General features: G+C 52.1%; 1 protein-coding gene across 13 annotated transcripts; it reads left to right on the top strand.

Annotated features, from left to right (window-relative positions):
- The first annotated feature begins 3,983 nt into the window (after window positions 1-3,983).
- Window positions 3,984-58,761, top strand: MLXIPL (MLX interacting protein like). Of its 13 annotated transcripts, none has more exons than XM_054655801.1 (17): window positions 3,984-4,075; window positions 35,676-35,782; window positions 44,278-44,360; window positions 44,530-44,619; window positions 44,932-44,976; window positions 45,839-46,040; window positions 46,182-46,262; window positions 52,281-52,450; window positions 54,258-54,789; window positions 55,006-55,106; window positions 55,182-55,332; window positions 55,492-55,607; window positions 55,699-55,818; window positions 56,003-56,130; window positions 56,212-56,335; window positions 57,566-57,695; window positions 57,982-58,761. In XM_054655801.1, the coding sequence occupies exons 4-17, from the start codon at window positions 44,578-44,580 to the stop codon at window positions 58,098-58,100; spliced, it is 2,061 nt and encodes a 686-aa protein (XP_054511776.1). In that variant the 5' UTR covers window positions 3,984-4,075; window positions 35,676-35,782; window positions 44,278-44,360; window positions 44,530-44,577; the 3' UTR covers window positions 58,101-58,761. The 13 variants fall into 13 exon arrangements, with proteins under 13 accessions (XP_054511776.1, XP_009451592.2, XP_016800767.2 ...); XM_009453317.4 differs by lacking the exon at window positions 3,984-4,075 and adding an exon at window positions 27,319-27,679; XM_016945278.3 differs by lacking the exon at window positions 3,984-4,075 and adding an exon at window positions 27,319-27,679 and having other exon boundaries at window positions 55,185-55,332.
- The last annotated feature ends 11,539 nt before the right edge of the window (window positions 58,762-70,300 follow it).

A 70,300-nucleotide genomic window follows, 5' to 3' on the forward strand; every position in this document is an offset into this window, starting at 1 on the left:
ACAACATGGTGAGACCCTGTCTCTACAAAAACAAACAAAAATTAGCTGGGCGTGTTGGAGCCTACTAGTGATCCCAGCTACTCAAGAGGCTAAAGCAGAATGATCACTTTAGCCCAGGAGTTCAAGGTTGCAGTGAGCCATGGTGGACCCACTGCACTCCAGCCCAGGCTAAGAAGTGAAACTCTCTTTCTCAGAAAAAAAGAGGAAACCCTCCATGCCTCTCCACCTCCATTAAAGTCAGGGAGCACTCCACCAGAGGCCCCCTAATCCACCTCCCTTCCTTTCCAGCATCAAAGTAACCATGAAAATCTTCCTCCTTCAGAAAGCCCTCCAGGATTGCACTGCCTCTAGGAACTTCTTCTTTCTGCCTCTTCTCTTTGATGCCCTGTGACCACAGCTGAGTCCTGCACCCTACTTCCTATCTTCCCCCGGCTCTCCTCTTCCTCTGCAAGGGATATAGACAAACACCTATGGACCACTTTCAGGTAGACCTGAGGTTTTTCACAGGGTGTAGCTGGAGCTAAGAGCGTTCATGAGAGAGAGCATCTTTTATATTTTTATTTTTTAGAGACAGGGTCTCACTATATTGTTGCCTAGGCTGGTCTCAAACTCCTGGCGTCTAAGCGATCCTCCCACCTCAGTATCCCAAAGCGCTGGGGTAGAGGCATGAACCACCATGCCCCACTGGAGAACATCTTATTCATACCTCCCTGCCTCTCCTGTTTTACATATGGGTAGGGTCAACCCAGGATGCCCAGTTAAATTTGAGTTTTAGATAAGCATTATGAATAATCTCTTAGTATAAGTATGCCACAAATATGGCATGAGACATACTAAAAAAAGCCATTGTGTATCTGAAATTCAAATTTAATGGGGCATCCTGGATTTGTATTTGCTAAATCCACCAACCCTATGTATGGGGAAACTGAGGCCCTGGGAGATGGAGTATCAGTATCATGCCCAGTTGCAGAGCCAGTCAATGTGGTGGTGGCTCAAGCCCCACTTCCCTTACACACACACACACACACACACACTGACTCTGGGTCCTGGCGCTGGCCATGAACAGGTGTCTGTCCAAGGTAGCAGACTGAAGCCTACTAGTAGGAGGTCACGTGACAAGAAACTCATGCAAGACAGGAAACAGTGGGCAGAGAAGGCCAAGCTGACCCACCAGGACGTATGAGGCAGGTGGAAGAAGCAGGAGGTGTCTTCATCTGCTTCCTTCTCAAGATGCACCCCTCCACCACCACCGCCCACCCTCAGGCAGAGTGAATTCCAAATGGGGTGTGGGGCTGGGCGCAGTGGCTCATACCTGTAATCCCAGCACTTTGGGAGGCCGAGGCAGGCAGATCACTTGAGGCCAGGAGTTTGAGACCAGCCTGGCCAACATGGCAAAACCCCATCTTTACTAAAAGTACAAAAAAACTGGCCGGGTGTGGTGGCATGCACCTGTAGTCCCAACTATTTGAGAGGCTGAGGCGGGAGAATCACTTGAACCCAGGAGGCGGAGGTTGCGGTGAGCTGAGATTGCACCATTGCACTCCAGCCTGGGTGACAGAGCGAGACCTTGTCTCAAAACAAATAAATGGTGTGTGGGCAGAATCTGATCAACTCAGGGTCTCTTCTGGGCTCGGGCTCAGCCTCATCCTCCGGCATGCCCCCGGCCTTCCCCCTGCGCTCTACCTCCTGCCATCACCAGGGGACTCTGAGGGGCATTATTGGCAGGATCCCTTCTGCCTCTGCTGCCCCCCGCTAGCCGTAGAAGGAAGGAAGCCCGTGGGGCTGGGAGGAAGCTGCCTCATTGCTGGGTAGCGTGGCTGTGAAAGCCCTTTCTTCTTTCCATCCCACACTGCCCGCTCCTGGCCGAGCGGTGGCCAGGGGGATCCTTCCTTCTACCCCACACGGCCCCTTGAAGCTGGCAGGCAAGCTGAGGTCCTGAATGCCCCCTTCCCAGGTGGTGCCTACTCCACAGGACCTCTGAGGACTTGGAGGCATCCATCCTGGACTTTGAAACTGATACCACCGCTGGCCTATCCCGCTCTCTCACTGGGCTGCTACGCCAAGGGTGTTTAAGGATGTTTGTGGAGTAAATGTAAGAGTCTGGGCCAGGCCCAGTGGCTTGCACCTGTAATCCCAGCACTTTGGGAGGTCGAGGTGGGAGGATTGCTTAAGACCAGGAGATAGAGACCAACGTGGGCAACATAGTGAGAACCCATTGCTTAAAAAAAAAGAGTTGAGAGGACACAGCACTAAGAGCAAGAGAGGGGAAGTCAGTGGGCCCCGGAAGGCAGGAAGGGCCTCAGGGAGGGGTGAGGAATGGGGGCTCAGGGAGGGGACTGGGGTTTAGGGAGGGGATGTGATGTCAAGGGCAGGGAGGGCGGGGGCTTGAGGGGGGACTCAGAGGGAGCATGGGATGAAGCTGGTCAAAGAGGGAATGAATGGGGCTCAGTGAGCCAGATGAGAGAGAGACAGGAGATAGACAGTGAGAGAGAGAGAGAGACAGAGACAGAGGGAGAGACAGAGAGGGAGAGGAGAGGGAGAGAGAGAGGGGGAAAGGAGGGGGAGAGACAGAGTGAGACACAGAGAGAAGGAAAGAGAGAGAAGAGAAAGGGAGAGAGAGTGAGAGAGGGAAAGAGAGAAAGACAAGGGGGGAGAATGAGAGAGAGAGAGGAGAGAGAGGGAGAGAGAGAGAGAGGAGGGGGTAGAGACAGAGAGAAAGAGAGAGAGAGGGGAGAGAGAGAGGGAGAGAGGAGAGAGAGGGAAAGAGAGGGGGGAGAATGAGAGAGAAAGAGAGAGGGGGGAGAAAGAGAGGAGGGGGGAGAGAGAGAAAGTCAGAAAGTGAGAGAGAGAGGAGAGAGAGAGAGACAGAGTGAGAGACAGAGAGAGGAGAGAGATGGAAAGAGAGGGAGGAGAATGAGAGAGAGAGAGGGGAGAGAGGGAGAGAGAAAAAGAGAGAGAAGAGAAAGGAGAGAGAGAGGAGGAGGTAGAGAGAAAGTAAAGGAGAGAGAGAGGAGGGTGGGAGAGAGAGAGGAGAGCCAGGGGCAGAGGGAAAGAGAGAAGACGGAGAGAGACGGGGCAGGGAGAGACAGGGGACAGAGAGACAGTGTGAGAGAGAGAGAGAAAGAAAAAGGAGGGGGGAGAATGAGAGAGAAAGAGAGAGGAGAGAGGGGGGAGAGTGAAAAAGGAGGGGAATAGAGAGAGAAAGAGAAAGTGAGAGAGATAGAGGAGAGAGACAGAGTGAGAGACAGAGAGAGAGGAGAGAGAGAGAGGGAAAGAGAGGAAGGGGGAGAATGAGAGATATGAGAGAGGGGGGAGAGAGAAGAGGGGGTAGAGAGAAAGTGAGGGGAGAGGGAGAGAGGAGCCTGGAGGAAAGAAGAGAGAGGGAGAGGAAAGGGAGGGGGAGAGAGAGAAAGAGAGAGAAAGCGGGGAGAGAAGAGAGTAAGAGTGAGGGATGAGAGTGAGAGAGAGTGCTGGGGGGACTCGGGGACTAGGAGGAGGTTCAAAGCCGGGCTGGGGCTCTGGGAGGCGCCCAAGGCGGCCCCAGCGTCTTTCTCTGCCCACCTGGGGTGGCCCCACACCTGCGGCTCCTCCCTCCCCGAGCCCAGCCCGCGGCTGGGGGCCGGGCACCGAGCCCCCGGGGAGAGTAGAGGGGGTTAAAGGTGAGCGGGCACGAGCCGGCGGCAGACGGGGATTGGCAGGCGCCCGAGCCCAGGGCCCGGGCCATGGCTGCCCCACAGGCCTCTGAGCGGCTGAGCGGCTGCCGCCCACGTGCTAAGGAGAGAAGGAGGCACCAGATCAAGGGGCAAAGGACACCTCGGAGCGGGGCGGGGGTGCCCGCGTCCACACCCGCTGCTAAAAGCCGGGCCCGCGGCGCAGCGCACGGAGCCCTCTGCCGCCCGCGCGGAGAAGGCGCCGAGCGCGGTCGGGCGGTCCCAAGCATCCCCGCAGCGCCCCCGCCGCCCGCCGCCCGCCCCCGGCCGCCCGCCGCCCGCGGGACCCCCGGCTCTGGCCGCGCCGCGCCCCTCTGCAGGTCGAGCGGATTCCAGGTGAGGGCGTGGAGCCCCCGCGTCATCAGGTGGGTGCAGGGGCCTCACCCAAGGGGAATTGGATCCGCCTCTGTGCTGGGCCTCAGTTTCCCCTCTGCCCATAGCTCAGCCCGCGTCTCTGGCTCAGCTGGGTTGAAGGGCTTCATAGGCTTATGTGGCCTCCTCGCTCAGCCTCAGCTGCCAGGAGGAAGGAGGCAAACTCGTACCCCAGGGAGGACTCCGGATCAGGAATCCAAGAATTCATCCTGCTAGAAGGTGAAGTGCACACGGGTCCTGGAAGCCCCGTGTCTCCCACTGGCTGGGCTGGGCTGGGCTTCCATCCTGGTCTGGGAGGTTCTCCCAGGAGCTGAGAGGGGGCCCAGGGAGTCAGGAGGGAGGGCCTTCCTCCCTCTGGCTCTCCCTGCCCTGGGCAGGTGACATGCCAGTGGAGAAACCCTGTCCAGGTGGGCCCTGGGATGAGGACCAAAACTGCCCCTGGCTGGGACAGAAAGAAGGGAGATGGCAGGGTGGGGTATGTGGATTCTGGCCCCTAGGCTTCTAGCCAACAGGTAGGGGCCACAGAAGTGGTGGCCGGCACTCCTGCTGCTCTGCCCAGGGGAGAAAGCCAGGGCTTCCTCCCAGCCACCCTGCCCCCACCTCTGGGCTGGGTTTGGGAGCTTTGGGTTCTTGTCTGTGTCTGACTGTGTGACCTTGGGCGCACGACTTTCCGTCTCTGGGCCTGGCTCTCCCTCCGTGACATGGGAAGGTTTACTGTTCCTGGGCCACTCGTGTGGAGATGGGGACAGAATAAAACGGAACACCAGGTTGCTTTGGAGGACAGTGTGGCCCACTCCAACCAAGTCCCTCTGGTCCTTCACAAGGGGGATGGTGTTACAGGGTCAGCTGAGTCAGGAAGTCAGGGGGACCAGGGATCTATGACAGCTGAGCTGGTCCCCACTTTGCCCAAGAACTTATCTTATACTCAGCAACTCCCCTGCCCCATGTCCTGCCCAGGCCCTCAGATGCAGGAGAAGTCTCAGAATACAGGTCTGGGAATCTCAGGTCCGCCCCAGGGAAGCTCAGCTCCTCAGCCTAGGGTAGCTTCTGGGAGAGGAGGAAGATTCTGTAATACCAGAAGAGGTCTGAGCTGTAGTAGCCAGGAGTTTCCCCATCTTGAGAAGATGACCCATCTCACTTCTCCCTAATTCCCCCCTAAGGACACAGTCTGCTGGCTGAGCCAGGCCAGGGCTCAGTTTAGAATCAGGGTCGGGGCTCAGGCTGGGGTTGGGACTCAGCCTGGGGACCACATGGGAGGGCAGCTCAGAGCCAGGGTCCAGGAACCATCCGCCTGGGGTCTTGGAATCCTGTGATTGAAATCCTCTGGCCAATATAGGGGTGGCACTGGTGGAGATGATGTTTGTCAGCTGAAGTGGAGGGCTGGCATATGAGCTTCTGCAGGCTGTAGAGTGGGATGGAAGAGTGGACTGGAAGCGTGGAAGTGGGAGAGGTCATGTCTCCGAGGCTCCTGCAGCCACACTTGCCCAGAGTCTCTAGTGCCTTCAGGCAATGGCCCTCCCCGGGTACCCTCCCCGGGGCTGTCTTTGGCCCTGCTGCCAGCCCTGTGGTGGCTAAATGCAAGCTTAGACATGTGTTGGGTTTGTCAGGGGCTGGGAGAGGCCATCATTAGTGCAGTCCTCACTCTCTGGTTAGGGCCAAAGAAAAAGTTTTGGCTACAGATGTGGGGCAGAGGAGGGAAGAGAGAGGGGACGTGCAGGCTTAGGATTGCTGTTCAGATAGGAGAAGAGGAAGAGGAACTGGGGTTTGCTATGCATTTACTGCAAGCCAGGCACTGCACAAGCTTTTCTGGCACTGTTTCCTTCTTCCTGATAACCAGAGAAGGAAAAGATCTCCATTTTACAGATGAGGAAACAGGCTCAGAGAGGTCAAGGCTCTGGCTCAAGGTCATACAGCCTGGGAACGGCAAAGCTGATATTCAAACCCAAGCATCTTGGCTCCAAAGCCCTGGTTTCTGTTCCCACTACTGTCAGTGACCTTGGCAAGCCCTGTCCTCCTCCGGGCTTCACTCTGCACACCTGTAACCTGGGGTTAAACGGGCTCCCCTGGACTGTTGAGCAGAGCTGGGAGGAGGTCTGGAAGCAACATGGGTGGTGCATTCTCTGCATTCAGGGAGAAACACACAAGAGGGGATTACATTGGCTGACCCCCAACCTCCCAGGTCAGCTCATGGGTGTCCATGTGTCCTGCGCCCACCTCACCCACCTCCACCCCCTCCCCACCCATCTTTCTCACTCCTGAAACTTAGGGGCAAGGTGGCTCTGTCTCTCCTCTTTGAAGTTAGCTAAGCTGACCTTGGAGAAGGGGGCCCCCAACAAGGGAAGAGTGAACAGAATATTCCCAGGGTAGGTCCTGGCACTGATAAATAAGAGACAGACAACTACTGCCCTAGGGCCAGAGGCAGTGGCTCACGCCTGTAATCTCAACACTTTGGGAGGCCAAAGTGGGAGGGTTGCTTGAGGCCAGGAGTTCAAGACCAGCCTGGACAGCATAGAAAGATCTGTGTCTCTGCAACAAATTAAAAAATTAGCCAGGTGTGGTGGCACAGGCATATAGTCATAGCTACTCAGGAGGCTGACACAGGACGATCACTTGAGACCAGGAGTTTGAGGCTGCAGTGAGCTATGATGGCACCACTGCATTCCAGCCTGGGCAACAGAGCAAGAACCCCCTCTCTTAAAAAAAAAAAAAAAATGCTCTACCCAGAATCCCAGGCCACCCCCTGCTAGCTGGCTTGGGTAGTCACAAAAGTTCTTGTCCCATATTCAGCCCCATTAGCAGTGTGACTCTGGGCGAGAGATATGCTTCCTGGGATCCACTTTCTATCTCAGTCCAGGGGCCTGATGCCCTGATGGGGCCGGCATGGGGCCAGTTATCCAGCAGGGGAGAGGCCAGGAGATTCTGGGCAGAGCAGATGACTGTCACCTGCTGCAACAGTCTGAGAAGCGTTTTCCATCCCTGAGTCCCCTGGAGGAGGTTGTCGCCCTATCTTCTTTGTCCTACAGCTCCTGGTTCTCTGACATTGTAATCAGAGGTGTCGACCAGGAAGGAAGGAAAGAAGAAAGGGTGGGCTGGGGGGAGGAAAAGAGGGACAGAAGAAGAAAACCCACATTTACCAGGTACCACTGGCTCTCACTTACATATTTCATTTCATCTTTGCAACAACTGCACAATAACATCACATAATCATAGCCATTTTAAAGATGAGAAAACCGGCCAGGCACAGTGGCTCATGTCTGCAATTTTAACACTTTGGGAGGCTGAGATGGGTGGATCGTCTGAGGTCAGGAGTTCAAGACCAGCCTGGCCAACATGGCAAAACCCTGTCTCTACTAAAAATACAAAAATTAGCCGGGCATGTTGGCGGGCACCTGTAATCCCAGCTACTTGGGAGATCCTAAGGCAGGAGAATCACTTGAAGCCTGGGGGTGGAGGTTGCAGTGAGCCGAGATCAAGCCACTTCACTCCAGCCTGGGAGAAAGAGCTAAACTCAGCTTCAAAAAAAAAAGACAAAACCAGTCCTCAGCCAGGTGCAGTGGCTCACACCTGTAATATCAGAGCTTTGGGAGGCCAAGGCAGGAGGATTGCTTGAGACCAGAAGTTTGGGACCAGTCTGGGCAGCCTAGTGAGACCCTGTCTCTACAAAAAAATTAGCCAAGCATGGTGGCACAAGCTTATAGTCCCAGCCACTCAGGAGGCTGAGGCAGAAGGATTGCTTGAGCCCAGGACTTTGAGACCAGCCTGGGCAACATACTGAGACCCCCCATCTATATAAAAAATTTTAAAAATTAGCCAGGGGTGGTGATGCACACCTGTAGTCCCAGCTACTTGGGAGGCTGAGGCGGGAGGATCACTTGAGCCAGGAGTTCAAAGTTGCAGTGAGCCATGGTGGTGCCGCTGCACTGAAGTCTGAGCAAAAGAGCAACACCTTGCCTCCAAAAAATAAAATAAAGTGTCTACTATGTGCCAGCTGTCCCCTCTGTCCTAGTACCTGCTGATTAGCTCAGTCTTGGGTGGATTTACCTGACACATGATGTTTGCAAGGAGGCCTAAGGGACGGGTCATCCTTCAGTTCCACCAAGCAGCCCAGCAGAAAGACATACTTGGGCTCTGCCATCAGACACAACTGGGTTCAAATTTGGGCTGCACTACTCATGAACTGTGTAACCTGGATGACTGTCCTAATCTTTCTTTTTTTTTTTTTGAGACGGAGTCTCGCTCTGTCGCCCAGGTTGGAGTGCAGTGGCGCAATCTCGGCTCACTGCAAGCTCCACCTCCCAGGTTCACACCATTCTCCTGCCTCAGCCTCCCGAGTAGCTGGGACTACAGGCACCCGCCACCATGCCCGGCCAATTTTTTGTATTTTTAGTAGAGACGGGGTTTCACTGTGTTAGTCAGGCTGGTCTCGATCTCCTGACCTCGTGATCCGCCCGCCTCGGCCTCCCAATGTCCTAATCTTTGTAACATATTTCACTACATGAGAGAATCAAATAAACACGTCTCTGAGCCTTGATGTGCTGTGTACAATAGGGACCCTCAGCCCTGAGCAACGGGCTGGTTGAGCAGATTGATGGATGAGACTCAATAGCAAATACACAGGGCCAGGCAGCCCACTGGCATCCCTGGCTGTGGTGCAAGGGGAAATATATTTGTGGTCTTTGACTGTGGCTCCTGGCACACAGCTCCTACAACCCTTGGAATCTCCAGAATGCTAAAAGTGTCTTTTGAAAGCTATTAAGAGGACTGGTGGCTGGAGGCCCCTAGAGAGTTTCAGGATGGGGGCTGTTCACTAGAAAGACCAAGGCATGATTAGAGGATTGGAGCTTTCAGCTCCCTGCCTCCCCAAACTTGGGGGAGAAGAGAGGGTTGGAGAATGCGTTCAGTCACATAATCAATCATGTCTACGTAATGAAACTTGCAGTGGCCAGGCAAGGTGGCTCACGCCTATAATCCCAGGACTCTTGGAGGCCAAGGTGGGAGCAGTGCTTCAACCTGGAAGTTCAAGACCAGACTGGGCAACATGGCAAGACCCTGTCTTATAAAATAAATAAATTTTAAAAAGGGCCAGGCATGGTGGCTCACGCCTGTAATCCCAGAAGTTTGGGAAGCTGAGGCGGGTGGATCATCTGAGATCAGGAGTTTGAGACCAGCCTGGCCAAGGTGGCGAAACCCTGTCTCTACTAAAAATACAAAAATAAATTAGCCAGGGGTGGTGGTGCTCATATGTAGTCCCAGCTACTCCAGAGGCTGAGGCAGGAGAATCTCTTGAACCCAGGAGGTGGAGGTTACAGTGAGCCGAGATCACACTACTGCACTCCAGCCTGGGTGACAGAGTGAGACTCTATCACACACAAAAATAAATAAATAAATAGAAACCTCCATTAAAAACCCCTAAATGTTGGGCTTCATGGAGCTTCTGAGTTTGTGAACACATCAAGGTGCTAGGAGGGTGATGCTCCCAGAGAGGGCATGGAAGCTCCGTGCACCACCCCCATACTCTAGCCCATGCATCTCTTCCATCTGGCTGTTCGTGAGTTGTATCATTGATAACAAACTGATAAATGTAAGTAAAATGATTTACTGAGTGCTGTGAGCCATTCTACCAAATTATTGACACTGAGGAGAAAGTCATGAGAACCCCTGATTTATAGCTGGTCAATCAGAAGTTCAAGTGGCAGCCTAGTACTTGTGACTGCTATCTGAAGTAGAGGCAGGCTTGTGGGAATAAGCCCATAACTTGTGAAATCAGATGCTAACTCCAGGTAAATAGTGTCAGAATTGGCCTGGCACAGTGGCTCACGTCTGTAATCCCAGCACTTTGGGAGGCTGAGGTGGGTGGATCATGAGGTCAGGAGTTTGAGACCAGCCTGGCTAACGTGGTGAAACCCCATCTCTACTAAAAATACAAAAATTAGCCAGGCGTCATGGCATATGCCTGTAATCCCAGCTACTTGGGAGGCTGAGGCAGGAGAATCCCTTGAACCCTGGAGGTGGAGGTTGCAGGTTGCAGTGAGCTGAGATTGCGCCACTGCACTCCAGCCTGGGTGACAGAGCGAGGCTCCATCTCAAAAACAAAAAAAAGTGTCAGAATTGAATTGCAGGACACACAGCTGGTGTCAGAGAATTGAGAAATGGTGTCATAAGTGTGAGTAAACACCATTTGCTGGTATACGGTGGCTATCGGAATTTTTACAGACAGACCATTGGCACAGTGGCTCATCTTGGTGAAACACCACCTCCAGGTTCACCTTTGTGCCCTGCACTGCTATGATGCTGGTAGCACATGATCCTCCCCTGGCTCTTCACAACATACCCAAGAGGCTAGGTGAATTCCTCCCATGTTACAGGGAGGGCAACTGAGGCCCAGGGAGGACAAATGTCTTGCCTGAGGTGATCCATGGGTCCCCAATGAGCCAACCTCCTGGGGAAAGAGGAAAGTCCCTTATAGGGTCTTTTTTTTTTTTTTTAATCAAGGCTCACTGCAGCCTCACCCTCCCCAGCTCAAGCAATCCTCCTGCCTTAGTCTCCCTGGTAGCTGGGACTAAGGCACTCGCCACTACACCTGGCTAATTTTTGGTAGAGATAGGATTTTGCCATGTCACCCAGGCCGGTCTCAAACTCCTGGGCTCAAGTGATCCTCCTGCCTCGGCCTCCCAAAGTGCGAGGATTACACACATGAGTAACTGTGCCTGGCCCCTTACAGATCTTTAGGCCCCTCAGAATGAGATTGTGAGTGGCAGACAAGCTAGGGTGGGAAGCTGTGCCTCTGTCTTCCCAGTGTCTGCTCAGGGACAGACTCTGGTTTGGTCAATCAAAAAGAGAGCCTTTTCCTGTTGTTGGAGAGCATTAATCTCTGGACTTTGGGGTCCTCAAGAAGAGGGAGAGGGTTCCCATGCCATCATCTATTCTTTTTTTTCTCCTTTTTTTTTTTTTTTTTTTTTTTGAGATGGAGTCTCACTCTGTTGCCCGGGCTGGAGTACAGTGGTGCAATCTTGGCTCACTGCAACCTCCGCCTCCCGGATTCAAGCGATTTTCCTGCCTCAGCCTCCTGAGTAGCTGGGATTACAGGTGTGCACCACCATGCCCAGCTAATTTTTGTATTCTTAGTAGAGACAGGGTTTCATCATGTTGGCCAGGCTGGCCTTGAACTCCTGACCTCAAGTGATCCACATGCCTCAGCCTCCCAAAGTGCTGGGATTACAAGCGTGAGCCACCACGCCTGGCCGCCATCATCTATTCTACTGCCTCTTCTTATTTTCTTTACTGTTTTTGAGGGTTCTTCGCCATTTCTTTTCTTTTCTTTTTTTTTTTTTTTTGGAGACAGTGTCTTGCTCTGTCACCCAGGAAGTGTAGTGATGCAAATTTGGCTCACTGTAGACTCCACCTCCTTGGCTCAAGTGACTTTTCCACCTCAGCACCCCAAGAAGCTGGGACTACAGGTGCTTGCTACCACACCTGGCTAATTTTGCTATTTTTTTAAGAGACAGGGTTTCGCCATGTTGCCCAGGCTGGTCTTGAACTCTTGAGCTCAAGTGATCACTCTGCCTCCACCTCCCAAAGTGCTGGGATTACAGGCATTAGCCACCATGCCCGGCCCATAACTTTCTTTTTATTTTATTTTATTTTACTTTACTTTATTTATTTATATTTATTTTTTGAGATGGAGTCTCGCTCTGTTGCCCAGGCTGGAGTGGAGTAGCGCGATCTTGGCTCACTGCAAGCTCTGCCTGGGTTCACACCATTCTCCTGCCTCAGCCTCCCAAGTAGCTGGGACTACAGGCACCCACCACCACACCTGGCTAATTATTTTTCTTTTGTATTTTTAGTAGAGACGGGGTTTCACCGTGTTAGCCAGGATGGTCTTGATCTCCTGACCTCGTGATCCACCCGCCTCAGCCTCCCAAAGTGCTGGGATTACAGGCGTGAGCCACCGCGCCCGGCCCATAACTTTCTTTTTAAATTAGCATTGCATCTTAGTTATCTTTTCCTATTCCTACACCTATAATAATAATGACAGCTGGCATTTACTATCTAAGCACTTTGCAGGTATTAATTCACTTCATCCTCATAAAAATTATGAGATTATTATCTCCATTTTTTTTTTAAAGATAGGGTCTCATTATGTTGCCCAGGCTGGTTTTGAACTCCTGAGCTCAGACGATCCTCCTGCCTCAGCCTTCTGAGTAGCTGGGATTACTGGTTCAAGCCACCACATCCGGCTATCTCCATTTCACAGATGAGGTTCTGTTAACACCTGCATAGTATTTCCCTATAGGGATTTATCAAAATGTATCCAACCATGCTGCTTTTCACTATTATAAACAGTGCTGTGAGGAATATCTTTGTTCATCTTTGCACACTCCTGGAAATATTTTATAGCACAAATTCCTAGAAGTAAATTTGATGGGTCAAAGAGTACCTAACATTTTTTGTTTAATAGGTTTTTCCAAAATACAGTCCCATGTTACTTATCAACCACGGATTAGGAAAATGGCCTATTGGCCCCTCCTGGCATTCCTGTTTCTTCCTGGCCTGGGATGGGGTTTTAAGCCTCCCCCGGAAGCAGCCAAAGTGGTACAGAAGGGGAAGTTTCTGAGCAAATAACATTGTGCCACCGAGTTCTTCCTCCCCACCGTCCACTCATCCTCAGCCTCACCACAGGCTGCAGCCCAGAGCACTAAGGGAAAGTCTTCCCTCTCCTCTCTACTATTTTTTTTTCTCCTCTCTACTTAATTTAACCTCTAGTCAAAAAGTACTGGGTTGGGAATGAAAGCCTTAAATGAGCCCCAGCGTGGTGGCTCACGCCCGAAATCCCAGAAGGCCGAGGTGGGTGGATCACCTGAGGTCAGGAGTTCGAGACCAGCCTGGACAACATGGTGAAACCCTGTCTCTACTAAAAATACAAAAATTAGCTGGGCATGGTGACGGGTGCCTGTAATCCCAGCTACTAGGGAGGCTGAGGCAGGAGAATCGCTTGAACCCTGGAAGCAGAGGTTTCAGTGAGCTGAGATTGCACCACTGCACTCCAACCTGGGCCACAGAGTGAGACCCTGTCTCGGAAAAACAAACAAACAAACAAACAAAAGTACTGGGTTGGGAATTAAAGCCTTAGTTGAGGCCAGGTGTGGTGGCTCACACCTGTAATCCCAGCACTTTGGGAGGCCAAGGTGGGCAGATCACCTGAGGTCAAGAGTTTGAGACCAGCCTGGCCAACATGGCGAAACCTTGTCTCCACTAAAAATACAAAAATTAGCCATCCCAGCCACTTGGAAGGCTGAAGCAGGAAAATCGCTTGAACCCGGGAGGCGGAGGTTGCAGTGAGCCGAGATTGTGCCACTGCATTCCAGCCTGGGTGACAGAGTGAGATTCTGTCCCCAAAAAATAAAAATAAAATAAATATAAAGTGTTAGATGACCTGTTCTGGTACCTCAAGCGAGTGACTTAATTTCTCTGAGCCTGTTCCCTCATCAGTAGCATGGAGTGATCAAAATCCCTGTTCATCTAGTCTCCCTCAGGGACAGGAGGAGAAAATGGTGTCCGAGGGTGCTATGGTTCCTGCCAAGGGCCAGGCAGAGACTGGTGGTTTTGTTGGTTGAACTTTGGGCCAGCTTTGGGTGTACAGATGGATGGGACAAGACCAGACCCTGGCCATGGGGAGCTCAGGGCTTGGTTAATGGGGGAGGCCAAAGGAAAAGAGGTAGGAAGAACATAGAGAAGGATTGAGACAGGCTGAGCCTGGCAGTGGTGCCACTGCGTGTTCCCCAACAGAGAGCCCAGAGGACTTGCCTGGTCCTTCTAGGGCCATTTGGGAATCCCCCACTGACCTCCATCAGTGCCCTTAGCATAAAGGGCGGGCCCCGGACCCGACCTCTCACCCTGCCTGACATTCTTTTTCCAGGTACTTCTCTCTTCCTCTCCTGTGTCCTCCCTGTCCCACGCCCCAGCTCAGCCTAGCCTGGAACATGAGCTCATAGGAAGTTGCTGTCTGATGGGGAACAGCTGTGAGTTCAAATCTCAGCCCTGCCATCTACCATCAGTAAGAACCTTGGGCCAGGTATCCTATACAATGGGGCAATGGGGACCATGGTCCTTGCTCTGTCTGGCTCATAATGAGATAATGACCATGAAGCCACATTGGCAAAGGACATATGAGTGTAAGCTGTCTTGCGTATCAGTGCTTCTCAAACTGACTGAAAAGCCCCTTTTTGTTTTTTTCTTTTTTTTTTTTCCAGACAGAGTCTCACTCTGTCACTCAGGCTGGAGTGCAGTGGTGTGATCTCGGCTCACTGCAAACTCCACCTTCCAAGTTCAAGCAAGTCTCTCGCCTCAGCCTCCCGAGTAACTGGGTTTACAAGCGTGTGCCACCATGCCTGCTAATTTTTGTATTTAGGAGAGACGGGGTTTCGCCATGTTGGCCAGGCTGGTCTGGAACTCCTGACCTCAAGTGATCCTCTTGCCTCGGCCTGCCAAAGTGCTGGGATTACAGGCGTGAGCCACTGCACAAGGCCCCTTTTTGCTTTTTTATTTTCAATCTACATAGACTTGTGAGTATGCAAAATACAACAGAAAATGAATTACTAGAAAAATTGAAGTGAAGGAAATATGTAAATTATAAGCCCAGTTTGTTATTCTTTTTTTTTTTTTTTTTTTGAGATGGAATCTCGCTCTGTTGCCCAGGCTGGAGTGCAGTGGCACCATCTTAGCTCACTGCAAGCTCCGCCTCCCGGGTTAACGTCATTCTCCTGCCTCAGCCTCCCGAGTAGCTGGGATTACAGGCATCCGCCACCATGCCTGGCTAACTTTTGTATTTTTAGTAGAGACGGGGTTTCACCATCTTGGCCAGGCTGGGCTCGAACTCCTGACCTCTTGACCCACCCGCCTTGGCCTCCCAAAGTGCTGATTATAGGCGTGAGCCACCGTGCCCAACCTAAATTTTTTTTTAATTGATATAAGTGCTTCTAGACACTCTGAATTTTTGTGTTTATCTTGTTGCAAACTCATAACAGAATCCCCAGCCTGGCAGTTGTCCATGGGCTACTCTCTGAGAAATACAGATACCTTGGTGCCCACTGGAGCCAAGCCTAGCATGGAGTCACAGGGTGGCTGCCTGTGCTCCGAGGGAGCTGAGGACATGGCAGCTATGTAGGCTGCTGGCACCCTGCTGGCACCCCAGCCAGTTGAATGACTCATTACTCTGGTTCCCCAGCCCCCGCCTTTGTTTCTCCAGCTCTTCCCTCCCAGAATACCTTCTGCCCTCTCTGTGTGACTAATTCTCACTTCGTCTTTTTTTTTTTTTTTTGAGACAGAGTCTCACTCTGTCGCTCAGGCTGGAGTGCAGTGGCTCAATCTCGGCTCACCACAACCTCCACCTCCCAGGTTCAAGCAATTCTTGTGCCTCAGCCTCCCAAGTAGGTGAGTAGGTGGGACTACAGGCATAAACCACCGGACCCGGCTAATTTTTGTGTTTTTAGTAGAGATGGGGTTTCACCATATTGGCCAGGCTAGTCTTAAACTCCCGGCCTCAAGTGGTCCTCCCACTTTGGCCTCCCAAAGTGTTGGGATTGCAGGCATGAGCCACGGTGCCCGGCCTCTACTTTGTCTTTTGAGGTCCCCCTCAAGCACAGTTTCTTCTAGAGAGCCTTCCTTAACCCCCTGGGCTGCAAGTCCGGCCGCCCTTAACTGAACTTCCACAGTCCCAGGAACTGGGACTGGCCCCCTCTAGTTGCTGGAGGGCATGCCTCACTCTGCATACTGAGCTGCACAAAGGCAGGAGCCATGTTGCAAGCATCTGAGCATTCCCCACCTCTGCCTGAACAGAGGGCATGACATCAGCAGGCGGTTAATATGTGTACTGGGTGGGCAGATGGGTGGGTATTTGAGTGGATGGTTGGATGAATAGAAAGTTAGGTAGGTGTATACATGGAATGATGGATGGACAGATAGACATATTGGTAGATGAATGGATTGATGGAAGAAGAAATGGATAGATAGAGAGGGGGATGGATGGATGGGTGGATAAAGAGATAGATGAATGGATGATGGATGGATGGATAGATAGAAGAGATGGATTGATGGAAAAAGAGATGGGTGGATGGAGAGAGATGGATGGATGGATAGATAGAAGAGATGGACTGATGGAAGAAGAGATGGGTGGATGGATGGATGGATGGATGGATGGATGGATGGATGGATAGATAGAAGAGATGGATTGATGGAAAAAGAGATGGGTGGATGGAGAGAGATGGATGGATGGATAGATAGAAGAGATGGACTGATGGAAGAAGAGATGGGTGGATGGATGGATGGATGGATGGATGGATGAAGAGATGGGTGGATGAAAGAAGAGATGGGTGGATAGTAAGGTGAATGGACAGATTGTAAATGAATAGACAGGTAGATGAACAGACAGATGGGTGGGTAGACTGACTATTAGAGTATAGATGAATTAATAGGTAAATAACTAGATGGACAGATGAATGGATGGCTGGACGGATGACTAGATACTCACTTGATCTCTACCCTGCTGTCCTTCCTCCCCTTCTTCTCTTCTTTCTCTACCTCCTCCTCCACTCTCACAGCCTCAGAGCACAAAGATCAATGATTTTCAGTTGAGACCAGAGGTAATCTACACAGGACTTTTTGTCCTACACAGGACTTGGTATTTGTATAATTTAGAAATGTATGAGCAATATGACTGATATTTATAGTATTATTAAACATAAATATAGGCCAGGCACAGTGGCTTACGCCTGTAATCCTGGCACTTTGGGAAGCCGAGGTGGGCAGATCACTTGAGGTCAGGAGTTTAAGACTAGCCTGGCCAACATGGCGAAACCCAATCTCTACTAAAAATACAAAAAAAAAAAAAAAAATAGCTGGGCGTGGTGGTGCATGCCTGTGGTCCCAGCTACTCGGGAGGCTGAGGCAGGAGAATCGTTTGAACCCAGGAGGTAGAGGTTGCAGTGAGCCAAGATCCCGCCCCTGCACTCCAGCCTGGCCGACAGACTGAGACTCCGTCTCAAAATAATAACAATAATAATAATAATAATAAATACATATAGAAGCAGAAAGCCTATAAAAGTGTACTTCTTGCAAAGAAAAGTGGGTTTTTCATTCCTAATATGTTGAATTCATGATTTAAAAAAATTAAGTTAAAATTATTGGCCAGGCACAGTGGCTCACGCTTGTAATCCCAGCACTTTGGGAGGCCAAGGCAGCAGGCAGATCACTTGAGGTCAGGAGTTCGAGACCAGCCTGGCCAACATGATGAAACCCCATCTCTATTAAAAATACAAAAACTAGCCAGGCATGGTGGTGCACACCTGTAGTCCCAGCTACTTGGGAGTCTGAGACAGGAGAATTGCTTGAACCTGGAAGGTGGCAGTTGCAGTGAGCCAAGATCGAGCCACTGCACTCCAGCCTGAGCAACAGAGTAAGCCTCTGTCTCAAAAAAATTTTCCTTTTAAAGTAAATAATTATTTATTTATTTTTGAGATGAGATCTCACTCTGTCGCCCAGGCTGGTCTTGAACTCCTGGCCTCAAGCAATCCTCCCACCTCAGCCTCTCAAAGTGTTTTGGATTACAGGTGTGAGCCACTGCTCCTGGCAAACTCGTAATTTTTGGTAGAACAATTGGGGTACTTCTAATATGAAAACAAGTCTTGTCCAACTTCTTCACTTCGATGTAGTCATATTTATCCAATTTTCATTCATGGTTTGTTCACTCATTTTACAGATACAGAAACTGAGATCCAGACAGGGGAAGTGACTTCCCAACTTGCCGCCAGTTAAAGACACAGTTCGAGACTCCTCTCTCTTACTCTTGTCCGCTTCTCCATCCTCTTCTCACTCAGTTAGCTTTGTGAGAAGCTAACTGCCAAGTTAATCTTGCCAAGCTAACTTTGCCAAGTCCTTCCGTAGGCCTGATACATCATCTCCCTCGTCCCCGCACCTAGATGCCAATCTACCCCTAGCCACAGTAGTGGCTTCCTGAGTATGTAAGCTGGTGAGAGGAGCTGAGGGGTCAGTGAAAAGAGGCAGAGGCATGTTTCTCACTTTGAGGTGCTCAGGCTGTTTAGGGCACCATCAAACCCCAGACTATCAGCCAGACACCATGGCTCACGCCTGGAATCCCAGCAACTTTGGGAGGCTGAGGCAGGAGGATTGCTGGAGCCCAGGAGTTCGGAACCAGTTTAGGCAATATAGCAAGATCCCATCTCTACAAAAAAAATAAGAATTAGCCTGGCATGGTGGCTCCCACCCGTAATCCCAGTACTTCGCGAGGTCAAGGCAAGAGGATGGCTGGAGCCCAGGTCAAAACCAGCCTGGGCAACATGACGAAACCCTGTCTCCACAAAAAAATTCAAAAATTAGCCAGGCACGTTGGCACACACCATGGCGGGAGGACTGCTTGAGCCCAAGGAGGTCAAGGCTGCAGTGAGATGTGATCTGGCCACTGTACCCCAGCCTGGGTGACAGAGTGAGACTTCATCTTAAAAAAAAAAAAAAAACACTTTGGGAGGCCAAGGCGGGCGGATCACAAGGTCAGGAGATTGAGACCATCCTGGTTAACACGGTGAAACCCCGTCTCTACTAAAAATAGAAAAAAAATTAGCCGGGCCTGGTGGTGGGTGACTGTAGTCCCAGCTACTCGGGAGGCTGAGGCAGGAGAATGGCGTGAACCTGGGAGGCGAAGCTTGCAGTGAGCCGAGATCGAGCCACTGCACTCCAGCCTGGGCAACAGAGCAAGACTCCGTCTCAAGTAAAAAAAAAAAAAAGGTAGGGTGGGGTGGCTCACTCCTATAGTCCCGGCGCTTTGGGAGGCCGAAGCAGGCAGATCACCTGAGGTCAGCAGTTCAAGAACAGCCTGGCTAACATAGGGAAACCCCATCTCTACTAAAAATACAAAAAATTAGCCACACGTGGTGGTGGGCACCTGTAATCCCAGCTACTCGCAAGGCTGAGGCAGGAGAATCGCTTGAAGCTAGGAGGCGGAGGTTGCAGTGAGCTGAGATCGCGCCACTGCACTCCAGCCTGGGCAACAGAGCAAGACTCTGTCGGAAGGAAGGAAGGAAGGAAAGAAGGAAGGAATGAAAGGGAAAGGAAGACTTTCCTTCCCACAGGAAGACAGTCTGTGACAAGCCCTTTGTCTTCCTTCCCACAGGAAGACAGTCTGTGACAAGCCCCAGACTGTCACACTGAGGCACACACAGGAACACAGGGTAGGTGAGGAGGGGAACAGGGCTGGGCCCTGGATCTGCACTAGGACATCAGTGAAGATGGTTGTGGCCGAGGGAAATAACCCATGGAACACCTCTCACACTACCTTGTAAGGGCAAATCAGGATGTAGAATGGCTGATTTCATATATGTACATGGGTGCAAAGTCGGTTTCTTTTTCAAATAAAACCACTAAGTCTAACATACATGTAAATGGTGCATATGTCATAAGTATCTAACTCCATGAATTTTCACAGAGAACATCCCCATATAACCAGAATCCAGATAAGGAAACAAAATGTGGCCAGGCACAGTGGCTCATGCCTATAATCTCAGTGCTTTGGGAAACTGAGGCAGGAGGATCACTTGAGCCCAGGAGTTCAAGACCAGCCTGGACAGCATAATGAGACTCCACCTCTACAAAATAAATAAATAAATAAATAATAAAAAATTTAAAAAATTAGCTGAGTATGGTGGTCCCAGCTACTTAGGAGGTTGAGGCAGGAGGATGGCTTGAGCCCAGGAATTTGAGGCTAGAGTAAGCCATGATTCTATCACTGCACTCCAGCAACCTAGGTGACTGAGGGATACCCTGTCTGGAAAGAAAAGAAAAGAAAAGGAGCGGAGAGGAGAAAAGAAAAAAGAAAAGAAAAGAGAAAAGAAAAGAAAGGAGGAGGGGAGGGGAGGGAGGGGAAAGAAAAGACAAGACAGGAGAGGGGAGTGGAGGGGAGGGCAGGGAAGGGAAGGGAAAAGGAAAGAAAAGAAAAAAGACAAGACAAGACTGGAGAGAAGAGAGGAGAAGGGAGTGGAGGGGAGGGGAGAAGAGAGAGAGTGAGAGAGGGAGAGAGGGAGAAGGGGAGAGAGGAAGGAAAGGAAGAAGGAAGGAAAGGAAGAAAATTTGACCAGGCACAGTGACTCGTGCCTGTAATCCCAGTACTTTGAGTGGCTGAGGTGGGAGGATCACTTGAGGTTGGGAGTTTGACACCAGCCTAGGCAGCATAGCAGACCCCATCTCTACCTAAAAAAAAAAAAAAAAAGTAGCAATATCCTTCATAGCTCTCTTCTTGAGCCCTTCTAGTCACCCTGAGGCTAAATGCAACCCTGACTCCTAACACCATAGATGAGCCTGTTTTGGAGCTTTATATGAATGAAATCTTACAACATATACACTTCCGTGTCAGGCTTCTTTTGTTTAATACATCATCAGTGAGATTCACCCATAGGGCTGCACTTAGCTGTAGAGTGTTCATTCTCATTGCTACATTAATATTCCCTAGTGTGGGCCGGGTGTGGTGGCTCACACCTGTAATCCCAGCACTTTGGGAGGCCGAGCCGAGGCGGGCAGATCACAAGGTCAGGAGATCAAGACCATCCTGGCTAACACAGTGAAACCCAGTCTCTACTAAAAATACAAAAAAATTAGCTGGGCGTGGTGGCAGGCGCCTGTAGTCCTAGCTACTCGGGAGGCTGAGTCAGGAGAATGGCGTGAACCCAGGAGATGGAGCTTGCAGTGAGCTGAGATCATGCCACTGCACTCCAGCCTGGGTGACAGAGCAAGACTCCGTCTCAAAAAAAAAAAAGTATTCCCTAGTGTGACTGTTCTGCAATGTATTTATCCATTCACCTGTTGATAGGCATCCGGGGCATCTCCAGTGTTGGGCTAATAAGATCAGTGCTGCCACGAATAGTCTTGTGTTTTGGTGCACATGTGTGCACATTGCTGGGTTCTAACTAAGGTGGGAGATGCTCAATGCTAGTAGATGCTGCCAAATACCTTTCCAAAGTGATTTTGCCTCCACTGGCAGGAGCAGTAGATGAGTGTCTGCTCGTACCACATCCTCCTGCACAATGGCCAGCACTTTGAGTTTGAGAACATAGGTACTTGTGGAACAGGCTGGCATTCAATTGTCTGCGTTTGAATCCCAGTTCTCTTCTTATCATGTGACCTTCAGCAAAGGTTGTTTTCTTATCTGCAAAATGTGTTGAAAATCAAAGGGTAGGCCGGGCACAGTGGCACAGGCCTGTAATCCCAGCACTTTGGGAGACCAAGGCAGGAGGATTGCTTGAGCTCAGGAGTTCAAGACCAGCCTGGCCAACATGGCAAAATCCCATCTCTACAAAAAATACAAAAATTAGGTGGGCATAGTGGCACACGCCTGTAGTCCCAGCTACTCGGGAGGTTTAGGTGGGAGGATCACTTGAGCCCAGGAAGCAGAGCTTGCAGTGACCCAAGATCGTGCCACTGCATTCTAGCCTGGGTGACAGAGTGAGTGAGACTCCATCTCAAAAAAAAAAAAAAAAAAGACAAGCTGGCCTGTAATCCCAGCACTTTGGGAGGCCGAGGCGGGCAGATAACGAGGTCAAGAGATCGAGACCTTCCTGGCTAACACAGTGAAACCCCGTCTGTACTAAAAGTACAAAAAATTAGCCGGGAGTGGTGGCGGGCGCCTGTAGTCCCAGCTACTTGGGAGGCTGAGGCAGGAGAATGGCGTGAACCCAAGAGGTGGAATTTGCAGTGAGCTGAGATCGTGCCACTGCACTCCTGCCTGGGAAACAGTGCAAGACTCCGTCTCAAAAATAAATAAATAAATAAATAAATAAATAAATAAATAAATAAATAAAATAAAAAAGACAAACCAAGGGGCTGTTGTGAAGATCCTGCGGACCTGCTAGGTGGTAAGTGCTCCATAAAGGTTAGCTTTATATAGCTAATTCTCACCACAATCCGCCAGATCATTTCACCTCTCAGAGTCTCAGTCTCCCCATCTGTAAAATGGCAATGAAAATTCTAACACACCCACATATACACACAGTTGACAGGCTCACTAGTAAATGGAATAATTTATGAACATGCCTTTTAGTTTTTAAGAGACAGGTTCTCACTCTGTCACCCAGGCTGGAGTACAGTGGCATGTTTATAGCTCACTGCAGCCTCCAACTCCTGAGCTCAGGCGATCCTCTCACCTCAGCCTCCCAAGTAGCTGGAACTACAAGGCCACAAATAGCTAATTTTTTAATTTTTTGTAGAGACAGAGTCTTGCTATGCTGTCCAGGCTTGTCTCGAACCCCTGGGCTCAAGCAATCCTCCCCTTGGCCTCTCAAAGTGCTGAGATTACTGGCATGAGCCACCACGCCCAGCAGTGATTCTTGCTCTCAAGGAATTTGCCATCTAGTGGGGAAGAAAAGCACGTGCGTCATCACTGTGAATGCAAAGCTGAATGAAATTAGACTTATATTAGAACAAGGGTGGTGCGGCCGGGCACGGTGCCTCACTCCTGTAATTCCAGGACTTTGTGAGGCTGAAGAGGGTGGATCACGAGGTTAGGAGTTCAAGATTAACCTGACCAACATGGTGAAACCCCGTCTCTACAAAAATACAAAAATTAGCCAGGCGTGGTGGCGCACCCTTGAATCCCAGCTACTCAGGAGGCTGAGGCAGGAGAATCGCTTGAATCCGGGAGGTGGAGGTTGCAGTGAGCTGAGATCACGCCACTGCACTCCAGCCTGGGCGACAGAGCAAGACTTGGTCTCAAAAAAAAAAAGAAAAGAAAAGAACAAGGGTGGTGGGAACTCAGAAATAACCTGGAGAACTTGGGGAAGATGTCATAGGTGGGACTTCAAGGACAGGTGGGCTTTCCCAACAAGGAAGGGCAGGCTGGGTGAAGAGCCCTGAGGACCAAGACTGGAAGGCAGAGAGGACGTGACATCAGGTGGGATGGCTGGGGACAGCCAGGTATTCACACCACAGTTAGGATCTTGTCTTGCATCTCCATGGACCATGAACAAGACTTGTTTGTACAGAGGCTGTAAACTGCTGGTTATAGTAACAGAGGCTAGAGAAGCAGCAAGAGGGTGAGCCAGCTTATGTGTACATGGCTGTGCTATTATCTGGGCAATGGTGCCCTGAACAGGGGGTGCGCGCCTGTGGTCCCATTACAAGTGGCTCACACTTCTAATCCCAACACTTCGGGAGGCTGAAGTGGGAGGATCACTTTGGCCCAGGAGTTTGAGGCTGCAGTGAGCTATGATTGCGCCACTGCACTCCAGGCTGGGTGACACAGCGAGACCCTGTCTCTAAACACAGGAGAAATCAGAATCTGTGGACGTCCTTGCATTTATTGGACACTCTAGTGTTTGGATGTTTTGCATTGTGCAGTCAGGGTTTGTCTTTTCAGCGGTTAGGCTTCTAGAGGTGTTATTAAGCCCTGGAGGAGGGCAGAAATGAGATGCAGATGCCTGTTGAGGGGCAATTCATGGCTGGGGAAGGAGGGATGTTGGGTGAAGGAGAGAATTCACTCATAATCCTCCCACCCGCTCAGATCCAGCTCAGAGGAAAGTCCCTGAAACCGCAGGAGACAACTCTGATGTTTTCAGAGCATGGGGAGAGCATGGTGGGGTGATCTGGAGACACGGCCAGCAGAGACTTGGAGCCAAGATTCCTGGATCCCCAACAAATCACTGAATTCAGGCCAGGCGCGGTGGCTCATGCCCGTAGCCTCAGCACTTTGGGAGGCCGCGGTGGAAGGGTCGCTTGAGCCCAGGTGCTCGAGACCAGCCTGGGGAATATAGTGAGACCTCATCTTTACAACAGCAAAAAGAAGAAGAAAGAAAGAAAGCACTGAGTTTGGCCCTCAATTTTACAGGTAGTGAGACAGATCGCCAGTAAGACAGAGAGACAGAGATCTCCCCAGTGTTATTCATGGAATTAGCAGCAGAGCAAGGATCAATTCCGGTCTTCACCTGAGCCAGGGTCCCCGGAGCCAGGAGGTCCCAAGCCAGAGGCGAGGGCGGAGCTGACACTTCCTATCCAACCTCCTCCACAGCACCCCACCCACTCCTCTTAGTCTCATGCCCCTTTCTTCAAGCATCCCCCAAGTCTCCAGGTACCCAGTGTGGGGGTTCAGAGATGCTAGGACACAGTCTTGCCTCAATGGCCTACGGAGGAATAGGGGGAGAAGCCAGACAGGCATATAGGGGTAAGTAATGATCTTGTCAGCCTCTGTACCAAGGGCCTCAAAAGATGGTTAACTGCCACCTGAGAGCTGGCCACGGTGGCTCACGCCTGTAATACCAGCACTTTGGGAGGCTGAGGCAGGTGGATCACTTGTGGTCAGGAGTTCAAGACCAGCCTGGCCAACATGGTGAAACCCCATCTCTACTAAAAATACAAAAATTAGTCGGGCATGGTGTTACACGCCTGTAATCCCGGCTACTTGGGAGGCTGAGGCAGGAGAATCGCTTGAACCCGGGAGGCGGAGGTTGCAGTGAGCTGAGATCACGCCACTGCACTCCAGTCTGGGTGACAGACTGAGACTGGCTCAAAAAAAAAAAAAAAAAAAAGAGGGCCACTTGGGGATGGCTCTCTGAAGCAGGGCAGAGCCCCTCCAAAGGAGGGAGAGTGGGGTGAGCATCAGAACCCCCTTTCCTAACCTGGCAGGGATGGGCAGAGAGAATGCACATCCTACAGAGGGCAGCAGGGAGGATGGAGCAGAACAGCTGGGGCTCCTGGGAATGTGATGCGACCATTTGGCAGAGACAGAAGATACCCGGCCAAGGGAGGTGGGTGGAAGGGCTGGCCTGTGAGCAGCCTCGGATAATCACTTTCCTCCCACAGCCAGTGGCTGGGGCCCTCAGGGCACTGCCATTGTGATCCTAGGTGCTGTGTGATCCTCCTGTGGGCTGGAAGAAAGTGCTGCATGTCAACCTTTTCCAAGGCTGCCACACATGGGAAACCACCTCCTCCGCTTTCCCTAACATGACCACACATAGGATACCTGTCAGAAAGCCAGCGGAGCTTAGCATGTGCCTACAACTCTTTCCTGTCCCCACCCACTAGGGACATCCTTGGGGGAAATCTGGAAATCTACTAGACCAGGCTTTGCTGCTGCCCCTCAGAGATGCTTGGGTGTGTTTTTGCTCTCCTGTGCCTCTGAACCCATCTTTGAGGCTGTTAGTTAAACGCTCCAGTGAGGTGTCAGGTGTGAATGCCTCAGTCTGGTTTCTGTCCTCAAGGTGAGAAAAGAGGCTTCAGAAGCAGAAAGGCCATGTACAGTGGCTCACACTTGTAATCCCAAAACTTTGGGAGGCTGAAGCAGATTTCATCTCTACAAAAAAAAAAATTAGCCAGGTTTGGTGGCATGAGCCTGTAGTCCCAGCTACTAGGGAGGCTGAGGTGGGAGGATCGCTTTGGCCCAGGAGTTTGAGGCTGCAGTGAGCTATGACCGTGCCTCTGCACTCCAGCCTGGGTGACAGAGCGAGACCCTGTCTCTAAAAATATATAAATAGGCTGGGCACGGTGGCGCATGCCTGTAATCCCAGCACTTTGAGAGGCTGAGGTGGGCAAATCGCTTTAAGTTCAGGAGTTTGAGACCAGCCTGGCCAGCATGGAGAAACCTCGTCTCTACTAAAAATACAAAAATTAGCTGGGCATGGTGGCGCGCACTTGTAATCCCAGCTACTCAGGAGGCTAAGGCAGGAGAATCGCTTGAACCAGGGAGGCAGAGGTTGCAGTGAGCCGAGATTGTGCCATTGCACTCCAGCCTGGGTGACAGAGTGAGCCTCCGTCTCAAAACAATAAATAAATAGAAATATATAGATAAATAAAAATACAAAGAAGCAGGAACAAAAGCTGGACCTCAGTGTCAGTGAGAGAAGGGGCTCAGAGCTCCTGGGTAGATGCCTGCCTAGGGGATGTCCACCTTCCAGTGAGCCACCCATCCCTACCAGTAACAGTCCCTCGAGGCTCCCCTTGGGCCTCTCTGTGCAGGTGAAGTAATGATCACAATTTTTTTAATATATATTTTTTCTTAAGTATTTTATTTTATTTTTGAAACAGGATTTCACTGTTGCCCAGGGTGGAGTGCAGTAGGGCGCGATCTTGGCTCACTGCAACTTCCACCTCTTGGGCTCATGTGATTCTTCTACCTCAGCCTCCCGAGTAGCTGGGATTATAAGCTAAGCACGCATCACCACATCCGGCTAATTTTTGTATTTTTAGTAGAGAAGGGGTTTCTCCATGTTAGCCAGGCTGGTTTCGAACTCCTGGCCTCAAGTGACCCACCCACCATGGCCTCCCAAAGTGCTAGGATTGAAGGCGAGAGCCACCGCGCCCGGCCACCGTGTTGGCCATCATGTTAACTAGAGGTGTTAGCAACCTCCTGTGGGCCAGGCCCTTCAGGGGCATTACCTTGGGCTTACCACATCAGGCGCCTGAGAGTTGGGGGCTTCTACCTATGTGGAGGACCCAGAAGAGCTAATATGGGGGGCGGGGGTTGGAGGTGAAGGGCAGCAGTTAGGTGAGGGGAGATGGTGATCTTTGGCCTCACAGGAGGGTGCCCCTGAAAGCACAAACCCCAGGTCCTGAGGCGCTTTCAGGCTCAGGTGTGATAGGGGACCCTTTTGTTGTGGAGGCAGGGTCTCAGTCTGTCATCCAGGCTGCAGCCTCAACCTCTTGGTCTCAAGCGATTCTCCCACTTCAGCCTTCGGAGTAGCTAGGACTACATGCACACGCCACCATGCCTGGATAATTTTTGTATGTTTGGTAGAGACAGGGTTTTGCCATATTGTCGAACTCCTGGGCTCAAGGAATCCTCCCACCTCAGCCTCCCCAGTAGCTGGTATTACAGGCTTTCTCCACTATGTCCGGCTAATTTTTGCATTTTTTTGGTAGAGATGGGGGTCTTGCCATATTGCTCAGGCTGGTCTCGAACTCCTGACCTCAAGCCATCCTCCCGCCTTGGCCTCCTAAAGTGCTAGGATTACAGGCAAGAGCCCCTGGCGTCCGGCCTGACCTTTCTTAACATCCCTTTGGAGCAAAGTAGGGGCGGCTCTATCAGGACTCCAAGGAAAGACGGGAAGGGAGATGGGGCCAACCCGCCGGAGCTCCGGAGCACCGGGTTCTCACCTGGCATAAGGATTATGCTAATACAAGCCCCGCCCCGTCCCAGGCCCCGCCCACCCGATCGGCCTATGGTGTGGGGGCGGGGCTATGTTAATGAGGCCCGGCTGGCCAAGAGCTGTTCCCCGCGCTGCGCGGAGCCGGGACCAGGCGGTGGCGGCGGCGACAGCCATGGCCGGGGCGCTGGCAGGTCTGGCCGCGGGCTTGCAGGTCCCGCGGGTCGCGCCCAGCCCAGACTCGGACTCGGACACAGACTCGGAGGACCCGAGTCTCCGGCGCAGCGCGGGCGGCTTGCTCCGCTCGCAGGTCATCCACAGCGGTCACTTCATGGTGTCGTCGCCGCACAGCGACTCGCTGCCCCGGCGGCGCGACCAGGAGGGGTCCGTGGGGCCCTCCGACTTCGGGCCGCGCAGTATCGACCCCACACTCACACGCCTCTTCGAGTGCTTGAGCCTGGCCTACAGGTGAGGGCGGTTCCGGGCCCTGACGGCCTTGGCTTCCAGGTGGGGATGGGGGGGTCCGGGGCAGGACTGCGCGCTGGGGCCCTCAACACCCCACCCGAGCCCGGTCCTGCGGCTCCCGGAGGCTCCGATCACGCCCTGGACACCCCCTTTCTCCCAGCCCCGAGGTCCTCCTACAGCGGCCCAGCCCGCTGGCCCCTGACGGACCCACGCATTTCTGATTCCCATTCCTCCCCCATTCCCTCTTCCCCGAGGCGCAGACCGCCTGCGCCCCACCTCTACCTGGACCTCTGGTCCCCTCTCTCTGGTCCCAGCCCCTCCGTCCCTACAAAAATGCCAGGCGCCCCTGGTCCCTAGGCCACCCGCGCCCATCCCCACTCTCCACTCTGGAGCCACTCCACCCGACCCCCTGCAGGCCTCGGCCTTCTCCCCAGCAGCCCCGGCCCAAGCCCGCCCTATTCCTAGACCCTGAGATACTCCCAGCGCCCCTGATTGTCCCAGTTCATAACCAAAGTGGACTGGAACTGGCCCACTCTCACGTCCACCTCCCCGCAATTGCTGAGACACCTCTTCTTGATCTGCTACATTAAGGGTGGCGGGAGGAGGATGTCCCAGAAATGTCCAAGAGGCGCAGCTCGCAGAGGTTACGCCGGTGCCCGGGAGGCCTGGGTTCGCCTACCCACGTCGCCACACTAGGCTGAGCGCCCGTCGCTGCCTGGGACCCCCGCTTAGCGCCACCGAGAGCGCACAGGCCGCGCCCCGCTGCCGCTCCACGCCCCGCGTCCCAGAGGAGGGCGCGAACCCGAGGCCTGGCCCAGTGCCCTGGAGCAAAGTTCCCCGGAGTTGAGGGGCCAGTATAAATTATCAACCGAAAACCCGTAGGGGAGAAAGGGGGATCGGCCGGCCTTGATCTTTTCTCTGTGCAAATATTCCTCTTCCTCCGCGGCGCCTCCTCCCCTTCTGAGAACCGCTGGCTACAGATCGGCACCTGCCGCCCTGCGGGGGAGCAGGAGCTGGGGTGGGGACTGTGAGGGGAGTGTTGCCTGCCCCCAACCGCAGCCGCCCAGCTGCGACCCCATTGGCTGGAGGCGGAGTAACCTTGGCCCACAAGCTCTGGCCCCTGGCCCAGGTCATGTTGCAACCCGATCGGCCAGGGCGCCGGACCCGTGTGGAAAGTTCAAATTCCCGTCCCTTCTCCCTCCCTCCCCAAATGTCACGCGACTGCCTGGGACAGGGCATCTAAGGTCCTGGTACACCGGATGCCGGCACTCCTCCTCCTAAGGGTCTCCCATTTCCCACCCAACCCCAACTTTGGCTGCTCATTATATACTACACATCACTCTATTTGGGAGGGGGCCTCACTTCCAACCCTGACGATGGGTGACCAAACAGGAGAGGTTCTGGGGAGCTGGCAAGGTAAGGGGCAGAGCGCACCCCCAAAATTGCCCCCCCCCCAGAGGCTGACTCAAGGCTGATGTAACCCCAGTCAGAGATAGCTGGGGTAGAGAGGACTGTGTTTTCTTCCCAAATACCCAAATATTAATAGTAAATCTCTGGCTGGGCACAGTGGCTCCTGCCTGTAAGCCCAGCACTTTAGGAGGCCAAGGTTCTCATCCAAGGATTGCTTGAGCCCAGGAGTTGGAGACCAGCCTGGGCAACATACTGAGAACCTGTCTCTACCAAAAAAAAAAAAAATTTTTTTTTTTTTTGAGACAGAGTTTTGCTCTTGTTGCCCAGGCTGGAGTGCAGTGGTGCCATCTCAGCTCACTGCAACCTCTGCCTTCCGGGTTCAAGAGAATCTCCTGCCTCAGCCTCCTGAGTAGCTGGGATTACAGGCACCCACTACCTCCAGCTAATTTTTTGTATTTTTAGTAGAGACGAGATTTCACCATGTTGGCCAGGCTGGTCTCAAACTCCTGACCTCAGGTGATCCACCCGCCTCGGCCTCCCAAAGTGCTGGGATTACAGGCATGAGCCAACATGCCTGGCCAAAAAAAATTTTCTTTAATCAGCCAGGTGTGATGGCACATTCCTAGTACCAGCTACTGGGGAGTCTGAGGTGGGAGGATCACTTCAGCCCAGGAGTTTGAGGCTCCAGTAAGACATGATGGTGCCACTGCACTCCACCCTGGGTGATAGAGTGAGACCTTGTCGGAAGGAAGGGAGGGAGGGAGGGAGATGGGGGTAGGAAGGAAGGAAGGGAGGGAGGGAGATGGAAGGAGGGAGGGAGATAAAGGAGGGAGGGAGATGGAGAGAGGGAGATGGAGGGAGATGGAGAGAGGGAGATGGAGGGAGGGAGGGAGGGAGATAGAGGGAAATGGAGGGAGGGAGATGGAGGGAGATGGAGGGAGGGAGGGAGAGGGAAGGAGATGGAGGGAGGGAGGAAGGGAGAGAGGGAAGAAGGAAGGGAGGGAGGGAGGGAGATGGAGGGAGGGAGGGAGCTGGAGAAAGATGGAGGGAGGGAGGGAGATGGAGGGAGGGAGGGAGATGGAGGGAGATGGAGGGTTGGCTCGGTACCAGGAGAGCTTCTAGATTTCCCCATTTGGTAGCGGAAAAGCCCTGAGGCTTGAACTGGGACAGTGTTTTCATCCTCAAAGACCCCCAGTTCCAGGGGTCCCCTGGAGGGGAGCAGATTACAGGGGCTGAGTGTCCCAGGGGAGTGACTGTATGGGAAGAGACAGTAAGGCAGAGAGTTCAGAAGGTGGTGGGAAGAACAGCCAGCTTGACCAGGGACCCACCTGAATCAGGGAGCAGCCTGACCCAGAGACCAGCCTGCAGAGGCCTGGCAAGGTTTCACTCTCTGCAGGTTAGCGTGGGCAGAGGGAGGATCGAGGAGGCCGTGTTCCATGGCTCTGTGGGTGGAAGCCCCAGGGAGGTAGTTTCTGGAAGCTTCAAGGAAGCACTTGTTCATGGTCAGAGCTGGCTAGCTTTAGGAAGAGTGGCCTTGAGGGTGCAGGGGAGCAAACAGGACCTGGTTAGGGGGCAATCTAAAAGGAATTCCTGAAAGGTGGGAGGTGGGCAGCTGAACTTGGGGTTTTCTCCACCCCCTCTCTAAGTCTCAGAGTTTTCTTCTCATTCTTCTTATTTATTTATTTATTTATTTATTTATTTTTGGAGACAGAGTCTCACTCTGTTGCCCAGGCTGGAGTGCGCTGGCATGATCTCAGCTCACTGTAATCTCTGTCTCCTGAGTTCAAGCAATTCTCATGTCTCAGCCTCCAGAGTAGCTGAGATAACAGGTATGTGCTACCATCCCCAGCTAATTTTTAATTTTCAGTAGAGACGAGGTTTCACCATGTTGGCCAGGCTGGTCTCGAACCACTGACCTCAAGTGATCTGCCCACCTCAGCCTCCCAAAGTGCTGGGATTACAGGTATGAGCCATCGTGTCCTGCCTTTTTCTTTCTTTTCTTTTTTTTTTTTTTTCTGAGACGGAGTCTCACTCTGTCGCCCAGGCTGGAGTGCAGTGGCGCAATCTCAGCTCACTGCAACCTCCACCCAACGGGTTCAAGCAATTCTCTGCCTCAGCCTCCTGAGTAGCTGGGATTACAGGCACCTGCCACCACGTCCGCCTTTTTTTTTTTTTTTTTTTTTCAGTACAGATGGAGTTTCACCATGTTGGCCAGGCTGGTCTTGAACTCCTGACCTTGTGATCCACCCGTCTCGGCCTCCCAAAGTGGTGGGATTACAGGTGTGAGCTACTGGGCCCAGCTCTTTTCTTCTTTTAATAGTTTTTGTTGTTGTTGTTGTTTTTTGTTTGTTGTTGAGACAGAGTCTCGCTGTGACACTCAGGCTGGAGTACAATGGCATGATCTCGGCTCACTGCAACATCCGCCTCCTGGGTTCAAGCGATTCTCCTGCCTCAGCCTCCCGAGTGGTTGGGATTACAGGCACCCACCACCATGCCCGGCTAATTTTTGTATTTTTAGTAGAGACGGGGTTTCTCCATGTTAGCCAGGCTGGTCTTGAACTCCTGACCTCAGGTGATTTGCCTGCCTTGGCCTCCCAAAGTGCTGGGATTATAGACGTGAGCCACCGCGCCTGGCCCTATTAATAGTTTTAAATAGAGATAAGGTCTCACTGTATTGCCCAGCTGGTCTTGAACTCCTGGGTTCAAGCGATCCTCTCCCCTCAGCCTCCCAAAGTGCTTAGGTTACAGGCCCACCACTGCTCCTCATCAGACTTTTCTATTGGTCATAACAAGCTTTTGTTTTGTTTTGTTTTGTTTGTTTGTTTGTTTTTTGAGATGGAGTCTCACTCTGTCGCCCAGGCTGGAGTGCAGTGGCGCGATCTTGGCTCACTGCAAGCTCTGCCTCCCGGGTTCACACCATTCTCCTGCCTAAGCCTCCCGAGTAGCTGGGACCACAGGCACCTGCCACCACGCCCAGCTAATTTTTTGTATTTTTAGTAGAGAAGGGGTTTCACTGCGTTAGCCAGGATGGTCTCGATCTCCTGACCTCGTGATCCACCCACCTCGGCCTCCCAAAGTGCTGGGATTACAGGCTTGAGCCACTGCGCCCAACCAGAATTTGTTTGTTTTTTATGAGTCGGGTTCCCACTCTGTTGCCCAGGCTGGAGTGCAGTGGCGTGATCACAGCTCACTTCAGCCTTGAACTCCTGGGCTCAAGCGATCTTCCCACTGCAGCCTCCTGAGTAGCTGAGACTAGAGGTTTGCACCACCATGCCCAGCTAACTTTTTTTTTTTTTTTGAGACGGAGTCGCTTTCTGTCGCCCAGAGATTGTGCAGTGGCACAATCTCGGCTCACTGCAAACTCCGCCTCCTGGGTTAACGCCATTCTCCTGGCTTAGCCTCCCAAGTAGCTGGGACTACAGACGCCTGCCACCACGTCCGGCTAATTTTTGTATTTTTAGTAGAGACAGGGTTTCACGTTGTTAGCCAGGCTGATCTCGAACTCCTGACCTCAGGTGATCCACCCACCTCGGCCTCCCAAAGTGCTGGGATTACAGGCATGAGCCACTGGGCCTGGCCCCAGCTAACTTTTTAACTGTAGAAACAGGGTCGCACTATGTTGCCCATGCTGATCTCAAACTCCTGGCCTCCTACAGTCCTCCTGCCTCGGCCTTCCAAAGTGCTGGGATTACAGGTGTAAGCCATCCCCAGCCAGTCATAAAAAGTTCTTGAACCCTAGCGTTACGCTCTTCCTCCAGGCTGAGTCTCTTCTCTCACAGCCCCAAATCCTTTTCTTCCTCCTAGGCTTGGATATTGTCACTGTCACATCTGCTCTAACCCTGCCTGGGCCATGAACGTCATAACCTTAGCATGGAAGCGGGAGAGAAGGCAGGCAGGTCAAGGGTGCGACACGGGGTGATCAGAATGGGCTGGGAGGTTGCTGGGATACAGACAGGGACAACAGACTCAGGAGTCCCCCACCAGATGCCACAGAAGAAGCTGGCCCAGGAGGTAGCAGAGTCTCCCCCCACCCCCACCTCCATGTCTCCCTACCAAACAGATGGTGTTTATCTAATTCTCAGAGGGAGGGGCCCAGCCAGTGGCCCAGAGAGCTGGGCTGTGTATCTTATTTGGGTAATGAGGCCTGTTGTCCCTGGTGGGGAGGGGGCAGTCCCCCACCCCCACCCCAAAGCAAACACAGGAACTTGGAGACCAGGGAGGAGAGAGGGCCCAATGACCAATGCACTCAAGTGGGGAGAGGCTGCGGAGTCAGACTGGCACCCACCCACATTTCACCCCCAGAATGTAGGAAAGACCCCTGGAGGAAGCAGGTATGGTTTTCTGAAAGACTAAGCCTTGGGGGCCAGGTGCAGTGGCTCACGCCTGTCATCCCAGCACTTTGGGAGGCCAAGGTGGGTGGATCACTTGAGGTCAGGAGTTCGAGACCAGCCTGGCCAACATGATGAAGCCCCGTCTCTACTAAAAATACAAAAGTGAGCTGGGTGTCATGGCATATGCCTGTAATCCCAGCTACTCAGGAGGCTGAGGCACGAGAATCATTTGAACCTGGGAGACGGAAGTTGCAGTGAGCCAAGATCATGCCACTGCACTCCAACCTGGGTGGCAGAATGAGGCTCCATCTCAAAAAAATTAAAAAATGGCTAAGACTCGGGGCCTCAGCCTTCCCATCTGAGATCTGAGTAAGGGATGCAAAAGGCGGGCTAGAGGGGACTGGTACACAACCCTGGCTTGTGGATGGAGAGGAGAGAGGGAGGGAGAGACTAGCAGGGGGTCTAAGACCCCGAACGTCTTGGCCTCCTGGGTCAGCTTCCTGGAGGCAGAAGACTTGGCCTGTGCCTAGCAGGGCCCTCACCAGTGTAAGCTCTTCCATCCAGTGGATTTTTTTTTCCTTCAAGACAGGATCTTGCTCTGTTGCCCAGGCTGGAGTGCAGTGGCATGATCATAGCTCACTGTAGCCTCAAACTCCTGGGCTGAAGAAATCCTCTGACCTCTGCCTCCCTAGTAGCTAGGACTATAGGTGCATGCCACCACACCCGGCTAATTTTAAAATTATTTTGTAGAGACAGGGTCTTGCTATGTTGCCCAGGCTGGTCTCAAACTCCTTGGCTCAAGCGATCCTCCCGCCTTGGCCTCCCAAAGTGTTGGGATTACAGCCGTGAGCTACCGCGCCCAGCCCATCCTGTGGATTTGATGGACAGCTAGGGTTAGAGTGAGGATGCTCTGTCTCCATGAATACCATTTGCTCATCCTAGCGGCCTTCCTTTGGGATCTGTTGGTTCATTGTCTTCTGTGCAGCCCTGAGAAGAGCACACCTTCTCACTGAGTCCAGGTTGCCACCCTGGGATTCTGGGCATGGCAGACACCAAAAGGACTGTACCATGAAGGCAGTGACTGCCACTCTCTATAAAGAGTCACCCTCGGCCGGGCATGGTGGCTCACATCTGTAATCCCAGCACTTTGGGAGGCCAAGGTGGGCAGATCACTTGAGGTCAGGAGTTTGAGACCAGCCTGGGCAACATGGTGAAATCCCGTCTTTACTAAAAATACCAAAAAAATTAGCTGAATGTGGTGGCGCACAACTGTAATCCCAGCTACTCGGGAGGCCGAGGCACGAGAATTGTTTGAATCCAAGAGATGGAGGTTGTGGTGAGCTGAGATCCCACCACTGCACTCCAGCCTGGATGACAGACTGAGACTCCGTCTCAAAACCAAAAGCAAACCAAAACAAACCAAACCAAACCAAACCAAAACACAGAGGCTCCCTCTCTACCAGGCAAACCATGGCCATCCCCTTTGCCTCTCCTGGGCCTAAGGAGGCCTGAGTGACCTCGGACCTGCCCCTTTCCTCCCTGACTCTCAGGAAGGTCTTTTTTTTTTTTTTTTTTTTTTTTTTTTTTGAGACAGAGTTTCACTCTTGTTGCCCAGGCAGGAGTACAACGGCGTGATCTCAGCTCACTGCAACCTCCGCCTCCCAGGCTCAAGCAGTTCTCCTGCTTCAGCCTCCTGAGTAGCTGGGATTACAGGTGTGCGCCACCACAGCCAGCTAATTTTGTATTTTTAGTAGAGACAGGGCTTCACTATGTTGGACTAGGCTGGTCTCGAACTCCTGACCTCAGGCCATCCACCCGCCTTGGCCCCGCAAAGTTCTGGGATGACAGGCGTGAGCTACTGCACCCAGCCCAGGAAGGTCATTTCTTATTCTCTTAAATGAGAAATGGGCCTGAGCACTGTCCCCAGCCAGCCTCCAAGACACACCTGTGAGGCCACTGGACATTGTTGTTTCCAGGGCCGAGCTGATCCACAGGTTTCAGCGTGGCTTTTGTTCTGTAGTAGACTGACAAACAGGTCTCCCCAGGGAACACAGGGGCCGCTGGTGGGAGTCTGGAAGGGGATTTTGAAGGTCTGACTCTCTGGATAGGAATTTCAGGCAGGTTGGGTTGGGGGGCCAGATTTGGAGGGGCCCCTCAAATGCCAACCATAGATGGATGCCTAGTGCATGGGGAATATGGGGACCAGCCTCTATGGCAGCACTGCATCTCCCTAACCCTACTCCTCTCCCCTTTGACAGTGGCAAGCTGGTGTCTCCCAAGTGGAAGAATTTCAAAGGCCTCAAGCTGCTCTGCAGAGACAAGATCCGCCTGAACAACGCCATCTGGAGGGCCTGGTATATCCAGTGTGAGTGGCTACCACCAGCCTCCCAAGCCAGGAGGGACCGCCCCCTCCAACCCTCCTGCCAGAGGGTTCTACATGGTGGCTGCCCAGGAAAATCCCCAGGGTCCTCAAGGCCAGCACTAGCAGAGTTCTGCCAACCTTTTTTTTTTTTTTTTTTTTTTTTGAGACACAGTCTTGCTCTGTTGCCCAAGCTGGAGTGCAGTGGTGCCACCTCGGCTCACTGCAACTTCCGCCTCCCAGGTTCAAGCCATTCTCCTGCCTCAGCCTCCCAAGTAGCTGGGACTGCAGGCACCCACCACCATGCCCAGCTAATTTTTGTATTTTTAGTAGAGACGGTTTCACCATGTTGGCCAGGCTGGTCTCGAACTCCTGACCTCAAGTGATCTGCCCACCTTGGCCTCCCAAAGTGCTGGGATTACAGGCGTGAGCCACCACGCCCGACCCTGACAGCCTTTTAGGGGGAGACCAGGCCCCCAGCACCAGGACTCCTGAATAGCTCCTGACCTCCAGGGGGTCTCGGGGAATATGTCCCAAAGGGTGCTTTCCACTGTGAAGCTGGGCACAGCAGAGGTCACCCCTCAGTAGCACTAGGGTAGGCTGAGATTTGAGGTACAGTTCAAAGCCCATTTTGCATCCCATTAGCATAGTTGGGTGCCTTGAATGCGAGGGTAAAAAGGGCCATTATACACTAGCGGGGCCAACTGCATCACTTTGTAAATGGAGAAACTGAGGATCCCACATGGGTCTCCACCAGCCTTTCATTGAAGTCCTTCCTGAATATCCAGTAGGTGCCCACCATGGCCAATTGGGCAGAGGGGATCCAGAGAGGCCATGCCATCTCGTGGAAGGAACTCTGGACTTAGAGTTGCCCAGAGCTAGTTCCTCCACCCCGTCTCTGCCCCTTGCTGGCTGTGTGACTTCTGGCTAGTTGCCTAGCCTCTCTGAACTTGTTTCCTTATCTATAAAAACGAGGCCACGGTGGCTCACGCCTGTAATCCCAGCACTTTGGGAGGCCAAGGCGGGCAGATCACAAGGTCAGGAGATCAAGACCATCCTGCCTAACGCAGTGAAAGCCGGTGTCTACTAAAAATACAAAAAATTAGCTGGGCCTGGTGGCGGGTGCCTGTAGTCCCAGCTACTCGGCAGGCTGAGGAAGGAGAATGGCGTGAACCTGGGAGGCGGAGCTTGCAGTGAGCCGAGATCGCGCCGCTGCACTCCAGCCTGGGCGACAGGGCGAGACTCCGTCTCAAAAAAAAAAAAAAAAAAAAAAGGGCAAAACAAAAAACGAGGCCAATAGTCCTAACTTTCATGGTTGGTGTGGAGATAACAGGTATTCCAGGGTGTTGCCACTAAGTTGGTATCCAATACATGATGTATCCTTAAGGAGGTCACATTCTCATTCATTTGGGAACACCCCACTCCCCATGGCAGGGCAGCAGAGGCAGAGAGGACTTGGATCCGCCAGCCCTGTGTTGGGACCTCATTCAGGTCAGGTTCTGCTGCAGGATCAAAGGCTGCACTGAGCTGGGAATGCAAAGCCCAGGAGAGACCACACGCAGTATTCTCTGTCCTCGCCCCGCTGGATTTCATCCAAGCAGGGAGAGGGTGTGTTTTCTGGTTTCCATTTATCTACATGCCAGGCACTTTCGTAAATCACCTTATTTAAGGCTTCCTAGCAACCCTGGGAGATAGGTTTTATTACCGCCATGTTATGGATGAGCAACTGAGGCTCAGAAGGCAAGTGACATATTCAGGTTCACAGAGCGTAAAAGAAGCAGAGCTGGGGCTGGCTGGAAGTCCACAGTTCCCCAACTCGAAATTATGGGGGGGGGGTTGTTTGGTTTTGTTTTGTTTTTTAATACGAAGTTTCACTCATGTTGCCCATGCTGGAGTGCAGTGGCGTGATCTTGGCTCACTGTAACCTCCGTCTCCCTGGTTTAAGAGATTCTCCTGCCTCAGCCTCCTGCACCTCTCCTGGGGCAAGAAGAACTTTCCACTTTGTGTTGTCTCGTGTTGTTTATTTACTTCCCTTATCTCTCCCACTAAGCTGTGGGCACCAAGTAGCTGGGATTACAGGCACCCGCCAAATTTTGTATTTTTAGTGGAGACAGGGTTTCACCATGTTGTCCAGGCTGGTCTCGAACTCCTGACCTCAGATGATCTGCCCGCCTCAGCCTCCCAAAGAGCTGGGATTATAGGCGTGAGCCACCACACCCAGCCTGCAGAAGAAATTTCTGATGGCAGCTGAGGCATGATGTCACCTGGGGTCCTCACCCAGACACACTGATCTCCAGCTATTGCACAAGTTGCTGGAAGGACCCCAGGTTCGGAATCAGACAGAGTGAGGTTTCAGTCCAGCCCTAGCATGTCCTAACCATGTGGGCTTGGGAAATTCTCTAGCCTCCTGGAGTCGAAGCTTGCTATTTGTGAAAATGGGAATGACAGGTCCTATTTGTTTTTTCTTGGTTTTCTTTTTTTTGAAACAGTCTTGCTCTGTCACCCATGCTGGAGTGCAATGGCACGATCTCGGCTCACTGCAACCTTCACCTCCCAGTTCAAGCAATTATTGTGCCTCAGCCTCCCAAGTAACTGGGACTACAGGCGCATGCCACCATGCCTGGCTAATTTTTGTATTTTTAGTAGAGACGGGGTTTCACCATGTTGCCCAGGCTGGTCTTGAACTCCTGGCCACAAGTGATCTGCCCACCTCGGCCTCCCAAAGTGCTGGGATTACAGGCATGAGCCACCGCGCCCGGCCAATAGGTCCTATTTCTGAGGTTCACTGAGTTTTCAGTGAGATCATCTGTATCTCACTGTCATAGTCATAGCAGCACGTGACACACATACAACAAATGTCAAGACCCCTCCTCCTCCCTAAACGCCAAAGGTTTGAAGGTGGGCTTCACGGGAGCGGGGAGGAGAAGGGCTTACTTGGCTTGACGCCACTAATGTCGCGCCTTAGGGCTCAAGCAGGAAGGGCTCTGCCACCCCCTGCAGGCTCCTATCCTCTAAGATTCTTCCTTTCCTGATCCAACAGTCATACTCCCACACTCTGAAATCGTCTTGGTTTCCTGGGAGCTCCCTGGCACTTTGCACCGCTCCTGGGGCAAGAAGGACTTTCCACTTTGCATTGTCTCGGGTTGTTTGTTTACTTTCCTTATCTCTCCCGCTAAGCTGTGGGCACCCTGCCTGATTCATCCATGTGTCCTGTCCCAGTATCTGTCTCAGCATAGGTGCAAAGGGTTCGGTGGCTGAGTGAAGGGAAGAACTTATCAGTGTTAAACAAAGCCTGCCGCAGCCCCCAGGAAGCCACATGGTTACAGCCTTTCCATGAGAAACAGTCCAGAGGATGGGATCTCTGGGCTGGGGAGGGGGGCTTCACTTGGCCCTGACTTTCTGAGAGCCCTGGACAAACTTTTTTTTTTTTTTTTTTTGAGATGGGGGTCTCACTCTGTTGCTCAGGCTGGAGTGCAATGGTGTGCTCTCGACTCACTGCAGCCTCCTCCTCCGGGGTTCAAGCGATTCTCCTGCCTCACCCTCCTGAGTAGCTGGGACTACAGGTGCGCACCACTACGCCCGGCTAATTTTTTGTATTTTCGGTAGAGACAGGGTTTCTCCATGTTGGTCAGGCTGGTCTCGAACTCCCGACCTCAGGTGATTCGCCCACCTCGGCCTCCCAAACTGCTGGGATTACAGGCGTGAGCCACCGCGCCTGGCCTAACAAACTTAATTTTATTCTATTTTTTGAGACAGGGTCTCACTTCATCACCCAGGCTGGAGTGCAGTGGAGCCAACATAGCTCACTGCGGCTTCCAATTCCTGGGCTCAAGCAATTCCCCCACCTCGGCCTCCCTAGTAGCTGGGACTACAGGCATGCGCCCCCACACCCAGCTATTTTTTATTTTTAATTTTTTGTAGGGGCAGGGTCTCACTAGGTTGCTCAGGCTGGTCTCAAACTCCTGGCCTCAAGCAATCCTCTCAGTTCAGCTTCCCAAAATGTTGGGGCTACAGGCGTGAGCCACCACACCGTACCAGGACAAACTTCATCTTTGCTGGTGTTCATTTCCTCATCTGGAAAGCCAGGGGCAGACACACTTTGAGACCCTCCTTCCTTATCTAGCCCCCTGGGAGTCTATGCACCCAAGGACCCAGCCCTTTGTTTTCTGTCCAATCTGGGCTCAGAAACCAGGACAAAACCCCTCCTTCAATCCTATCAGTGTCCATTTTGGAGAATGCTTTATTTTATTTTATTTTATTTTTTTGAGACAGTCTCACTCTGTCACCCAGGCTGGGGTGCAGTGGTGCAATCTCGGCTCACTGCAACCTCTGCCTCCCGGGTTCAAGCAATTCTCATGCCTCAGCCTCCCAAGTAGCTGAGATTACAGGCATGCACCACCACGCCTGGCTGATTTCTGTATTTTTAGTAGAGATGGGGTCTCACTATGTTGCCCATGCTGGTCTTGAATTCCTAGATTCAAGTGATACGCCGGCCTTAGCCTCCCAAAGTGCTGAGATTACAGGCGTGAGCCACCGTGCCCAGCAGATTTTGGAGAATGTTCTTTAGGACAGAACTTTGTAAATGATGCTAAAAAGCCCTAGTAAATTTCATGTTCCAGTGGTCCCCCTTCCTCTGTGTCCTCGTTTGTCCCAGAGGAAGTTGGCTGGGGCAGGAAGGGTCAGCAGTTGTTCTCTTTGTCAGAGCAGCCAGGAAAAGTCTCAGGTTGCCTCTAAGTAGACCAGCTGTGTGTCAAGCTCTGTGCCAAAGGCAGGAGCTGCTTTTACTCCCTGCAGCAAGGCGAGCATGTAAAGACCTGACAGGCCAGGGTGGAGGGGAGGTGGGCAGCGCTGTGGGCTTTGGGAGGCAGGAAGGCTTCCTGGAGGAGGCGCTATCCTGAATTGTGGGCAGAGGAGGGAAGGTAAGAGGGGCTTCCCTGTTAGAATAAGACCAGAAGGGCCGGATGTGGTGGTTCATGCCTGTAATCCCAGCACTTTAGGAGGCCGAGGCGAGCAGATCACTTGAGGTCAGGAGTTCGAGACCAGCCTTGCCAACATGGAGAAACCCCGTCTCTACTAAAAATACAAAAATTAGTGGGGCGTGGTGGCGCTCACCTGTAATCCCAGCTACTAGGCAGGCTGAGGCAGGAGAATTGTTTGAACCCAGAAGACAAAGGTTGTGGTGAGCCAAGATCAGGCCACTGCACTCCAGCCTGGGTGACAGAGTGAGACTTCATCTTAAAAAAAAAAGAAAAAGAAAAAGGTGGGCTGTGTGGCTTCAAGGTGAGGTGTATAAAGGAGACAGTGAGGCTGGGCACAGTGACTCATGCCTGTAATTCCAGCATTTTGGGAGGCCGAGGGAGGTGGATCGCCTGAGCTCAGGAGTTCAAGACCAGCCTGGGCAACGTGGCGAAACCCCGTCTCTACCAAAAATACAAAAAACCAGCTGGGCATGGTAGCACATGCCTATAGTCCCAGCTACTCGGGAGGCTAAGGTGGGAGGATCGCCTGAGCCTGGGAGGTACAGGCTGCAGTGAGCCAAGGCCGTAGCACTGTACCACTGCTCTCCAACTTGGGTGACAAGGGTGAGACCCTGTCTCAAAAAAAGGAGATGAGATGCTGAGAGAAGCAAGTGGTGGCCCAGTCATGAGGAGGGGGAGGGGTTTGGAAGCCAAGCCAAGGAGTGTGGACTTTGTCCCAGAGGTAGTAGGGAGCCATGGAGGGTTCCAGACCTGAACTGCACTTTAGAAAGAATTGTCCTGGCTGCAACTGGAAGATGAGCTTAGAGTGTGAAGCTGGAGTCAGGGAGGTCCCTGTGAGAAATGACACCAGGCCAAGGGGTGACACAGTGAGAGAGGATGGAGGGGAGGGGACAGCGGGAGAAATGTCACAGATCCTATGAGATTGAGATTTTTTTCTCAATTAGACCCGGAATATAACAGTCAGACCTGGAATGCTGGGAGTCAGTGGGGTTTTTGTGGCAAGTTTTGGGACATCCTAGGGAGGGTCCCCAGGCAGCTGGATATGAGGCTAGAGCAGGAAAGGGCCAGAGTGAGAGAGGCTGCAGGGTGGGCATTGCAAAGGAGTCAGTGAAAAGTGGTCAGGGGCTGGGAGCGGTGGCTCACGCCTGCAATCCCAGCACTTTGGGAGGCTGAGGCAGTCAGATCGCTTGAGCCCAGGAGTTTGACAACAGCCTGGGCAACATGGTGAAACCATGTTGAATTTTTTTAAAAAAATTCACAAATTAGCTGGGTGCAGTGGTATACACCTGTAGTCCCAGCTACTCTGGAGGCTAAGGTAGGAGGATCACTTGCACCCAGGAGGCGGAGATCGAAGTAACCAAGATCCCTGCCACTGCACTCCAGCCTGGGCAACAGATTGAGACCTTGTCTCAAACACACACACACACACACACACACACACACACACACACTCCAGCCTGGGCAACAGATTGAGTCCTTGTCTCAAACACACACACACCAGCCTGGGCAACAGATTCAGTCCTTGTTTCAAGCATACACACACACACACACACACACACACACACAAAGTGGCCAGGGCCCGGTGAGGTGGCTGACACCTGTAATACCAATGCTTTGGGAGCCTGAGTTGGGGGATCATTTGAGGTCAGGAGTTTGAGACCAGCCTGAGGCTGACACCTGTAATACCAATGCTTTGGGAGCCTGAGTTGGGGGATCATTTGAGGTCAGGAGTTTGAGACCAGCCTGACCAATATGGTGAAACCACGTCTCTATTGAAAATACAAAAAATTAGCTGGGCGTGGTAACGCGTGCCTGTAATTCCAGCTACTTGGGAGGCTGAGGCAGGAGAATCGCTTGAACCCGGGAGGTGGAGGTTGCAGTGAGCTGGGATCGTGGCACTGCACTCTAGCCTGGGCAACAAGAGTGAAACGCCATCTCAAAAAAAAAAAAAAAAAAAAAAAGTGGCCAGGGAAGCTAGGAGATAAAGAAAAGCCTCGTGAGCCCAGGAATTTGAGGCCAGTCCTCAAAGCAACATAGCGGGGCCCTGTCTCTACCAAAAAATTAAAAATAACAGTAATAAAAAGGAAGAGGCCAGGCACAGTGGCTCACGCCTGTAATCCCAACACCTTGAGAGGCCAAGACGAGAGGATTCCTTGAGCTCAGGAGTTCAAGACCAGCCTGGGCAACACAGGGAGACCCTGTCTCTACAAAAAATTTAAAAATTAGCCAGACATGGTGGCGTACGCCAGAGGCTGAGGCGGGAGGATCGCTTGAGCCCAGGAGGTCAAGGCTTCAGTGAGCTATGATTGCGCCACTGCACTCTGGCCTGGGCAACAGAGCAAGAACCTGTTTCAAAACAACAACAAAAACAAAAAAGAGCCTGGAGTGTGTGTTGGGGCCAAGGGCAAGAGCCTGGGGAGAGGTCAGAATTGGAGACTGGGAGGGGAGGTGGAGGCCTGGAAGAGGACACAGGTTGGTGGTCAGAAGTGAACCCAGGGTGGTTCTCTGCAATGAAAGTGGGTAGTGCCTAGCCTTCTGAGGCAGAGGACTGAAGACTCTAGGCCCCTGGCCTGCCAGTCTAACCAGGACTTTCTTTTTTTCTTTTTCTTTTTTTTCTTTGAGATGGATTCTCGCTCTGTCACCAGGCTGGAATGCAGTGGCGTGATCTCACTGCAACCTCCACCTCCCAGGTTCAAGCGATTCTCCTGCCTCAGCCTCCCAAGGAGCTGGGACTATAGGCATGTGCCGCCATGCTCGGCTAATTTTTGTATTTTTAGTGGAGACGGGGTTTCACCATGTTGGCAGGCTGGTCTTGATCTCCTGGCCTCGTTATTCACCCACCTAGGCCTCCCAAAGTGCTGGGATTACAGGCGTGAGCCACCGCACCCGGCCCTAACCAGGACTTTCTGGAGGCAGCTCACTCTCTGTGGCCTATGGCCCCACAATCCATTCAGCAGTCTTTGCAAGTGTACCTATGGGGCTCCAGAGGAACCCAGAGAAGGTGTGGGAGGTTGGATTCACAGTGCCCTGTAGAGGAAGATCAGGCTGGGTGCGGTGGCTCAAGCCTGTAATCCCAGCACTTTTGAAGCCCGAGGCAGGTGGATCACCTGAGGTCAGCAGTTCGAGACCAGCCTGGCCAACATGGTGAAACCCCGTCTCTACTAAAAACACAAAAATTAGCTGGGCCTGGTGGTGGGCGCCTGTAATCCCAGCTACTCAGGAGGCTGAGGCAGGAGAATCGCTTGAACCCAGGAGGTGGAGGTTGCAGTGAGCCGAGATCACGCCATTGCACTCCAGCCTGGGCAACAAGAGTGAAACTCTATCTCCAAAAAAAAAAAAAAGGAAGATCTAGGAGGCTAGAGCATCATCCGAGAAGACTTCCTGGAGGAGGCAGCATGGGCACTTAATCTGAACGTCAAAGGCCAAGCAGGATTTCGCAGGGTGTCACCTGAGTCCCAGTCCCCTGGGGTGAGGTGGGGGATGAGGAAGCTGGGTGCCCCTGACCTGGCCCCCTTCTCTCAGATGTGGAGCGGAGGAAGAGCCCCGTGTGTGGCTTCGTGACCCCCCTGCAGGGGCCTGAGGCTGATGCGCACCGGAAGCCGGAGGTAGCTGGGTTCTGGACCGCCTGCCCACCTGCCCACCTGCCCACCCACCAAGACCAGCCCCTGCCTCCTGTAGCCTTGCGCTGAGCAGACAGGGATGGGGTGAGGGGTGGGAGATGGGTGTGCGGTGCTCCCCTCTCTACTGATCCCCCTCCCCCGGCCCCTACCCCAGGCCGTGGTCCTGGAGGGGAACTACTGGAAGCGGCGCATCGAGGTGGTGATGCGGGAATACCACAAGTGGCGCATCTACTACAAGAAGCGGGTCAGTGGGGGAGGGCCAGGGAGGCCCCAGAGCTTTCCTCCTGCGGCTGCCGGCTACCGCCCGCCTCAGAAGATCCCTGGAAAGGGGATCCTGACCCCCGAGCTTGCGCCCCTCGGGCCCTCCATTCAGTCCCGGGCCGACAGCGCCACCGTGTGGCCATAGCGTCTCCTAGCGGCCTCCTTACCTAGGGGTCGGGTGAGCTCCTGATGGGAAATGGGGGATCTCATCGCTTGTGAGTAGAGGAGACTTTGGGGGGAAAGTGATGGAGGATGGGGCAAGGGATCCGGTGTCCAACTCTGTGTGTCCCTGCAGCTCCGTAAGCCCAGCAGGGAAGAGGACCTCCTGGCCCCTAAGCAGGTGGGTGCTCCGTAAGTCCAGCAGGCAAGGGCATCTCTTTGCCCCCCAAGTAGGTGGGAGGCAGAGTTGACAGTTTCCGCCTCAGTGGGCAAGACAGTAGCTGGGCATGAGGGTGGGATGTGGGATGTAACTGCCATCCTGTGGTTCATTTGTTGAGCTCTTCTCTTCTTGGGGGGTGAGGGTGAGGTGGTGAGAAGACCCCAGGTCATTGAGCAAGTGGTGGGAGGCATGGGAGAACAGAGGGACCAGGCCGGGCGCGGTGGCTCACGCCTGTCATCCCAGCACTTCGGGAGGCCGAGGCGGGTGGGTCATCTGAGGTCAGGAGTTCGAGACCAGCCTGGCCAACATGGTGAAACCCCGTCTCTACTAAAAATACAAAAATTAGCCGGGCATAGTGGCGCATGCCTGCAATCCCAGCTACTCAGGAGGCTGAGACAGGAGAATCGCTTGAACCTGGGAGGTGGAGGTTGCAGTGAGCTGAGATTGCGCCACTGCACTCCAGCCTGGGCAACAGAGTGAGACTCCGTCTCAAAAAAAAAAAAAAAAGAAAAAGAAAAACAAAACAAACAAAAAAAAAACCAGAGGGATCAAAGAACTGGGGTCCCAGACAGGAAAAAATCTAAAGAGCAGGAAGGGGACCCCTATATCTGTATCCTGGTCTATCTCCTGGGGGAAGTTCTTAGAGGCCAATGGAGTGATCTTGGCCTTTCAAGCAGCAAGCTAGGTCCACTAGGGAAAGGTGACAGAGGTGTGAACAGACAGACCCTCTGTCCTGCTGACCACTTGACCCTGGAGAGGGGTGATATGGAAGATCGGGGCAGTGGGAGCTCTCTAGCGGCTGCTGACGGCTCTGTCTCCCTAGGCGGAAGGCAGGTGGCCGCCGCCGGAGCAATGGTGCAAACAGCTCTTCTCCAGTGTGGTCCCCGTGCTGCTAGGGGACCCAGAGGAGGAGCCGGGTGGGCGGCAGCTCCTGGACCTCAATTGCTTTTTGTCCGACATCTCGGACACTCTCTTCACCATGACTCAGTCCGGCCCTTCGCCCCTGCAGCTGCCGCCTGAGGATGGTGAGGGTCTGAGAAAGGGCAGGGGAGAGGGGTGAAGGCCTGTGAGATTCCAGGAGGCCAAGGGAGGGATGGCTGGGGATGGGGGTGGGGACCCTGCTCCTCCCTGCCTGCTGCTGCTGATGTCGCCACTGCTGCCTCCAGCCTACGTCGGCAATGCTGACATGATCCAGCCGGACCTGACGCCACTGCAACCAAGCCTGGATGACTTCATGGACATCTCAGGTGGGGCGAGCCCCTCCCCAGGTCGGGTGGACGGGCAGGGTCCGTGTGAGGAAGGCCGATGAGCCCATCCCAGGCCCCTCTGGGAGGGCTGATAGTCTGGGTGGTTTCTTTTTTTCTGTCTTTTTATTTATTTTTTTTGAGATGGCATCTCACTCTGTCACCAAGGTTGCAGTGCAGTGGTGCCAACCTCTGCCCTCCAGACTCAAGTGATCCTCCCGCCTCAGCCTCCTGAGTAGCTGGGACTACAGGTGTGCACCACCAAACCCGGCTAATTTTTTTTGTATTTTTGGTAGAGATGGGTTTCACCATGTTGCCCAGACTGGTCCCAAACTCCTGAGCTCAAGCCATCCTCTTGCCTTGGCCTCCCAAAGTGCTGGGATTACAGGCATGAGGCACCATGCCTGGCAGGTCTGGGTGGTTTCTGAGGGTTCTTCCTGGTCTCCTTTTGTCCAGCTGGTGTGGCCTCCAATGGGGGTAGGGCCCAAGAGAGTACCTGGCCAGGGAACCAGGGGCTCCCAAGAAAGCAGTGAAGGCTGGGACCCTCTCAGGGGAGAGAAGAACTTTGAATTATTTGGGTCTATTTATTTTTCACACAATGCATTTTAAAACTATTTGCTAGGCTGGGCATGGTGGCTCACGCCTGTAATCCCAGCACTTTTGGGAGGCCGAGTCGGGCAGATCACCTGACGTCAGGAGTTCGAGACCAACCTGACCAATATGGTGAAACCCCATCTCTACTAGAAGTACCAAAATTAGCCGGGCGTGGTGGCAGGTACCTGTGATCCCAGCTACTCAGGAGGCTGAGGTGGGAGAATTGCTTGAACCTGAGAGGCAGAGGTTGCAGTGAGCCGAGATCGCGCCACTGCACTCCAGCCTGGGTGACAGAGCAAGACTCTGTCTCAAAAAAATTAAAATAAAAAATAAAACTATTTACTAGAGGACATTTCAAACATGCACACACTAGTAGAGAAAGAGTAGCTCAGCAAAAACCTCCCAAGTCACCATCACTGATGTCACCGACTTATCAACTCTTGGCCAGTCTTTTATCCAGAGAACATTCCTTCTCTTCTGTTATGTTTCTATTTTATTTTATTTTATTTTAATTTATTTTTGAGACAGGTTCTCATTCTGTTGCCCAGGCTGGAGTACAGTGGCACAATCACAGCTCACTGCAGCCTCAACCTCCCAGGCTCAAGTGATCCTCCCATCTCAACCTCCCGAGTAGCTGGGACCACAGGCACGCACCATTATGCCTGGCTAATTTTTTTTATTTTTTGAAGAGACAGGGCCTCCCTGTATTGCCCAGGCTGGTCTAGAACTCCTGAGCTCAAGAGATCCTCCCACCTCAGCCTCCCAAAGTGCTGGGATTACAGGTGTGTGCCACCGTGCCCAATGGGTTATTTTAAAGAAAATCCCAGGCATACATCATATCTTGTAAAGTTTGTTTTTTTTTTTTTGAGACGGAGTCTCACTCTGTCGCCCAGGTTGGAATGCAGTGACTCCATCTCAGCTCACTGCAGCTTCCGCCTCCCAGGTTCAAGCGATTCTTGTGCCTCAGCTTCCTGAGTAGCTGGGATTACAGGCATGTGCCACCACACCCAGCTAATTTTTGTATTTTTAGTAGAGACAGGGTTTTGCCATGTTGGCCAGGCTGGTTTTGAACTCCTGACCTCAAGCGATCCTCCCACCTCAGACTCCCAAAGTGCTGGGATTACGGGTGTGAGCTACCGCGTCTGGCCTAAAGCAATTTTTGTAAGTCATGAGTGTCCCTGCCTCCCTCTCCTGACCACAGGGCCACCAAGTTACTGATTCCTCAGTGTCCTCCCAGAGATGCTCCTGTCAGTAGAAGCACATGTGGACAAACGTCTCTGTTTTCACAACTGACTTTCCAAGTGGCCTTCCTCACTTTGCTGTAGGTCTTGCAGGTTATTCCCGATAGCCACACATTTAGGGACCCCCGGAGCTATGTGCGGGCCAGGTAGATATCCAGGCTCAGCCCATCTCATCGAAGCCCCTGGGGACAGAAAGAGGGTCCCTGGGATAAAGCTTAGTCTTAGTGACCTCCTAATTCCTTCCCCACAGGGTCCTGGGCCTGTCAATCAAGAGGTGGAGGCCTATGGGGCGGGAACTAGGGAATGAGGAACCACCCCCACCCCTGTTCCAGTCCCGGGAGGGGGTGGGCACTGCCCGGGGGCAGAAGTGTGCATGGCAGTGCCCTGGGAGCAGGCCAGCCTGGGAGGGCAGCGGCCCTGTCTGGGCACACAGCGCCCGGCCACAGGTAGGAGCCCAGCCACCCCCACCTGGGGTCTGGGCAAGACCAGCAGGGACTGGGGCTAGGAGGCGATGTCTGGCAAGCCCGGGTGGCTGCTGGCGCATGGGGGAAAAAGTGTGGGCCACACAGAGGAGGTGGCTCGTGTGGCCCTCTCTTATCAAACATTCCGTGTACCCAGAGGGCAAAGCGCACTGGTACCACCAAGATGGCAGCTCTCGTTGCCCCCAAGAGCCTCCCACTGGGAAGGTCTGGCTGGAAACCCAGGGAGGGGACCAGAACTCTATGGAGGCAGTAGGCTTAGTGAGGGGTGCTCAGGGAGGCAGCCAGAGGCAGAGGAGCTCAGGGAGGGGATGACAGGTCAGGTCCGTGGAGGGGACAGAGGCTAGGGAGGGACTTGGGCCCGGTGAGCAGCTCAGGCTGGGAAGCAACTTCTCTCAAGGCAGGGTGGGGACAGGCCTGGGCAACGATGGTAAGCGGGTGGCTGGTGACTCAGGGATGAGAGGGCCTTGCGGCCCCATGACCCCTGCCCGGGACCCAGGGAGTGGGCAGCAGCTGTGAGCAGGGAGGAGCCCTAGGCCCTCAGTGGCCTGGGGCCAGGCACAGCATGAGGCTGATTCTAGAGCCAGGGCCTCGGGGACCTAGTGACAGGAACTGTGGACCCTGGGAGATGGGGGAGCAGCAGTGACCACTCGCCATCTCCCACCTGGTCCCCCTTTTTTTGAGACGGAATCTTGCTCTGTTGCCCAGGCTGGAGTGCAGTGGCATCATCTTGGCTCACTGCAACCCCCACCTCCCGGGTTCAAGCAATTCTCCTGTCTCAGCCTCCAGAGTAGCTGGGACTACAGGCGCCCGCCACCACGCCTGACTAATTTTTGTATTTTTTTTTTTTTTAGTAGAAACGGGGTTTCCCCTCATTGGCCAGGCTGGTCTCGAACTCCTGACCTCAGGTGATCCGTCCACCTCAGCCTCTCAAAGTGCTGGGATTACAGGCGTGAGCCACCACGCCTGGCCTGGTCCCCCTTTTAAAGAAAGGCAGCAGGGGGGCCTGTAATCCCAGCTACTCAGGAGGCTGAGGCAAGGAGAATTGTTTGAACCTGGGAGGCTGCATTGAGCCGAGATCGTGCCACTGTACCCCAGCCTGGGCTACAGAGCGAGACTCCATCTCAAAAAAAAAAAAAAGAAAGAAAGAAAGAAAGAGAGAAAGAGAGAGAGAGAGATGAAAGAAAGAGAGAGAGGGAAAGGAAGGAAGGAAGGAAGGAAGGAAGGAAGGAAGGAAGGAAGGAAGGAAGGCAGGCAGGCAGGCAGGCAGGCAGGCAGGCAGGCAGGCAGGCAGGCAAGCAGGCGGACAGCAAGAAGACACCGTTTCGCCATGGGGTTAGACACACGGACAGGCACAGAGCAGACGCACGTGCACCATGCTATCATGGCAGGACAGGTTCACATGGCCTCAGACGGAGCGACAGACACCCAGAGGGTAGGCAGAGGCTGCGTGCAGACCCCATGCTGAGACTCCAGGGTTCAGCGACTGTAACACACAGGCTCTGCACCCTCCTGCAAAGCAGAGCCACTGACGACACACAGGGCCGGGCGCGGTGACTCACTCCTGTCATCCCAGCACTTTAGGAGGCCAAAGCAGGAGGATCACTTGAGCTCAGGAGTTTGAGACCAGCCCGGGCAACATGGCAAAACCCCATTTTTGCTAAAAAATACAAAAATTAGCTGAGTGTGGTGGTGCATGCCTGTAATCCCAGCTACTCGGGAAGCCGAGGCATGAGAATCGTTTGAACCCAGGAGGTGGAGGTTGCAGTGAGTCGAGATGGTGCCACCGCATTCCAACCTGGGTGACAGCAAGGCACGGCGGCTGACTTCCTCCCCTCGCCCTGCACCCCTTTCCCACCCTGGCATTCTCTCTGGGCACCTCCTTTCTGTACCAGCAGATCAGGGAAAGGGAGCCACCAGGGGATGGGAAGGGGGACTTCCTGAGCTAAGCCTGGTGCTGAGCAGGGGAGGGGACTGCTTCCTGGGGTTCCTGTTCACACCCACAGTCCCCTGCTGTCTCCCACGCAAGCTCATTATAATCCCAGCACTTTAGGAGGCTGAGGCAGGAGGATGGCTTGAGGCCAGAAGTTTGAGACCAGCCTGGGCAACACAGCACGATTCTATCTCTGGGGGATGGGGTTGGGGGTGAAGACACAAACACACACACACACACACACACACACACACATGACCCCGCAGTGGGTTCTGGGTTTGGGGTGACCTTATCTAACTGACTCCTGGTCTCCTTGGAGGTGGCTCCTGGGAGGCAGACTTGAGCAGCTCTCCTGGCAGGGGGGTGGGAGGGAAAAAACAGGGAGCTGGGGCCCACCCAGGTCTGTGGGGAGTTGTCACGGTGGGGTCGGAACTGCCCAGACTAAGAGGCCTCAGGAGCTGGCACGGATCACAGGCTGGTCAGGGTCAGAGAAAGGTGCCCGGAAGGGAGCGGGTGGGCGGGCGGCGCCCAGGCCCGGGATGTGGTCAGGCCGTGGCCAGCTGCTTCCCAAAACCAGAATAGCCCAGGACTTACACAACCCGTACCCCAAACAATCCGCTACTGCCTCCCCCAGCTCTCACAGGCTTCCCAGACCCCTTGCCCCACCCCACTCAGAGCCCACCCTTAGGCCCTCCTCACCCCCACCCCACTCAGAGCCCACCCTTAGGCCCCCCTCACCCCCACCCCACTCAGAGCCCACCCTTAGGCCCCCTCTCACCCCCACCCCACTCAGAGCCCACCCTTAGGCCCCCCTCTCCCCCACCCCACTCGGAGCCCACCCTTAGGCCCCCTCTCACCCCCACCCTACTTGGAGCCCACCCTTAGCCCCTCTTGCCCCCACCCCACTTGGAGCCCAGTCTTAGGTCCCCCTTCATCCCCACCCCACTTGGAGCCCACCCGTATCCCCCTCTTGCCCACACCCCACTCAGAACCCACCCTTAGGCCCCTCTCGCCCCCACCCCACTCAGAGCCCACCCTTAGCCCCTCTTGCCCACACCCCACTTGGAGCCCAGCCTTAGGCACCCCCCTCACCCCCATCCCACTCAGAGCCCACCCATATCTCCCTCTTGCCCACACACCACTCAGAGCCCACCCTTAGGCCCCTCTCGCCCCCACCCCACTCGGAGCCCAGCCTTAGGCCCCTCTCGCCCCATTACACTCTTCACCCCACTCCTAGGCTCCACCTGTTGACCTTCCAACAAACCAAGCTTATCCCGGAGCCAGTGACCTCACGTTCCCCCTCATCTCCAACTCACCCTCTTGAACTTCTGCCACCCTGGGGCCCCTCCCATCCCAGGCCTCCTCCCCTAGCACCGCACCCCTTTTCCACCCTGGCACTCTCTCTGGGCACCCCCTTTCTGCACCTCCAGCAGATCAGGGAAGGGGAGCCACCAGGGGGTGGGGAGGGGGACTTCCTGAGCTAAGCCTGGGGCTGGGGAGGGGAGGGGGCTCCTTCCTGGGGTCCCTGTTCACACCCACAGTCCCCTGCTCTCTCCCACGCAGGCTCATTCCACCCAAGACGGTTGCTGCTTCCCCTAATCGAGACAGAAACCCTCCCAGTTTCACAATCTTCTGTGGAAGGGACCCCCACCCTCTGCCCGCCAGCCCCCATGTCCCCACCCGCCAAGGCTGGGGACAGGCCACTCTCCTCCCGGCTGTTTCCCAGCCATAGCCCTGGCCCTAACTGCTGTTGCCCTGTGTGTCTGAATTACAGATTTCTTTACCAACTCCCGCCCCCCACAGCCGCCCATGCCTTCAAACTTCCCAGAGCCCCCCAGCTTCAGCCCCATGGTTGACTCCCTCTTCAGCAGTGGGACCCTGGGCCCGGAGGTGCCCCCGGCTTCCTCGGCCATGACCCACCTCTCCGGACACAGCCGTCTGCAGGTGAGCTCACCCCACCCCATCCAGCCCTGTGTAGCTCACTTGAGAGCTGGTCCTGCCCTGTTCATGTCCAGGAGGTATCAGACACTCCCTGAGTGCCCAGTCTTCTGCTTGGAGATTGGAGGGAAAGAAAGACCCCATCTCTGCCCTCTGGGAGGGACCCCGTGAAGCAGAACTGGACAAAACGATTGTGGGAGAAAGCTAAGGGCATGGAGACCATGGAGTGGGCTCCACCAAGGGCCAGTTGCTTGTGGAAGGCTTCCTGGAGAAGGGGAGTTTCTGGGCCTTAGAGAATAGGTCAGCTTTGGACAGAAGGGACTGGCTGACGTCAAGCCAGATGGGAGAACAGCAGGAACAAAAGCTTCGAGGCAGAAAGCTGAGCGTGGATGTTTAGGAAACAGTGAATCTACCATTTTGGTTCATCAATTCCCCATATGCAATTCTTTTTTTTTTTTCTTCGAGACAGAGTCTCACTCTGTCGCCTAGGCTCGAGTGCAGTGGCACGATCTCGGCTCACTGTAACCTCCGCCTCCCGTGTTCAAGCGATTTCCAGCTTGTTTTTGTATTTTTAGTAGAGACAGGGTTTCGCCATGTTGCCCAGGCTGGTCTCAAACTCCTGACCTCAGTAGTCCGCCCGCCTCGGCCTCCCAAGGTGGTGGGATTACAGGTGTGAGCCACCGCACCTGGCCCCCAGGTGCAATTCAGAAGTTGCTTCCTGCTGCTTGGTTATAGGCCTTTTCCCTCCATCATCAGACTTTTCAGGTGCTAATTCTAATCAGTTGCTGAGGGGTGTCTCTCCTCCATCAGACAGTGAGCTCCTTACTGAAAGGGTTATGTTTTGCTCACCACTGCATTCTCTATACCTAATACAGCTCAGGCACATAACAGCACTCAGTGAATGGTTGTCCAATGAGTGAGTCAGTGACTGAATGAATGAGCAAGTGTGCAGATGAATGGGTGTGCTGGTGAATGGATAGATGCATCTTAGACTGCGGTGGAGGCACACGTGGGTTGGTGGATATATGGGTAGGTGAGTGGTTGGGTGGATGGGTGGGCTGGTGGATGGATACATAGATGAATAGTTTAATGGATTAGTGAATGGGTTCATTGGTGGTTAAGTGGCTGGAAATGTATAGATGGATGGATGGAAGGATTATGGATGGGTTGGTGGATGAATGATGGAAGTATAGATGGTTGGATGGATTAGTTAATGTGTTAATATCTGGTAGGCTGGTGGAGAGAGTGGTAGATGAGCTGGTTCATAGATTGATAAATAGGTAGGTGAATGGATGGAAGACGGATGGATGGAGAGATTGGTGGATGAAGTAGTAGATGGACAATTGATGAATGGATGGGTGGGTTGGTTAGTGGATGGATTGGTGAAGTTAGTGGATGGATGATGAAGGAATGGTAGGTTGGTTGGTGGATGGATCAGTGGACAAGTTAGTGGATGGATGGATGATGAATGGATGGGTGAGTTGGTTGGTGGATGGATTGGTGGACAAGTTAGTGGATGGATGGATGAATAAGTTATTTGGGAGACAAATGGATGGGCAGGAAGATTGATGCTCCGCTGTTCCTGCTTTTTGCATAAATGTACTCTACTCCCTCCTCTCATTGTAATTTCCCTGCTGCATGTATATGTTCGCACACCTGTGTGTGTTGGAAGGCAGGGCTCATTTCTCCTATCTCTCCCCAGGGCCCCAGTCTAGAGTTTGGCCAGGGCAAGGCAGGGCAGGGGAGGCCCAGATGGCTGCCAGGGGCAGCTCTCTCCCCTGCTCTCTGAGTGTCTGTCTGTCCCCCCAACCAGGCTCGGAACAGCTGCCCTGGCCCCTTGGACTCCAGCGCCTTCCTGAGTTCTGATTTCCTCCTTCCTGAAGACCCCAAGCCCCGGCTCCCAACCCCTCCTGTACCCCCACCTCTGCTGCATTACCCTCCCCCTGCCAAGGTGCCAGGCCTGGAGCCCTGCCCCCCACCTCCCTTCCCTCCCATGGCGCCACCCACTGCTTTGCTGCAGGAAGAGCCTCTCTTCTCTCCCAGGTTTCCCTTCCCCACCGTCCCTCCTGCCCCAGGAGTGTCTCCGCTGCCTGCTCCTGCAGCCTTCCCACCCACCCCGCAGTCTGTCCCCAGCCCGGCCCCCACCCCCTTCCCCATAGAGCTTCTACCCTTGGGGTATTCGGAGCCTACCTTTGGGCCTTGCTTCTCCATGCCCAGAGGCAAGCCCCCCGCCCCATCCCCTAGGGGACAGAAAGCCAGCCCCCCTACCTTAGCCCCTGCCACTGCCAGTCCCCCCACCACTGCGGGGAGCAACAACCCCTGCCTCACACAGCTGCTCACAGCAGGTGAGGGCCAGCAACGGGGAGAGGAAAGCCTGGGGAGGGAGGCCGGGGGGTGGGGAGGACAGGGGGTTATGGGAGCAGAAGATGAAGGTGAAGGGGCAGGTCCAGTTCAAGGGACAGAGTGGCAAGGAATGAGGGATGTGGGGCCTGTACCTAAAAGGGGTGTGGACTCTTGGGAGGGGCAGGATGGGGTCTTGATAGATGCCGGGGGTGGGCCAGCCCCAGCAGCCTCACGGTTCTGCCTGTGCACAGCCAAGCCGGAGCAAGCCCTGGAGCCACCACTTGTATCCAGCACCCTCCTCCAGTCCCCAGGGTCCCCGGTAAGATCTCGGGCACTGGGCGGTGGGGCTGTGCCCACGGCCTTCACCCTGACTCTCCGCCCTTCTCCACCCCAGCAGGAGACAGTCCCTGAATTCCCCTGCACATTCCTTCCCCCGACCCCGGCCCCTACACCGCCCCGGCCACCTCCAGGCCTGGCCACATTGGCCCCTTCCAGGCCCCTGCTTGTCCCCAAAGCGGAGCGGCTCTCACCCCCAGCGCCCAGCGGTAAAGAGAGGGGTTGCAGGGATTGGGGGAATCTAGGGGATGAGGGGAAGAGGAGGAAGAAGAAGGGGACTGGGTCTGGGGCCAGATGAGAGGAAGGGGGCAATGGGGACCCCTTCCCCTGGGTCGGTCTTTCTGTGGGTCTATCTGTCCCTACCACAGGCAGTGAACGGCGGCTGTCAGGGGACCTCAGCTCCATGCCAGGCCCTGGGACTCTGAGCGTCCGTGTCTCTCCCCCGCAACCCATCCTCAGCCGGGGCCGTCCAGACAGCAACAAGGTGGGCACCATCCCCCACCCCAAGATCGGTTTGCTACCCCCAGGCCCTCCTGGGCTCCTTCCTAGGCTCACCCAACTCTCTGCTCCCCGAGACCGAGAACCGGCGTATCACACACATCTCCGCGGAGCAGAAGCGGCGCTTCAACATCAAGCTGGGGTTTGACACCCTTCATGGGCTCGTGAGCACACTCAGTGCCCAGCCCAGCCTCAAGGTGAGCCCCAGGCCCAGGCTGGCACCCCCAAAACCACAGGGCCCCTTTCTGGACCCCCACCCACCCAAAACTCAATTGCAGGGGAGTGCTCCAGACACTCTTGCCTCCTCCCATCCCAGTGCCTCAGTGGGTCCCAGGGTACAGCCTCTAGCACCTGCCTGAGCCCCCCTGGTGGCGTTTGCAGGTGAGCAAAGCTACTACGCTGCAGAAGACAGCCGAGTACATCCTTATGCTACAGCAGGAGCGTGCGGGCTTGCAGGAGGAGGCCCAGCAGCTGCGGGATGAGATTGAGGAGCTCAATGCCGCCATTAAGTAGGCAGGGTCCAGGCGGGTGCTGGGACCAGGGGGCCATGCCGCCTTACCCCCAGCCCCTGACCCCTGCCCTGCCCCCAGCCTGTGCCAGCAGCAGCTGCCCGCCACAGGGGTACCCATCACACACCAGCGTTTTGACCAGATGCGAGACATGTTTGATGACTACGTCCGAACCCGTACACTGCACAACTGGAAGTTCTGGGTGGTATCCTCCCTCAAGCCCATGGCTGGGGGGCTGCAGGGGCTGTGGCAGGGTGAGACCAGGCTGGGCCTGGGATGGAGGCCTAGCTCTCCAGGCCGGGCAGGCTCAGAGCTGCTCCCAGGTGACAGGCTCTGGCTCTGCCCCCTGCTTCCATGCCCTGGCCATCTTGGCCAGCAAAACTGCCCAGGGATGGGGGGCTGGGAGCAGAGAGGGAAACTGAGGGAGGAGTCCTTGGGTAAGGGGAGCCTTGGCCCTGACCTCAGGAAGCCCCGAGGGCAGTTTGGGAGAATCTGAACTCTGGAGTGAGGACTACAGAAGACTTGAAATCCACTCCCTGATCTGGCTCAGGGGTCAAGTTCTTGACTGAGCCCAGGCAGGGAGCTCAGGGATGGGGGATGGTTCAGCACACAGTAAGGGCTGTGGAGGGGCAAGGAGGAGGGGACTGAGAGGCAGAGAGCTGGGAAGGTCTTGGCAGGACAGAAGTAGGGACTGCAAGCCAGGTGCGGTGGCTCACGCCTGTCATCCCAGCACTTTGGGAGGCCGAGGCAGGTGGATCACTTGAGGCCAGGAGTTCAAGACCAGACTGGCCAACATGGCAAAACCCCGTCTCTACTAAAAATACAAAAATTAGCCAAGCGTGGTGGCATGTGCCTGTAATCCCAACTACTCGGGAGGCTGAGGCAGGAGAACAGCTTGAACCTGGGAGCTGGAGGTTGCAGTGAGCCAAGATTGCGCCACTGCATTCCAGCCTGGGCAGCAGAGTGAGACTCTGTCAAAAAAAAAAAAAAAAAGTCCGAGCACAGTGGCTCACGCCTGTAATTCCAGCACTTTAGGAGGCTGAGGTGGGTGGATCACGAGGTCAGGAGTTCGAGACCAGCCTGACCAACATAGCGAAACCCCGTCTCTACTAAAAATACAAAAATTAACCAGGCGTGGTGGCGCACACCTGTAATCCCAGCTACTCAGGAGGCTGAGGCAGGAGAATTGCTTGAACCTGGGAGGCAGAAGTTGCAGTGAGCTGAGATCGTGCCACTGCACTTCAGCCTGGGTGACAGAGCGAGACTCCGTCTCAAAAAAAAAAAAGAAGAAGTAGGGGCTGCAACATGAGTCATTGGGGTTCAAGGTTAGACAGTGTCCAGGCCCTTTCTTCCCCTGGCTTGAACTGGGCATCAGGGCTCCACGTGGTGTGGGGGGACCAGCTGGACCACAGGCAGCTCCTTGACCTGGGCCCAGTTCAGCATCCTCATCCGGCCTCTGTTTGAGTCCTTCAACGGGATGGTGTCCACGGCAAGTGTGCACACCCTCCGCCAGACCTCACTGGCCTGGCTGGACCAGTACTGCTCTCTGCCCGCTCTCCGGCCAAGTACGTGAGCCATCTCCCTGCCTGCTAGAGGGACCCAGCCTCGGGGGTGGAGGGAGCATTCCACCCTGCTTAGATCCCACGTCCAGCTTGCCATCAACACAGCCTAGGGTTGTGGCCACCCCGCATCCCCCAGATGGTCCTCTGGCCACCAGATGCCTGTAGACAGAGGTTCTAGGAGGGGGTGACAGTCTTGCCAACTAATACCTGCCCCTATCCCTTTGGTTCCACATCCAAGGGTAGGGCCCTGACCCCAGGAAGTGTCTCTCTCTCTCTGTCTCCCACCCAGCTGTCCTGAACTCCCTACGCCAGCTGGGCACATCTACCAGTATCCTGACCGACCCGGGCCGCATCCCTGAGCAAGCCACACGGGCAGTCACAGAGGGCACCCTTGGCAAACCTTTATAGTCCTGGCCAGAGCCTGCTGCTCACTCAGCTGCCCTGGGGGCTGCTTTCCCTGGGCACGGGCTCCAGGGATCATCTCTGGGCACTCCCTTCCTGCTCCAGGCCCTGGCTCTGCCCTTCCCTGGGGGGTGGAGCAGGGTCCAGGTTTCACACTTGCCACCTCCTGGAGGTCAAGAAGAGCAGAGTCCCCGTCCCTGCTCTGCCAGTGTGCTCCAGCACCGTGACCTTGGGTGACTCGTCCGCTGTCTTTGGACCGCTGTGTTTCAATCTGCAAAATGGGGATGGGGAAGGTTCAATCAGCAGATGACCCCCAGGCCTTGGCAGCTGTGACATTGGGGGCCTAGGCTGGCAACTCCGGGGGCTCAACGATGGGAAGAGGAGGATGCTGTTTCTCTGTCACCTCCACTTGCTCCCCGACAGGTGGGGCACAGACCTCTGTTCCTGAGCAGAGAAGCAGAAAAGGAGGTTCCCTCTCTCTGCTCCTTCACTGCTGACCCAGAGGGGCTGCAGGATGGTTTCCCCTGGGAGAGGCCAGGAGGACCTGATCCCAGGAGACACCAGGGCCAGAGTGACCACAGCAGGGCAGGCATCATGTGTGTGTGTGTGTGGATGTGTGTGTGTGGGTTTTGTAAAGAATTCTTGACCAATAAAAGCAAAAACTGTCTGCTGGTTTGTTGGTGTGCTGGTCAGTGTCTCACACTGGGATGGAGAGAGAGCCCGTTGGCAGTGGGAAGTGGCTTTGCAGAGGGCCTGGGCATTTACTCTGAGCTGGAAGCAGCTGGAGGGCTTTGAGTGGAGGTGGGACAAGATCAGATGTAGTGGTGGCAAGCGCCTGTAGTCCCAGCTACTCAGGAGGCTGAGGCAGGAGGATCGCTTGAGCCCAGGAGTTCGAGGCTGCAGTGAGCTGTGATAGCACCACTGCACTGTAGAGTGGGCAACAGAGTGAGACCCTGTCTCAAATAACAACAACAAAAAAGGCTGGGCACAGTGGCTCACACCAGTAATCCCAGCACTTTGGGAGGCCAAGGCGGGAGGATCATAGACCTCATCTCAGTAATAAAAAAGAGAAAAATAAATAAAAGAAAATCGGATGTAACTTTTTTTTTTTTTTGAGACGGAGTCTCGCACTGTCGCCCAGGCTGGAGTGCAGTGGCCCGATCTCGGCTCACTGCAAGCTCTGCCTCCTGGGTTCATGCCATTCTCCTGCTTCAGCCTCCCAAGTAGCTGGGACTACAGGCACCCGCCACCACGCCCAGCTGTTTTTTTTTTTTTTGTATTTTTAGTAGAGACGGGGTTTCACCGTGTTAGCCAGGATGGTCTCGATCTCCTGACCACGATCGTGATCCACCCACCTCAGCCTCCCAAAGTGCTGGGATTACAGGCGTGAGCCACCGCGCCCTGCCAGATGTAACTTTAAAAAAAAAAATTTTTTTTTTTGGAGGCAGAGTCTCGCTCTGTTTCCCAGGCTGGAGTGCAGTGGTGCAATCTCGGCTCACTGCAATCTTCGCCTCCCGGGTTCAAGCGATTCTCCTGCCTCAGCCTCCTGAGTAGCAGGGATTACAGGTGCGCACCACCATGCCCAGCTAATTTTTGTATTTTTAGTAGAGACGGGGTTTCACCATGTTGGTCAGGCTGGTCTTGAACTCCCGACCTTGTGATCTGCCCGCCTCAGCCTCCCAAAGTGCTGGGATTACAGGTGTGAGGCTGCCGCGCCCAGACAAAAAAATTTTTCTTATAAGAATAGAGTCAGCAGCCGGGTGTGATGGCTCACGCCGGTAATCCTAGCACTTTGGGAGGCCGAGGCAGGCGGATCACAAGGTCAGGAGTTCGAGACCAGCCTGACTAATATGGCAAAACCTGGTCTTTACTAAAAATACAAAAATTAGCCACATGTGCTGACACATGCCTGTAATCCCAGCTACTCAGGCTGGTCTTGAACTTTTGGGTTCAAGCAATGCTCCCGCCTTGGCCTCCCAAAGTGCCAGGATTACAGGCATGAGCCATGGTGTCTGGCCAGATGTAACTTTTTTACAGGAATCCCCTGGGTGCTGAGTTGAGACTAGGTGGATGCAGGGAGACCAGTTAGAGGACAGTTGCAGTCATCCAGGTGAGAGGTAATAGATTTGCTTCCTGGAGCTCCTCCCTCCATGGCCAGGAGACAGTTTGGAGAGGCTCGCTACCTTCAGAGTTGGAAGAAGGCAGAGCTGGGACCAAGGAGTGGAACCGACAGGGCATCCACTGGAACCACCCAGAAGGAGAATGTGCTCCCTTGGCAGGGCAGGTATGGAGGGTAGTGACCTCCCCGCTATGAGAGGTATGCAAGCAGAGAGTGGATGGCCACTTAGTTGGGATGTCTTAGAAAAAACTGACAGCGGCCTGTGCGAGGCGGGTAGATCACCTGAGGTCAGGAGTTCCGGACCAGCCTGGCCAACATGGTGAAATCCCGTCTCTATTAAAAATACAAAAAAATTAGCCAGGCATGGTGGCAGGTGCCTGTAATCCCAGCTACTCGGGAGGCTGAGGCAGGAGAGTCCCTTGAACCCGGGAGGTGGAGGTTGCAGTGAGCAGAGATTGTGCTACTCCACTCCAGCCTGGGTGACAGAGTGAGACTTCATCTCAAAAAAACATAAAAATAAAAAATAAAAAAACTGATCCTTCAGATGGGGCTGGGGTAGAAGGCCTCAGAGGCCCCAATATTTACTGAGTGCCTGCTATGGACCAGGCCGTGGTCTTGGCTCTGCAGATGCTGTTCACTACAGTATCTCTCTCTTCGTGGAGCTGACATTCCAGCCTGGCATGTTGGAATCCTCTTACATTTCAGACCTTCTGGAGACATTTGCAGGACTGATATATTCATGTTTATTTTTCATAGAGACAGGGTCTTGCTACGTTGCCCAGGCTGGTCTCACGCTCCCTACCGCAAGCGATCCTCCCACCTTGGCCTTAGGCTTCCTGAAGTGCTGGGATTACAGGTGGCAGCCACCGTGCCTGGCCCATTTGCAGGATTTAAACAGCCTAAAGTATCTTCCATAGGTTTTCAGTTTCTCTCGTTCGTGCATAAGAAGGAGAATCGCTGCCCGCAGATCTAGTATGGACTATGTGCCAAGCACTCCTATAAGCACTTTAGATTTTTGTTGTTGTTGTTATTTTTATTTTTAGTAGAGACAAGTTCTCACTAAGTTCCCCAGGCTGGTCTTCAGCTCCCAAGCTCAAGGGATCCTCCTGCCTTGGCCTCCCAAAGTGCTGAGATTACAGGCATGAACCACCACACCTCGCCACTTTATGTATATTAACTCACTTAATCCTCACAACACCTACCTCGTAGGCTTGCTGTGAGAACCTAAAAGGGTAAATATACACATAGAGAGATTTACAGATTTATACATATATTTATAAATCTGTAAAATGGGGATAATAATTATATATTATACATATTATGTTTGTATATTATATTTAATAATATACAAAGATTATATTTATACATTATATTTAATGTATATTTATATATTATATTATATTATATTTATAGTTTATATAAAATATGTATGAGTTAATATATATTCTACATATAAAGATATAGATTATATATAAATTTTTATATAGAGAATAAAGATTAAATAATTATATGTTAATCTATATATCTATATAATCTTTTTTTTTTTTTTTTTTTTGAGACGGCGTCTCGCTCTGTCACCCAGGCTCGAGTGCAGTGGCGGGATCTCACCTCACTGCAAGCTCCGCCTCCCGGGTTCACACCATTCTTCTGCATCAGCCTTCCAGTAGCTGGGACTACAGTTGCCCACGACCGCGCCTGGCTAATTTTTTGTATTTTTACTGACGGAGTTTCACCGTGTTAGCCAGGATGGTCTGGATCTCCTGACCTCGTGATCCGTCTGCCTTGGCCTCCCAAAGTGTTGGGATTACAGGCGTGAGCCACCGTGCCCAGCCATATCTATATAATCTTTATTTATAATATATAATATTACATTAATTTATATATTACAATCTGTATAACCTATATAATCTTTATATACAATATACTTTATATATTATATATAATCTTTACATACAATATACTTTATATATTATATATATCTTTATATACAATATACTTAATTTATATATTATATATAATCTTTATATATTATAAATATATAGATTATATATAATATATAAATATATTACATTTTATAACTATATAGTTTTATATTTATAATATATAAATATATTACATTTTATAAAAATATATTTTTATATTTATAAAACCATATAAATATATTTTTATATTTATATTAATAAAACTATATAAATATATTTTATATTTATATTAATAAAACTATATAAATATATTTTATATTTATATTAATAAAACTATATAAATATATTTTATATTTATATTAATAAAACTATATAAATATATTTTATATTTATATTAATAAAACTATATAAATATATTTTATATTTATATTAATCTATATAAATTATATTTATATTAATAAATATAAATATATTTTATATTTATATTAATAAAACTATATAAATATATTTATATTTATATTAATAAAACTATATAAATATATTTATATTTATATTAATAAATATAAATATATTTATATTTATATTAATAAATATAAATATATTTATATTTATATTAATAAATATAAATATATTTTATTTTATATTAATAAATATAAATGTGTTTTATATTTATAATATAAATGTATTTTATATTTATAATATAAATATATTTATATTATAAATGTATTTTATATTTATAGTATAAATATATTTATATTATAAATGTATTTTATATTTATAATATAAATATATTTATATTATAAATGTATTTTATATTTATATTATAAATATATTTATATTATAAATGTTTTTATATTTATAATATAAATATATTTATAATATAAATATATATAATATAAATATATAATAAATATAAATATATAAATATATAAAATATATTATGTTTATAATATATAGATTATATAATATATAAATTAAATATATTTAATTTATATCTATCTATAAATTTTATATAAATATATACTTTAACAAATAAAGTATATATTTGTTTATAATGTATAAATATATTATAAATATATAATATAATTTATATATTATAATTAATATAATTATATATTGTGATATAAATACATAATTATAATATAGTATATATGTATAATATACAGTATGTAATATATACTTATATATTATAAATATACAATATAATTATATATACGTATTAAATACGTATAAAATATAATTATATATTATAGATAATGTATAATTTATAATATATATTATATAAATTATATATAATATATAATTATATATATAATTATATATTATAATATATAATATAATTATTTATAATATATAATTATATATTATAATATATAATATAATTATTTATAATATATAATTATATATTATATTATATATAATATATAAATATATAATTATATATTATAATATATAATTATATATTATTATATATAATATATAGTTATTATTCAGAGTTAGAAGAAGTCAGAGCTGGAACCAAGGCGTGGAAGCGACAGGGCATTATATATATTTTATATATATTATGTAATTATATACATTATATATAATATATATTATAAATATATAACACTATGTAAGAATGAGAATGAGTTGTAATAATTATCAGCATCCCCATTTTACGGGTGAAAAACTGAGACACAGACAGTTTCGGTCCCTTGACTCAAGCTTGCTCGGCTGGTAAGCAGCCCAGCAGTGCCCACCCAACTGCCTTCGTCTGCTGTTGGCCGCTTCTCTGCTGTGACGGTGGCAGGTGCGCCCAGGCTTTCACGCATGCTCTTTGCTGCTGCAGACAGGCTGGCCGTGGCTCACCGCAAGGGAGGGTCCAGGCAGTGTATAGGCTGCTGTTTTCACTCCCACGCGGCCAGAAGTTCCCCATCAAACATCCCCTTGACCCCGTGTCCCTTCCAGATGGCTTCTTCCCTTGAAAGAGTCATCTACACGTGCTCACTCTCCCTCCTCTCTTCCCTCTCCCCTCTTGACTCCCCACCTTTGGGCTCCTCCTCCACCCTCACACCCCAGCTTCACCCCTGCGCTGACTCTGCTGTCACTGAGCTCACCTCTGACTGACCCGCTCCTTGCGAAATCCAGTGCCTGCTTCATAGTGCTATTCTGGTTTTTCTGCGGCCCTTGGGCCTCCGTCTTAAACCACTCTTTCCCTGGGAGTCCAGAATTCTCGGCCAGGCTCGGTGGCTCACGCCTGTAATCCCAGCACTTTGGGAGGCCAAGGCGGGAGGATTGCTTGAGGCCAGGAGTTAGAGACCAGCCTGGGCAACATAGTGAGACCCTATCTCTACAAAAAAATTAGCTGGGTGTTATGACATGGGCCTGTACCCTCAGCTACTTGGGAGGCTGAGCCCAGGATTTCGAGGCTGCAGTGAGCTATGATTGCGCCACTGCACTCCAGCCTGGGCGACAGAGAGAGACCCTGTCTCAAAAATACAAAAAACAAAACAGAATTCTTGCCAAGCTCTCCTTTCCTCCTCCCTGCCAATGCCCTCCCAGGTCCTGCTGTGGGAGCCTCTTTCTAGGCCTGTCCCTTCCTTAGCCATTCCCTTCTTGCTCTCTGGCAAGCCCCAGGCCATCTCGTCCCCTTCAGCCTCTCTGCAGAGGACCCCGACTCTGTATCTGCCTCGCTGTCTCCCCAGAGCTACACAACAACATGTCCGACCATCACCCTAACTTCTCCCTCTGAGCGCTCCGCAGCTCCCTTAACACTGACGGATCCCAATACAGAACTCACCACTTCCATAATCTTCCCACTCAAACCTGGTCCTCCAAGTGTGCCCCAGCCCTGGGACAGGCACCACCACCCGGACACTTGTGCAAGCTGGAAACCATCATCTTCAGCTCCTCCACACACCCCGCTGCCCTGCGCTAGCTGTCACTGAGGACGGAAGCCTGGCTAATTGAACATCTACCTTCATAGCCACCGCCCTGGTCCAATAGGACATCGCCTCTTCCATACATGTGCATTAGCCTCCTGTATCCCTTACAGTGAACAGCTTCTCAAACTTAAACATGCATTAATTATTAATAATGTGGGCCGGGCACGGTGGCTCACGCCTGTAATCCCAGCACTTTGGGAGGCCAAGGCCGGTGGATCACCTGAGGTCAGGAGTTCGAGACCAGCCTGGAAAACATGGTGAAACCCCGTCTCTACTAAAAATACAAAAAATTAGCTAGGCTTGGTGGCAGGCGCCCATAGTTCCAGCTATTCGGGAGGCTGAGGCAGGAGAATGGTGTGAACCCGGGAGGCGGAGCTTGCAGTGAGCTGAGATTGCGCCACTGCACTTGAGCCTGGGCGACAGAGCGAGACTCCATCTCAAAAAAAAAAAAAATTAGCCTGGCGTGGTGGGCACCTGTAATCCCAGCTACTCAGTAGGCTGAGGCAAAAGAATTGCTTGAATCTGGGAGGCGGAGGTTGCAGTGAGCCGAGATCACGCCACTGTACTCCAGCCTGGGCGTCAGATGAGACTCCGTCTCAAAAACAAATAAAATAAAATAAACGTGGTGGCTTTACTTTTTTTTTTTTTTTTTTTTTGAGACAGGGTTTCATCCTGTCACCCAGACCAGAGTGCAGTGGTGCAAACGCAGCTCACTGCAGCCTCAACCTTCTGGGCTCAAGGGATCCTCTCACTTCAGCCCCTGCCAAGCAGCTGGGATCACAAGCATGCGCCACCAGGCCTGGCTAATTTTTAAATTTTTCGTAGAGACTCTACAGACTTTTTTTTGTCTTGTTATATTGTCCAGGCTGGTCTCGAACATCTGGCCTCAAGCCATCCTCCCACCTCTGCCTCCCAAAGTGCTGGGATTACAGATGTGAGCCACCATGCCCAGCCAGTATGATGTTTAGACATCAGCATCTTCAAAGTGATTCCAATATGGAGCCATGGTCAAGAACCACTGTAATAGAGGCTTTGAGCTGCAAATTACATCTAGGGGTTCAAATTAGTTTAAATCAGTGCTTCTTAAACTGTACCATGCATCAGGATTAACTAGAGAGCTTGTTAAGGATCAGCTAGAGGGCCAGGCAAGTGGCTCACACCTGTAATCCCAACACTTTGGGAGGCCGAGGCAGACGGATCACCTGAGGTCAAGGGTTCAAGACCAGCCTGGCCAACTTGGTGAAACCCTGTCTACTAAAAATACAAAAATTAGCTGGGTGTGGTGGTGTGTGCCTGTAGTCCCAGCTACTTGGGAGGCTGAGGCAGGAGAATCGCTTGAACCCAGGAGGTGGAGGTTGGAGTGAGCTGAGATTACACCAATATACTCCATCGTGGGCGACAGAGCAAGACTCTGTCTCAAAAAAAAAAAAAAAAGAAGTACAGCTTGCTGGGCCCCACCTCCAGAGTTTCTGACCAAGTAACAGGTCTGGGATGGAGTCTAAGAATCTGCATTCCTGGCTGGGTACGGTGGCCTGTAGTCTCAGCCACTCAGGAGGCTGAGGCAGGAAGATCACTTGAGCCCAGGAGTTTAAGGCTGCAGTGAGCTATGATTGCACCACTGCATTCCAGCCTGGGCCACAGGGTGAGACGCTGTCTCAAAAACAGAATTTGCATTCCTAGTGCTGCTGGTCCAGGGACCTCATTTTGAGAACCACTACTTAAACAAGGTGGAAAGTTACCATTTCACCTAATGTAGAGAGGCCACAGGTAGGGAGGACTCCAGACAATACAAGTTGGAGCTCGTGTGCTTCAGTTGTTTCTTTGGCTGTTTGCCTCTGACAAGGCCAGGCTTCAGGGCAGGTGTTCGAGGTGCTTTGTGATCCAACCCTGCTTTCCCTCCAGCCTCATTTCTCTCCATAGCCTCCCTCCCCTCACATCCCTAAAAGTCTTCAATCTCCAGTGGTACCTGGGACTCATCTTGCTTTGCTCTTGAAAGGTGTGATCAACCCATGAGGGAGGCAAGCTTAGGGATTCCTGTCTCTTTTTCTTTTCTTTTTGCTTTTTTTTCTTTTGTTGGAGACAGAGCCTCGCTCTGTCACCCAGGCTGGAGTGCAGTGATGCAATGTCAGCTCACTGCAACCTCCACCTCCCGGGTTCAAGTGATTCTCCTGCCTCAGCCTCCTGAGTAGCTGGGATTACAGATGTGCACCACCATGCCTGGCTAACTTTTTGTATTTTTAGTAGAGACAGAGTTTCATCATGTTGGCCAGGCTGGTCTCGAACTCCTGGCCTCAAGTGACCTGCCTGCCTTGGCCTCTCAATTTTCTTTTTTTTGAGACAGGTCTGTTGCCTGGCTGGAGTGCAGTGGCACGATCATAGCTTACCCACAGCCTTGAACTCCTGGACTCAAGCGATCCTCCTCCTGCCTTAGCCTCCTGAGTAGCTGGGACTAGAGGTGAGCACCACCACGCCTGGCTAATTTTTTTTATACAAATGGAGTTTTGCTACTTTGCCCAGGCTGGTCTCGAACTCCTGGCCTCAAGTGATCCTCCTGCCTCAGCCTCCCACAGGCTGCGATTATAGGCATGAGTCGCTGTGCCTGGCCTCCTGTCTCCTTATTTACTTCTATTTTTTTTTCTTTTGACGGAGTCTTGTTCTGTCGCCCAGGCTGGAGTGCAGTGGCACAATCTTGGCTCATTGCAACCTCTTCCTCCTGGGTTCAAGTGATTCTCCCACCTCAGTCTCCTGAGTAGCTGGGACTACAGGCGCGTACCACCACGCCTGGCTAATTTTTGTATTTTTAGTAGAGACAAGGTTTCACCATATTGGTCAGGCTGGTCTTGAACTCCTGACCTCAAGATGATCCACCCACCTCGGCCTCCCAAAGTGCTGGGATTACAGGCATGAGCCACCGTGCCCAGTCAGAATCAGTTACTTCCACCTCCGTACCTCGGCTGGTTCTCGCTTTCCATGTAGCACTCCCTCGTGCTGTTTCACCTGTCTAAATGCCCATCCCTGAAGCTACAGTCAAGTCTCACTGCCCCTCAAGATCCATTGGCAAGTCCCCTGCTTCCTGATGCATTCAGCTTTCCTGAGTCCCGCTGTGTGTCCTCAGTTGTCCTTCCACGTATCAGTCTTGGCTTCCAACTGGGCTACATAAAACTTGAGAGTAAGAGGCAAGGCCACACCACAGCCAGAGTGGCTTGCTGGGAGGAGCATGGATTTTTTTTTTCTTTTTTGAGACAGGATCTCACTCTGTGGCCCAGGCTGGAGTGCAGTGGTGTGATCACAGCTCACTGCGGCCTCAAACTCCTGGGCTCAAGCAATCCTCCTGCCTCAGCCTCCTGAGTAGCTGGGACTACAGGCATGCACCACCACGCCTAATTTTTTTACTTTGTAGAGATGGGGTCTCACTATGTTGGCCAGGCTGGTCTCAAATTCCTGGGCTCAGGTGATTCTCCTGCCTCAGCTTCCCACAGTGCTGGGATTACAGGCGTGAGCCACAGTGCCCTGCCCGAGTATGGATCCTGTAGTAGACCTGGGTTATTTCCCTTGCTTCCTTGTTGACCTTGGGCATATTATTTGATGTAAGCCTAGTGTTTCTCTCCATCTGCTTAAAAATTAAAGTTATAACATGGCCTGTCTTAAAGGCCAACTGAATTCAAGGATATGAAAAAATTTGGTAGCCTCAACCGAGCTGTACAAAGAGAGGCTACTCTTTCTTCCTCTTACCCCACATCCACAGATTGCAGCCAGACAGGACATGTATTTGTCCCCAGGCTCACTCTCCACCTGTATGACCTTGGGAAAGTCACTTAACTTCCTAAAGCATCAGTCTCCTCATCTGTGAGAAGGGAATGTGAGCAAGTGAAATGAAACGCAAAGCTCCTGGATCAAACGGGTGCAGTGGCTCACTCCTGTAATCCCAGCAATTTGGGAGGGTGAGGGCGGGAGGATTGCTTGAGGCCAGGAGTTCTAGAGACCAGCCTGGGCAACATAGCAAGACCCTGTCTCTACAGAAAATTCAAAAATTAGCTGGGTGTGGTGGTGAGCACCTATGGTCCCAGCTACTTGGGAGGCTGTGGTGGGAGGATTGCTTGAGCCCAGGAGTTTCAGGCTGCAATCAGCTGTGATTGCACCACTGCACTCCAGCCTGGGCGACACAGTGAGACTCTCTTTATTAAAAAAATGCTCCTGGATCAATAAATGTCACATGCAAAATGCTTGGTAAATGAAATTCTTCTTAAAAGTGCATCTTTGGCCAGGCTTGGTGGCTCACGCCTTTAATCCCAGCACTTTGGGAGGTTGAGGCGGGAGGATCACTTGAGTTCAGGAGTTCGAGACCAGCCTGAGTAACATGGTGAAACCTTGTCTCTACAAAACACACACACAAAAATTAGCTGGGTGTGATGGTGCATGCCTGTAGTCCTAGCTACTTGGGAGCTGAGGCAGGAGGATCGATTGAGGCAGAAGGATCACTTGAGCCCGGGAGGCGGAAGTTGCAGTGAGCCGAGATCATGCCATTGCATTCCAGCCTGGGCGACACAGTGAGACTGTCTCAAAATAAATAAATAAATAAATACTTTGAAAAGTGTAGCTTGTCTGTAGATGGTGTGAAGAAAGTGGCTTATGGCTGGGCCCACAGTCCTAAGTAGCAAGATAGGGAGGACAAGCCTCAGGATGCTCTAGACACCCCCTCGCACCCCTCCCTACCCCACTGCCCACAGCTGAGTCAATGCCAGTTTCCCGCAAAGGACAAAAGGGAAGGAAATGAGGCTGCTCCATTTGCTCTCTGACTGGATCCATTTCCTCCCCCAAGATTGCGGGTGTGTCTGTCTGTCATCTAGCCTCTGCAGCGGCCACTGTTCTCAGAGGGTCCTCTATTGCCGAAGGGCCTGGACTGTCAGGAAGGCAGGCTCCTGGGTGGGGATGGAAATGTTTGCAGCAGGAATCTCCAACTCTGGTACTTTGACTCACTCTGGGCTTTGGGACTGGGACACCCACAGAGCATGACTGTTCAACCCAAATTCTACCAATAAGTCTTTCAGATTGTCTCCTTGTTGGTGGAATTTGAATAAGTTCTGTAGATAGCATCAATGTCAAGTTCCTGGTTTTGATATTGCACTGCAGTTATGCAAGATGTTACTACTGGAGGAAACCGAGAGGAAGAGTCCATGAGACCTCCCTGTTCACTTTTTCAAACCACTGTGCATCTTTATATCTTTTTTTTTTTTTTTT

The sequence above is a fragment of the Pan troglodytes genome, chromosome 6, assembly GCF_028858775.2.
Source record: "Pan troglodytes isolate AG18354 chromosome 6, NHGRI_mPanTro3-v2.0_pri, whole genome shotgun sequence".
Classification (NCBI taxonomy): domain Eukaryota; kingdom Metazoa; phylum Chordata; class Mammalia; order Primates; family Hominidae; genus Pan; species Pan troglodytes.

What these genes read in the sequence shown, in the direction of transcription:
- MLXIPL (XM_009453317.4), top strand. Translation starts at nt 27,387, where the DNA reads ATGGCCGGGGCGCTGGCAGGTCTGGCCGCGGGCTTGCAGGTCCCGCGG. An exon ending in ATGCGCACCGGAAGCCGGAG is followed by an intron (nt 44,361 to 44,529) that starts GTAGCTGGGTTC and finishes CCCCTACCCCAG; the next exon opens with GCCGTGGTCCTGGAGGGGAA. An exon ending in GTGCCCAGCCCAGCCTCAAG is followed by an intron (nt 55,819 to 56,002) that starts GTGAGCCCCAGG and finishes TGGCGTTTGCAG; the next exon opens with GTGAGCAAAGCTACTACGCT.